Source organism: Anguilla anguilla, chromosome 9 (genome assembly GCF_013347855.1).
Source record: "Anguilla anguilla isolate fAngAng1 chromosome 9, fAngAng1.pri, whole genome shotgun sequence".
NCBI classification, from domain to species: domain Eukaryota; kingdom Metazoa; phylum Chordata; class Actinopteri; order Anguilliformes; family Anguillidae; genus Anguilla; species Anguilla anguilla.
Genome location: NC_049209.1, coordinates 16145543 through 16216453, shown reverse-complemented (window position 1 = coordinate 16216453; position 70911 = coordinate 16145543). Strand labels below are relative to the sequence as shown.

General features: G+C 45.3%; 4 protein-coding genes and 1 non-coding gene across 16 annotated transcripts in view; 4 read left to right on the top strand and 1 right to left on the bottom strand.

Annotated features, from left to right (window-relative positions):
• Positions 1-4914, top strand: part of LOC118236717 (glypican-3-like) — a 79278-nt gene extending 74364 nt beyond the window's left edge. For both annotated transcript variants that reach the window (XM_035435295.1, XM_035435296.1), the window contains one exon: positions 3240-4914. In XM_035435295.1, the coding sequence (XP_035291186.1) occupies positions 3240-3430 (191 nt within the window). In that variant the 3' untranslated portion in view covers positions 3431-4914. The remainder of the gene's footprint in view (positions 1-3239) is intronic.
• A 6801-nt stretch (positions 4915-11715) lies between these two features.
• LOC118236047 (glypican-4-like) lies at positions 11716-52653 on the top strand. Its single transcript, XM_035434060.1, has 9 exons — positions 11716-12580; positions 33917-34075; positions 41493-41890; positions 43821-43986; positions 45210-45340; positions 46086-46232; positions 47834-47958; positions 48337-48509; positions 48903-52653. The coding sequence occupies exons 1-9, from the start codon at positions 12424-12426 to the stop codon at positions 49136-49138; spliced, it is 1692 nt and encodes a 563-aa protein (XP_035289951.1). The 5' UTR covers positions 11716-12423; the 3' UTR covers positions 49139-52653.
• Positions 52654-54450: 1797 nt separating this feature from the next.
• trnaf-gaa lies at positions 54451-54523 on the bottom strand. Its single transcript has one exon. It is a non-coding gene; the product is annotated as a tRNA-Phe (tRNA).
• Positions 54524-54582: 59 nt separating this feature from the next.
• LOC118235237 (heparan-sulfate 6-O-sulfotransferase 2-like) lies at positions 54583-63264 on the top strand. The gene is made up of 2 exons (XM_035432377.1): positions 54583-55622; positions 61002-63264. The coding sequence occupies exons 1-2, from the start codon at positions 55051-55053 to the stop codon at positions 61786-61788; spliced, it is 1359 nt and encodes a 452-aa protein (XP_035288268.1). The 5' UTR covers positions 54583-55050; the 3' UTR covers positions 61789-63264.
• A 4453-nt stretch (positions 63265-67717) lies between these two features.
• Positions 67718-70911, top strand: part of LOC118236467 (muscleblind-like protein 3) — a 45807-nt gene continuing 42613 nt past the window's right edge. For 3 of the 11 annotated variants that reach the window (XM_035434888.1, XM_035434890.1, XM_035434893.1), the window contains exon 1: positions 67719-68080. The gene's annotated coding sequence lies outside the window, so the exon portion shown is untranslated. Of the gene's footprint in view, positions 68081-68153; positions 68410-69475; positions 69601-70911 lie in introns of those variants that run through there. The other 8 variants (XM_035434883.1, XM_035434882.1, XM_035434891.1 and 5 more) reach the window with 6 other exon arrangements.

The window sequence follows — 70911 nt, the reverse complement described above, 5'->3', positions numbered from 1 at the left end:
ACGTGCCCCTTTTGTGCGTGTTTGCGTCTGCGTGGATACGGACAACTGCGCACGTGAGCGTGTGCGAGCATGTGCGTACGTTCTTTGCGAGTGTTCGTGCAAACACACACACACACACATGCACACACACACACACACACGTATATGTGAAACCTCATAGTGACAAAAACAATACAGATTTCTTAAAAGCATTTTTCTGCTGTCTGAATGTATCTTATTCTTCTCGCCATAATTGGCCATGATAGTAATTGTGATGTTGTAATATTGTAAATGAAAAAAGATTGTGAGGGAATGATGTAATGTGTTCACCATGCGAATGAATGCCTGATCTTTCATTACCAATCAGTCTGCTAGCTGTCAACCTTAAGCCTTGATAGCATGTTCAGATGGTAACACTGTTATGGCAGTTGGATTAAACTTCAGTTTGCTTCAATATAACTCAATTCAGTTCAGTTCAGTTCAGTTCAATTCAATTCAATTCACTGTGCTTTATTGTCATCACAAAATTTGTATTGCCAAAGCATGGCAGGTAGAGCATGGAACAAATATAAGTCATGACAGATAAAGAGACACCATGATAGGATTAAGTGTAAGGATTAAAATAATACACCTCGCACTTAACACTTCCAACAGAACCAGTAAATCCTCTGCAGTCTCTCTCTCTCTCTCTCTCTCTCTCTCACACACGCACACACGCACACACACACACACACACAGGTGTTTTTCACTCTGGGGAGGTGTTGTACACGCTTGAGTACATGGCTTTTCAGAGCTCCCACTTCTGGCCTGAGCCAGAGATAATGAGAAACGCAGGCCTTTCAGCCAGAGAGCCTTGTGCTCCATTTTTGTCATGAATTTTTTTTTTCTTTTTTTTTTTGCCGTATCTGTACTTGAGGACATTTGGAAAGCATTTGTACTCGCTGATTAGCACACAGTCTCACAGCTAACTTGCAAATTCCCACACCACTTTCTCACACATAAAGACCACATATAGCGCTCCTATTTCCGTAGCACGCACACACACACACACACACACACACACACACACACACGCAGTCTAGAAAAGCTGTATCGCATTGCACCTCACTATTAATTGGTCCAGGAGTACAGTGCGCTGCTGTCACGATGACAAATAATCCTTTCAGGGCCGAGAGAATGTCAAACCCCTGCCTTGTTAGAGGAGAGGGGGGAAAGAAAAAGAGAAGTTAATTGTCCTCTGGCCTGCATTCAACTGGTGCCGTAATGGCAAAGAAATGCCGAAGAGGTCTGAGCGATCGGAGGTTTGTTTATTTGCCTCCTTCCTCTGTTTTAAACTGTCCGCTTGAACTGGCCCGTAGGGTTGGCAGGGACCCCTTCGAGACACTGCTCCCCCCTCCTCGCTTTCCTGTACCGAGCCCGGTTCTCATTCGGTACCGGCTTTATTCTGACGGTAGAATTAATCAAAACTTTTACCGCTCGCCCCAATCGCGAGTTCTGGTTTTCCCCCCCTCCGTGTTAGCGTAGCCGTGGGCCTTGCGTGTGGCGAGGAAGCTGACGGCGGGCCCCGCGTGTCCTAAACATGTTGTGCGGGTCTTTCTACACTACATTCCAGCGTGCATTACTGAACGCCCTCTTATCATATTCGAGCGTTGCCTATCTGTGAGCTTGAAGGAGCTCTGCCCTCGATATTACAGCAATTATAAATCAAAGTCCTTTGAAGTTTTTGGAAATTCCATTCTACCACTCCATAGCAAAAGCTGTAAAGGGGGATATGATGTTTCTTTTAGATTTGGTGGAGGCTGTTGATTCCAGTGTTGTTGCTGTTGCTGCTTTTATGGCTTTATGGATCAGCTTTGTCTCTGTGGCTGTTGATATTGGGGTAGCCGCTCTTGTGTCTTTTGTCTGTTTTGATGTTGCGGTTGTTGCTGCTATAGGTGGTCTTTTTGAGCCCGGTGACCCTATAGTTGTTTCTGTGGTTTCTGTCAGGATCATTCCCATGACTGTTGTTTTTGCCGGAATAATTGATGTTGCGACTGTTGTCAGGCTTGCAGTTGTTGCCGGGTCTGCATTTGTTCCTGTGGTTTCTGTCAGAGTCGTTCCCATGGCTGTTGTTGTTGTTGTTGTTGCAGGAATTGTTTTCATGGCTGCTATTGTTGCTGCGGGTGTTGGTTGCATTTTGTTAGTTCTGCGACTACCGAGGGTGTTGCGTGGGTTGAGGGTGTCGCTGCTTACGTTGTTGTCAGCGCTATCCGCGCGGCAGTTGTTGTGGCAGTTGTAGTTGTGTCTGCTGCTCTGCGCGGGCTGCTGGGAGCTTTCCTGGGAGCGGTATGTGAGAAATGCGGGGCTTCTGTACGACAGGAGACAAGTGTGTGTCTGAGAGAGCGCCTCTAAGCAGCGGAGTCTCCGAAGCTGGCTCGACGGGGGACAAATCCACACATAGCCGGCATGCCACAGTGTCAGCATTTTATCACGGCTATTTATCACACTTTCCCATAAACAGAACTTTTCGTGTTTCGGTCTTACAGTGACCCCTTTTCCTGGGAAAATGCCGGACAGCACAAGCGCAAAAGCAAATGGAGGGTGGTATGAGAGTTAAATGTCACATGCTTCTTCTGTAAACTGAGAGAGAAAGAAAAGCAAGAAAAAAAAGTCCAGAAAGAAAAGAGTGAAGCCAAAGGAGAAATATACGTGCTAGATGAGGTGAAATGGGCAGCCTTTTGAGTGGAAACAGAATAAGAAGACATGATAAACCCCAGATGCACGGGGTGGTGATGGTCGGGATTGAAGGGCGGGGTGTTGAATGGCAGAGAGGAAAGGTGTTGATTTAGGGTCCTGGTGCAAGCTTTAGCGGTGAGGGGGGTCTGTCTTAGCTCAGTCTGTCTAACACAAAAAAAGGGGGGGCTAGCATTACCCTGCTTCTCAAAGCCCCACACCCTCAGTCTACACAGTGCCCCTGAGTTGCAAATGGATGCAGTAGGAACATTCCTCCTGACCCAGTGGGCGTGAAATGTTGTCGTCCATAAGTCATGATGACATTCTACCATTATCTGGAACATGTCCACTGCTACACATCTGCTGTGTTGTTGTAAATGATACAGATCTGATTGCCTCTTGTGACTCTTGCATGCTCTCAAGGAAGATGAGATGATTATTCTTCTCTGTCCTTCTCCCTTTTACCTCTAACTATTTCTCTGGTGCTTTCCTCAGACCTGTCCACCATTGTTTCACCACCTTCTTGCTCCTTCTTGTCTTTCTTTCAGACCTGGCTGGCGGCTTGGCCCTGGACGACCTCACCTTCAATGAGCAGCAGAAGACACCGAGGCTGGACACAGACTTGGAGGGAGGGGAATCAGCGACGGGGGCCGCCAGGGGCCTGTGGGGCCCAAGCAGAGCTCTCCCAGGGGCCACCTTCCTCCTCATCCTCATCGTCACTGTGCTTGGCCCTCATTGACATCCCAGCTGAATTCACACCTTCCTTACTGTTTTAGTCTCTCTCTGAAATCTTTACACAATTTCAAATTTAAGAGTGCCACAAATAGACAACAAGTGTCTTGAAGTGTGGCCTGAGAACAGTTTGCAAATTGCCTCGTGACTTTTATGAATTCACTGGAATGACCCCGGAGGACTGGAGGACTACCTGCTGTTTTAATGCTGTCTCTAGTTCTACCACTCCCCTCAATTGCTTATTCTGGATCAGAGACTTAGAAATCACTCACCCGGGTCCAGCCCAACCCCATCTTGTAAATACACCACTTCCCTGACCCCCCTCTTACCACAGCCAGTCTAAGTGCTATCAGATTTGCCATTGTGGTCTTTTTTTCGCAGAAGTCTCAACCTTTGTATAGCAACAGCACTGTAAAAACAGGGATTGCTCTTGGTTGACCTCTAATTTAACCCTTTTTTACTGCTGAGCAAGTGATCGTGAATATGCTGTGGTTCTCCACGTTCACACAGTGGAACTCTTGCTTGTCTCTCATCTAATCTATTTCCAGTGATACTTTTCCCCAAGACTCACAATGTGGAGCCAAGCATAGCAATAGCCTGGAATAATGTCTGAGTGTGAAATGTAGTAATGTTTTTTCTAAATGTTTGCTTTGGTTTTCTTGAACTAGATTTCTAAGATGAATATTGTGCGATAAGTCGTTTCCATCCTGTGGTTTAGGTTGGAAACAGTATTAAGATTACATTACGTTATTATCAGCATTTACTGCTCATAGTAATGGTCAAGTCAAATGTTTCCAGCCTGAGCAGAACTTTGTATTAAATGGTTGGAATCTTTGGAAGAAAAACACAAAGTACATTACCTACCCTGTGATATTCCATGACTCGACAGTCTGAAACAGCCAATGAGAGGCATATGCGTGAGGTGAGAACTGGCAAGCTCCTTTTTTGTTCCTGTTGTTAAACACAACCCTTCCTGCCAGTTTCACTCAGTTTTTTTAGAATGAGAAGAATTTCAAAGGGGGAGCAAGTGGTACTGCCAAAAAACAAAGATACTTTATTACCCAAAATTTGGATTGTAATAATTAATACAGTGTTGATAAACTTGGTGTCAGAAACATTTTGTTCTGCTAATTGATCAGAGTCTGTCTGCAAACTGACAGGCAGAATGTGCTATACTTTATTCTTAGGCAGAAAATGGCACCCAAGTCATTTAAAATGAATGAATGAATGTATTTCCCTGATGAAAGGTGTAAGGTAATGGTTTTTCTCAATTTCTTAGTCACTTGCAGGAAAAGTTGGGGTGAAATAAATTTCCTGATTGGTTGTAACACCATAGTTAACAAGACAGCTAATTCCATCAACAAGGAACTGTCTGCCTTTTACCTTGTTACCTACGAAAGTGTACACAGATCACATATAAATACTCTTTTTTGTAACAGTGAAGATCTCTGAGTGATAATGTTCCCTAAAATAAATCACACTGATTTTTGAGCTGTCTGCAAGAGTAAGTATTTGAATTAATTCATTAATCAAATAAATATTTGCAATTCGTTAATGCCATCATGAAACATTAATGGATAATCATATAAATAGAACATTATTTTGTGTTCTGCTAAACTAGCAGCCACTAAATTTGAGTGTTGACTCTTGATTATCTGAAGTTTCAGCCAGTTTCAACTTGTTCATGTTCATGTTCCCTGTTCTCTAGGATTCCGTTATGGTTCCTAAATCTGAAGGATCGTATTGTCTCCAAATAAAGCTGTGCAATGTGCATCTCCCCTCTGACGAGTAACTTATGTGACTTAAGTAACTGATGGCCTTTAAGATACCATTTTGTCACAGAGTAATATCAGTGAGTACTGAAGAATTCATAATTACAGGTGTTCAAATTCTAAAAACAGCTGGAAAATAAAGGTCCGTTTTGAATTATAATGCGTGTCTCTCTGTGTCCACAGCTCAAGGCTGGTGAGTGGTTGAGTTCACACAGGCTCCTGTTTACAGCTATAGCAGACGAGGTGTGTCCTTACCTGGATCAGCTGAGTAGGGTGTCTCGGAAAGAACAGAATCAACACTGCTGGGTCAGTCTTTGTCAATTTATGCTCCACAACACAGGAGCTATAAAGCCAATAGTTGGGAAAGCAAAGTGGTGTATTACATTTAGACAGCCCTGTCTGAAATGGTCTATTAAGAATATGTACACATATATTTGAATACCAACTCCCACCAGAGGAGGGCGATCCCACAGTGGGAGTAATATCTCTGACTATCTAGGCTCCATCTCGGTATCATCTTTAATCAGTTCTAGTTAGCCACAGTAGCACTCGCTTACACTCTCAGTCTCCTCTGCGGTTGATATGCATTAAGGCACGGATTGCATATACACACACCCCAAATTTTCATAATGTTTTTCTCTTTTCATTTCATTCTTCTTCCTTTCTCCTCCTGCCTTATCCTTGGATAATGGCATTTGACTGTACCATATAGGCCTCATTTGGGACTTTCAGATTCAGTTTGACTCCATTTCAGTTCCCTTTCTGTGGTGTGATTTTGATGACAGCCCCTCCAACCTAGCTAAAATCTCAAATGATTCAGCCATGTTAGTGTTCCAAGCAGGACAGCAGCACCTCTGTTGGTTATCAGTGAAGACACTAGACATTAACCGGGGGGTGGGGAGCTGCAAGCAGTCTGTTAGATACACGCTCATATTAATAGGAGAGGGGAGAGAGGGCAAACACTTCTAATTAACTGTGAAATTTGGCTAATGTCTTATGTTAATGCTGGGCTGACAGTTACCACCAATTATGTTGAGGTCAATGAGTCAGACTTTAATTTACACCATATTTACACCCTATATTTGCTATGGTGTTCTGCCTGTTGTGACAGAGGGAATGCTAACAATGCATTAAGAAGATATGTGACTTCGTAAATAGTCATGATTGAATTTGCACAAGTGCTTCAGAAGAGTGACTGAGGTTAAGAGATGACACCACGATCAAGACGTTTTCAATCTCAAAGCCTCTTTAAAATGGATCAGAGTTTTAATAAGATTGAAGAAAAAGTGTATAATACACATTGTGTAGCTTTAAACTGAGGAAGCAATATTATAAATGATGAAAAAATATCATTCTGATGGTAAACATAAATATAGCTTTTAAAGATATAAAATGAAAATGTATATCTTAAATGTATACAGTATATACAGAATATATATTTGTGTGTGTGTGTGTGTGTAATATGGCATTTGATGGTGCAAGACACTTAAAACAATAAAATATTTTGCAAGGATAAACTCTACACACAATAAAAAACAATTGAAAACATTTAAAGCGAAAGTATAGCACAGAACACAATAAACTGTGTTGTCTGTGACTCATTGAAGCTTATGAACAGGCACAGTAATGGGCAACAAGACCGGTCACAAAGAGATTACTATGCAGATTTGAAGAAATTTAATTTCATATAAATCTTTGGTTTGAAATAAACACTTAATTTAAGATAACACAACATTGAGAGGAAGCATTTGCTCAAAGAAAGAGTTGTTTAATGTGTAGAAACTTGTAAGATTTAATGTGTGCATGAGCACCAAAGCAAGTAAATGTATTGGCATTATGAAAGCAATATTATCAACTAAGGTGTAATGAATGACCTCTTGTCATGAAAATTGTTCTTCTTAAATTGTACTCTGATGCACACCTATGTATGCTATCATGCTTGTTTTGCTAACTTTGTGGGGACCTTCCAAAAAACGGATGTCCCCTAATGAGTGGGCGGTCACACCTTATGAAAGTCTTAATGAAAGGGACACCAGTCCTGCTCTTTCACACACCCCTAGAGTCAGTGCACTCCCAGCGTCCCCCAGGAGTTCCCTTGCTTTCAAAGCCACGGTCACATGGAATGGATGGGGGAAGCTGTGGAATGCTGTCATACAATGGGGAGAATTTAATTTCACTGAGCGCACTCACCTAACAACAAAATCCCTCCTAATACGCACACACACACACACTCACACACAGTTACATTTTAAAAGTTATATTCAAATAAAGATTGAGAAAATGAATACAATGACAATGAGTTACAATTTACTGTATGGTGACTTTACTATAGATAGATGTAGCTTATAATAAGTATGACACATAAATCTACCCTCAGAGAAAAAGATTATTCTGTTTTTTCCTGAAGAATCCAAAAAAAGTTCTTACTCATACTCACAGTTCAGCAGGAGAGAAAATGCATGCCTGATTTTAAGACAGGTCAAGCACTCCACATGGATTGCTCTGTCTGTAATCTCAGAATACTTTAAAACAAATGCAGTTATATGCCACAGAGAGTCTCCATACATCGTCAGCACTGCCTTATATTGGCTGTTTTTTAGTATGAAAAGTAATTTTGCTACTACAGAGTGAATAACTGCCAAAATAATCATGAAAGCTTGTAAAATGTGGCCAAACCACAGACTGGTGCATAAATGTAAAAAAAAAAAATCACTCACTTAACTGCTAATTGAAAGCTGTTTTCCAAATGCTGTTAGTCAAAGCTTTTAGAGCAGGATAACTTGATGCTAAGGCACCATTTTGGTCAGGATTAGCATTAAGTGAGTGAACCCACTTCCGTTCATAATAAAATAATAAATCCCAGCACTGATCAGTGCCAAATAGCTTAGGTTTATTACATCTGACTGTGAATTTCTTAGATGTTAGGGAAAAAAGATATTTTTATGGAGGAGAAAGGAAGGTTTTTGCATGTGCACGGGGAAAAAATAATTGTTCTCTGCTGTGTCAGAATGATGTGCCTCTCTTCCCTCTGTTCTGAGGTTTTCCGATTTTTTTCCGATGTGGGTTTTGTGTCAGTGCCTGAAACAGTGACCGAGCAGTGAATAAACAGATGCAGTCATGGATCATGGCTAACATTTGTTACCTTTTTTGTGGCTATCATTATGGTACTGCCATGATACAAAGGACTTTCCTCTTTTCCCTTTGACCAACTAACAATCTTCAGGACATGTTATTCAGATTTTTGGTCGCATAATCTTCACTCACAATATACCCCTTTACAATAACATGCACATCTACACATAATGAACACTTTTTAAGGGTTAGAGAGGTAAGTAGTGGTTTAGACACCTTTTGATTTTTGAGAGTAAGTGGATGGTAGATCAGTGCGAAGTCTACAGAGATGGGCCTTCAGTGTGGAGGAAGACAGTGAGTGATTTTGTTCTGGCAGTGTTTGGAAGGTTGTTCCAGCACTTACAGTGAGCTCCATAATGTTTGGTACAAAGAATATTTTTTCTTCAATTGGCTCTGTACTCCACAATTTAAGATTTTTAATCAAACAATTCTCATGTGGTTAAAGGCAGATTTTAGTTTCACCATGTAGAAATTACAGCACATAGTACTGCTACAGCAACAAATAATTTTTTCAAAGCCAAAACCTGGAAAATTCTTGACTGGCCAAGCAATTCACCCAATCTAAATCTAACTGAACATGCATTTTTTATGCTGAATAAAAACTTAAGGCAACTAGTCTCCAGAACAAGCAGATGAAAATGGCTGCAGAACAGGCCTGGCAGGGCTTCACTAAAGAAGATACTCAGCATCTGGTGATGTCTATGGGTCACAGACTTCAAGCAGTCATTGCATGCAAAGGATATGCCACAATGTCCTGAACATGACTAATTTACATAGCATTAATATGCCCCAAACATTATGGTGCCCTGGAATGGGGGGGGGGGGTCTATGCACTTTAATTATGTGTGAATTGTTTGAATACAAATCTAAAATTGTGGAGTACGGTGCCAGCAGGGCAGAAAACAGTTGTGATCTTTAGTGTCCATGGGATCCTTTAGAGATGGAGTAGGAAAGTGCCCTTTTTTGGCTGGAGGGAGGGACCAAGCCAAAGTACAGGGCTTGACCATAGCCTGGATATAGCAGTGGTCCTGGCATGGAATGCTGTGTCTCTGGAACGAAGGACATTTCGAAATCTGTTTTACACTAATTCACTTGCGCTCTCATAAAAATAACTATTTCGGCCATAATATGCCAACTAGCTAAATAATAACACAATAAATTTATGTCGTTTATAATTTTATTATGATGCTTGTAACAGAAGCAGGATAAAACAGCTGGATTAAAGGCACTGAGTTAATTATTCATGTTTTTATATCTTCACATCTTGACTACTATAATTCACTGTTTACTTGCCTTAGTGTCTCTGCATTGTTGCAGCTCCAGCTGGTACAACCTACCGCTGCCAGACTTTTGATTAGAACTTCTCGCAGATCTCATATTACTCCAGTACTTGCTTCCTTGCTTTGGCTACCAGTTAGACATAGAATTGATTTAAAAAATTTTACACATCACCTTTAAAGAACTGCACGGACCTCCTCCAACTTATATTTCAAAATTACTGACACCTTACGTCCTTACACAGACACTCAGATATTCTAATAAAGATTTGTTTCCTGCTCTAGAGTCACTACAAAGGGAGACCATGCATTTGCTGTTTTAGCACCCACCCTTTGGAACAACCTCCCTTCAATTATTAGATCTGCAAAGTCTTTTGCATTAAAAAAAAATAATTTAAACAAATTTATTTAAATTGACATTTTTATCATTTCAATTATCTTCTCCTTTTGCTTTTACCATACGTATTTTAATTTCTCTTATCTTTGATTTAGGTTTTTGTTATATATGTTCACTGTTTTAATTTTGTTTTAATGTTGCATAATTTTTTATGATGTCTTATCTCTGTGAAGCACAAGTAACTTTTATTTGGATAAGTGTTAGGCTATATAAATTAAGTGAAAATAAATTAAGCTGCAAATAATATTTTGGCGTTCTGATCAAATCTACTTTTCGCCACAGAGGCTAATAATATTTTTTTTAAACCCTAGGAACAATTTTTGCTTTAATTCACTCATATTGAGCAAGCTAGAGCGTGACATCTCATTGTAAATTTTTCATTCAAATTAAGCACTTTCTATTTGAATACCTCACTGCTACCAATGAATATAAATATTTTGATCAATAAACAGTGTCAAGAAACAATTGGTTCAAAGAACGTCTGGGTCATCACCACTGTAATCTTAAAAAAAGACCTCAAAATATCTGCATTTTTAGAGAGCAGTGTATTTTTTCCCTGCATTTTGGCTTAGTCTCTGTGTAAAAACATGCATATAGGGAGCACATATCTGGTTGGCCCTGTAGGTCAGGAATTCTTTAATGTTGTCATAAGTTGTATTTATTCACAATAAAATGTCGACATTTAATCCTCAGAAGACTGCAATAAGAAAACAACAAAATGTTTCCAAAAATGTATCTACAAATACCACTCATTTCATGACCTCTTTATGTTTTCACCCCCCACACGTTTACTCTCCTACCGTGATGGCCAGATCTCACAATCCCACACATACCAGTTTAAACACACCCTTACTACAGTGGGGATGCCATTCTTTCTGCACCTCCTGCCAGATTGGCTCTTCAATTATAATCCGTTTGGCTGTGTGGCCGTCGTCATAAACCTGTCAGGAGCCAGTGCTTGTGTTGTGATGCCAAGTTGTCACCCCCTGAGGGAGACATTAAACCCTGTCCACTGAGTTATCAGTTTTCGCTGGGTCTTCCTTATTGCTCTGTTCAACGTCAGAACTGTGGTGCGCAGAAACAACACAACCGTACTTGCACACTGGACTGTTTGAGAGCCAAGGTACCATCTGTGTTTGGTTTTGTTTGATGCTTCAAAGTTTGCCTCTTCAGCATCAGAAGAGAGTATCACTTGTTCAGCGTGTGTGACACTGATTGGTTCCATGGATCCTTTCGACTAGTGTGTATTTTTGGTGTGCCATGTAAGCATTTCTTTTTCGTCCATTTGTCTCAACTCCTTCTGTGATGAGATTGAGTATTTTAATATTGAATGTGTTACTGACAGACGGAAATAAAAAGACCCATTCTGACTGAGGTCACCAACTGTTACTTGCCCACATAACACTAATCATGACATGCAGTGCTTGTAGCACCAACAGCATTTAGTACCCAAGCATTTGCTTTACCGTACAAATTCCTAAGTGTGTAAACATCTTCGAAAAAATTAGATTAAATACAATAAAACACCATGAATACATCAGTCATGTGAGAATATGGCACAAAACACCACATACCAATTCAAACAGCTTCTGGGTCTTCGAGCGCACACTGGAAAGATACGCTAGGCAGGCGCACTTTAACCCCCCCTCCCCCGTTCCAGACGTATGAAAACTCCACGTCAGGTATTGCGCGCGACCTACTCTTTGTCCAGAACCCCAGTGCGTGTTCGCGCAACGCTGGCTGTCCGCCGAGACCTCGCCGCGCATACAGCCTCCAGACTACAGCAGAAGGCGTCCACAGTCCCAGTAACACCGTCTAAACTGCAACAGGCGACAGAAACTTTTCACTAATTATCTCATTTATATTTTCCGACACAGCTGTCACAGTTAAAACCGAATTCGCTTTGGAGACTACTTTTTCAATGAACGTTGACACAAGAAAATAATTTCATGAACGATTTTATTTTGACACAGTCGACTTTTTAAAATAGATTACTCGTGTCTTTTCGGTACGCTGCAATCTAATGGTCGTTTTTTCTTTTGCCTTGAACGTCTCGGGGGACTTGTGGAACTAAAAACGCCAAAAAATTAAAGGAGAAGAAAAGTTTTTTGAACACTTCAGAGGTTGTCTTATTCCAGTAGTCCATGTTTTCTTTTGTGTTATCGGGACACTAATTTGACAATCATTTGCACTGTCTTCAACGAGGCCCTTGTAGCGCTGGCCGAAGTACCGTGCACTTTCTAAAAATCCAGTTGGCAAACTAGTCAACTAACTTGATTTCTGACTGCCCGGCTCTCGAGCTAGCTAGCTAGCTTGCGAAGAAGCTTACATCTGTGCATGTGCAAAATCTAACGAGGTACCTCGGACACTTAAGCAGGAAAGTTTTTTTCAGACTCTGTGTGTTGCTGTTTAAAATATAACAATGAAGATATTAAAAGTGCCTTCAATAATTTGCACGTTGGCCGTGTTTTTCGTCTCGGCGAGAGCGGAGCAGAAATCGAAGAGTTGCAGTGAAGTAAGAATAGCGTACAGCTCCAAAGGTTTCAACCACAATGATGTTCCCAATCAAGGAGTGAATGGTGAGTAGCAATTTTCGACGATCGCCTTACTGATTTCGCCCGGCATCCATGAATTTATATACCTTCGCATACAACGCGTCCTACATTTCACCGGGACATCTAAAGTTCACGGGCTCGACCTAACTTCATAGAACTAGCATAACATAGCTGTTTAGCGTGTTAAATATTCTTTTTTTTGTATACGCTCAGGTAAAGGTTTGTTGTGTGAGAGATGCTGGCAACGACTGAAAACCTCGTGTTTTGGCGAGTGATTTGTCACACGTTGTGTTTTCGTCTCTTGTCGAGAACTTGGAATGTGTTTTCTCCAACTATTCCTTGAGACTAAAACTTGCTTTAAAGACACACAAAAAATAAAAACGGTTTATATGAAAACCCTTTACGTTAGTTAATTGTCCGCTCCTGATCAGTAGGCTAATGAAATGTATATTAAATTGACTTTGTTTGTTTTTTTAAACTTGGTCATGTGTTTTTTCCCCAACCTTGCAAAATGAAACTGGGCTCCATGAAAAGAGTTGGGTTTACGTAGCAGTTTAATCCCATAGATTATACTGGGAGCTGCTGTGAACTCTAGATGCATGTTGTGTTTGAGACCGCCTAATACATCAAGGTTTTTAGCCAGATGAAATCGTTTTGTTACTTACATTGGCAACTACTGCACATTGGTTATCCATCGCATCGTGTACCCCTTGGGTTCTGTTTAAGTGCTTATTGCCTCTAAAATTTTAAGTCAGAAATATTTGGCCACGCTTTGGAGATGTGAGTATTTATGCGTGTTAAGGGGTCTTTATTGTGCAATTAGTGTAGTTGAAAGGTCTGGGTGAATTTCTTAACCTCTCTTTGTGGGCCATTATGGTCATGTAAATCGCGTGGGAGGGGTGCCTATGGGGGCTAGTACAGTGCCTCAGGTTTTGTCGTTTTTTATTCAAGACGTGAGAGGGACTGTTCGTAGTATGCTCTATTGTTTTTATGATGAATTCAAGCTATTGGAGTCCTCTTTAACGTGTGCTGACAATTCAACCTGTGATTTTGTTGAGGGAGGAGAAACAGGAGAGAGATTTTGAAAAATGCTTGTATTGAGTGGAATGGCACCCTTTGCTCACCTGCTCTGATTCAGGCACTTTGCCTCCTTGTGCAATTACTAGATATTAACTTAAAGAAAAAAATCTACATTTTTATTTCAAGCTTGAACTCTATTTTCAAGCAGTATGCTTGGTTATCATGATCGCTGGAGTTTTTGATCAATAGATATGAGCCATAAATTTGTTGTAGGTCAATTATTACTCATGAACTTTACTCAGTATTGTAAATCTGTCCCGGTGTGTATTGATACTATGGGGGAGTTGATGGTTGAAGTTGACAATTTAGTGGTGTTCACAAACGAAATCGTGGTCCGACTCCTCTGCGGTTTCTGCCTTGCTGTTTGTCGTTGAAATAACACGAGTTGATCTGTAAGGGTCTGCTAGGTGTCTGCGTGAGACGTGCGCTGTGTTTCCTGCCTGAGGTTCGGAGGTGTGCTCATTAACGCAGTTGATTTGTGAGGCCGTGTAGTCCAGGCCAGCCTTACCCACTACAGCCTTCATCTGCCTGTAGGCCTGAGCCTACGTCTTTCTTTGAAAAATGATGCTGATTGCCGCTCAGCACCTTTGTAGTTGTCTTTTTTTTTTTTATCTTAGCGGTCCATAAATTTAATGGGGGGGTTGTTTTCTAATGAAGGCGATGTAGCAGCCCTTTCTCTGTGTCACACGTGCCTTGCCCGGCACAAAAGGTGTTCTTACGCACAAGGTCCTGTACGCGGCTAACCTCTTCATTGTTAGTGTGGGAGACTGAGATAATTGATTTACAGAGAGCAGCGGCGGCTACAGTCAAAAAAAAAAACAAAAAAAACCCCTCAGCGATGGGAAGACAATGCATCCTGTTGCTAGGGAGAGAACCATACTGCTCAGAAGCTGCAGTAGCTCCCTCACGGTGGCTCTCATAGTTGGCGCTCAGCAGCACCCGGTAGCCAAAAGATTTAGCACCAGAGGTGTTATGAAGATACAATCTGAATTCTATCAACCCTTGTTGCTTAGATACTTTAGGGAAACGCATGTGTTGTAACAACATACCAATTGCGTATATTTAGTTAGATTTTCTCCTTCTTCTCTTAACATTTTTGGTGCAAGCCAGGTCGTCTCGAAACGTACTAAACATTGCAGACACAACCTCAGACTATCTCACGCCACAATCACCTTTATGTTATCTGGTGGCAGGTGAGCCGACTCTCGATATCTTAATGACCTTGTGCTCAACTGTGCTTCTCTGCTGGTATCACACAACAGGCCGTGTCCCAGTTTTAGGAAATGTCAGGTTTAACAGGGCACTGCAGCAGCAGAACAAGAAGCTGAATGAAAACTTTAAACGCTGCATGCTGTATGCGGGCGGCACACGCGGCTAGCGAGGCCCTCTGCTGTTCTGCCGCTATCAGACGAGCTGACGTCAGTGCAGTAAAAGTGAAACTTTCGTTCAGAGTTCAGTCAGTCAAGAAGGGTTTTGTTGGGGGTTTGCTCTGGTGACTTCTTTTTTCCTTCCCAGCGAAATGTTAACATGCGTGTTTGCTGAATCGCCTTCGGTGCAAATTCTTTCTGTGGCACTTCTCGTGTGAACATTGCAGCCCCAGTGTTCTGTAGCGGGTCTGTTAGGACAATCTCAGGGTACCCCATGCGATACTCCTTACACATTTATTTATGTGTATTTTATTTTATCTTTTGTTTTCAATCAAGTCAAATGAATATGGGTATAAACATGAAAGTGGGTGAAAGGGTATATACAGTGAAAATGCACTCTGAAAAGAATGTAATCTATATGGACATTTTATATATTTGGGGGGGGGCTGCTGAAGAATGCAGAAACACAAGGTCCCCCTCACAGAAATCCTAGTAGAAGCCACTTGTGTTGGAACTGTTGCTGCCCTGTTGTACGCAGAATTCACCCTGTGGACACGAGTTTCACAAGCCCCGCATTGCACGCCGTGCGAGAAAAGACACATCCCGCCCACGTCTCCGTGGAGCCTGGCTGATGATTCGCCTGTTTAGGAGCGCTGAGACTTTTGAAGTGCCTGTGGAGCGGCTTGCTGCGGATTGCTGGAGGACTAATATCCCAGAAGCCCGAGCAGAGACGTGGGTAACGTAGTGCAGACGGGGGAGACGTCCTGTCAGAAGCCTCCCTGCCCCGGCTGCGTTTATGACGCCAGGTCCACTTCTCGTGAAATGACTTTTGGTTTGTGCCCCAGGTACTGCAGAGATCAAAGTTGGGAAATGCATGTTTTTTTTCCCCCCTGCACATTTGCTTATTATTAGCGCTGATATTTAACATGAGCGTGTCAATGTCTCTCAGAAACGTCTGTGTCAGGCTTGCGGGCACCATTTTTGGAGACCTTAGTAAATAAGAGTTTCTGTTGTTGCAATGACATTCAAGCGATTAGATAAGAGGGGAGAAACTGGGACTGGCATGTCTAGGCCTTAATAAATGGTAACAGACCTGATCTGCTTTTCCTGGTTCTTCCCTTTAAAATGTGCAATTACACATAAAACTGATTAACTTGCCTTGAAGAGAGAGTTTGCATAGCGTCATGTGATTTGCCGGGTGCCGGATTGTGATGTTTTGTTTTTTTTAGCCTTTCTCCTCCTTTGCCCTTTGCCTGAATCTGTCTGGGAGTTTTAATCAGAATCAAAAACAAGGCCTGCACTTTGCTGTTAACCCTCACCTCTGAAACACCTCTTTCGTCACAAGCCTTGGCCCTTACCTCTAAATTTGGCGTTCTCGGGTTCCGATCTCGGCGATCTCTAAATAGCCCCGAACGCTGGCTATTATGTTATGGCCCGGATTCAAGCGAATGGATTTGACCTCAGTTTTCCCAAATTAATTTTCCTAATGTGTGAGCATTTCTGTTACGCACACATTTTCCATTTATTTGGGCTTGAATTCGTGCCAGAAGAAAAATAGCCTTAACCCGCAGCGCAGGAGAATTGAATTTGTTCCAGCGGGGATTTCTGAGATTTATTTATTATGCTCTTAAAAATGTTAATCCACGTGAATATGAACTGTTTTCCTTTGAAACAAACTCGCTGAGAATGCGTTTCTCTCTGGCAGCTTGTTTTAAGGGGAAAGACATTGTTGGCCCATGGCGTAATGGCAGCCGTGAACTTTGAGTGGTTACTCAATGCCTGATTACTGCTTCCGGAGAGCAAGGGTATACTATAGTAATGATCAGTACTCGTGAACACCAGCTCCTGCTCACGCGGTTGAGTATTTCTGTAGGTTTGTGATGCGGTGTTGGTGTGGGGTCATTCGCGTGGGGTGCAGTGCGGCCGACTGGGTGTTGACTGTCTTCTCTTGCTGGGCTTCTGAGACGGTGGCTTGAGTCGTCCTCTGCCCTCAGAGGTGGAGCGGTGCAGTTTTGCCCTGTGACTCATGGGCAGGGACAGCAGTGCTCAGGGCTGGCCCTTTGCTCAGTGACTCATGGGCAGGGACAGCAGTGCTCAGGGCTGGCCCTTTGCTCAGTGACTCATGGGCAGGGACAGCAGTGCTCATGGCTGGCCCTTTGCTCAGTGACTCATGGGCAGGGACACTGGTGCTCATGGCTGGCCCTTTGCTCAGTGACTCATGGGCAGGGACAGCAGTGCTCATGGCTGGCCCTTTGCTCAGTGACTCATGGGCAGGGACAGCAGTGCTCAGGGCTGGCCCTTTGCTCAGTGACTCATGGGCAGGGACACTGGTGCTCATGGCTGGCCCTTTGCTCAGTGGCTCATGGGCAGGGACAGCAGTGCTCATGGCTGGCCCTTTGCTCAGTGACTCATGGGCAGGGACAGCAGTGCTCATGGCTGGCCCTTTGCTCAGTGGCTTATGGGCGGGGACAGCAGTGCTCAGGGCTGGCCCTTTGCTCAGTGACTCATGGGCAGGGACAGCAGTGCTCAGGGCTGGCCCTTTGCTCAGTGACTCATGGGCAGGGACAGCAGTGCTCATGGCTGGCCCTTTGCTCAGTGACTCATGGGCGAGCTCTGTTTGGTGCGGCTGTGATTAGCGTCCTCCGTGACTGGGAAACTGAAAGTGCTGTAGCCGTGCTCTGTGACTCACAGGGAGGTTGTTGTCGTGGCTCTGCGCTGTGATTCGCGGAGAAGCGAGGGCTATTTTGACTATGCTCTGTGATTCACGGGGAAGCTGTTGTCTTTGCTGTGCTCTGATTCTCAGAGAAGCTGTTGTCTTTGCTGTGCTCTGTGATTCTCAGGGAAGCTGTTGTCTTTGCTGTGCTCTGTGATTCTCAGGGAAGCTGTTGCCTTTGCTGTGCTCTGTGACTAACAGGGAAGCTGTTGTATTTGCTGTGCTCTGTGATTCATGGGGAAGCTGTTGTCTTTGCTGTGCTCTGTGATTCTCAGGGAAGCTGTTGTCTTTGCTGTGCTCTGTGATTCTCAGGGAAGCTGTTGTCTTTGCTGTGCTCTGTGATTCTCAGGGAATTTGTTGTATTTTGACTATGCTCTGCGATTCACAGGGAAGCTGTTGTCTTTGCTGTGCTCTGTGATTCACAGGGAAGCTGTTGTCTTTGCTGTGCTCTGTGATTCTCAGGGAAGCTCTCGACTGGGCTGTGTTTGCTGCAGCTGTGCCCCGTTACCGGCAGGGAGAGCGCCATGTTTCGTGAGGCTGCTGTTTTTCGGGGGCTTATCGGTGTTCTGCTTTCCACACCTCCAGGCCCCGCTGCGACCGCACGTTCTGATGGGACACAGAGCCCTCCTGTCCCACGCCAGGAAGCGCCGAATTTCTCCCACGGCCGATCTGCCAGTGTGTCTTTTTTTGCTTTATTTTTAAGAGCCCGTTCAGCCCGAAGGCTAAATAAAACCATCTTCCCCTCTGCAGCCCCCGATCCTCGCTCACTGCTCCCGCCGCCCGCTCTATCCCCCTCCGTCCCCCCGTGAGCGAGTGACCCGTGGGGGGTGGGCGCACTGTGTGGGAACAATAGGGCGCCTAACCCCCCCCCCCCCCCACACCACCCCCGCCGCCCCCCCGTCGCATTCCAGAGGGGACCACCAGGACCCGCACACAGGGAGCGGGGAAACTGCAGCACTGGGGCAGGTACTGAGAGAATGGCAGAGTCGGGGAGAGAAAGAGAGAGAGAGGGAGAGTCGGGGAAAGAAAGAGAAAGGGAGAGTCGAGGGGAGAGAGAGAGAGGGAGAGTCGGGGAGAGAGAGAGCGAAAGGGAGAGAGAGAGTCGGGGAGAGGGAGAGAGAAGGAGAGTTGGGAAGAGAGACAGAGTCAGGGAGAGGGGGAGACGGAAAGAGAGAGAGAGAGAGAGAAAGAGTTGGGGAGAGGGAGGGAGGGAGGGAGGGAGAGAGAGAGAGAGAGAGAGATAGAGAGAGAGAGAGGCCTTTAGTCTTTTAACAGGCGACGCATCGGTCTGCTGGGGAGAGGGAGCCGGAGGCAGGGATTTGGAGCGCGCACTGCTAACGCGGCTCAGGGCTACGTAGCCTTGCGCGATGACTGGCGCTCACATGCTAAAGCAGACAAACAGGCCTGCGTTCAGCCCGACGTGTTATTGTAAATCCTTTCACAGTGTCAATCACGAATGTGCACTTTTTTCCCTCTTAGGCTTATTGGGTTGTGCTGAAGAGCTGGGCTCCTGGAAGAGAAGACTAAGCTTGTATTCATAAAGTATCTTGGATCTAGGAGCCAATCTAGGATCTTTTTTGGCGTGTTGGCTCATAATGGATAAGGTTAGGGCAGGGGAATCCTTATCCTAGATCAGCTGCAGTGCGCTCAGACGCTTATGAATGTGGGCCCTGATTCGCTGATCCACTTTCGCTCTCTGAACGCCAGCGACGCTGCCGCTGAAGTTGCCCGGCCCTTCTTTACCGGCTGCTGCTATGACAACAGCCCCGTCCCGTCCTATTTCCGCCCCGCTCCATCTCCAGTCACGCTTCGATTCCGCGTGTCCTTCCTGCAGGAGGGATTTTTCCTGATGAGGATATTCGGAGGAGGAAGACCTTTTGGCTCTGATTCTCTTCCCCTCTCTCGTTTCGCCTCCTGCTTTCACATTGCTGTTATAGCTTTGTTGGATACGTGGTGACACCCCCCCCCCCCAATCCCCATCCCCATCCCTTCCAAACTTCCCACTCAGTATCCCAGCTCTCTCCCGTCCCTTCTCTTCATTATTTCTTAGCACGGGAAGCGTTCCACGTTCCAGAGGACTTTGGAGCCAAAGCAGCCTGCCAGCGTTAGCAACCACTTCCATCTGAAGCCCGGCCAGCGCGCTGAAGAACTCAAACGGTAGAGCTGCAGAGCCGACGCTGGAAGGGTTTGCTGCTGTTATGGACGTGCGTCCCTCTTCCAAACCCCCCCCCCCCCCCCCCCGCCCCCCCCCCAAACTCTGCCAGGCGGCCTTCTGTGCCAGTGCTCAAGGAAGTGAGGTCTGGGATAAGTTATCTCTCCAGTGTCGTGCGGTTGTGTGCGTGCTGGTGGCTCTGCACGTGTACGTTTGTGATGTTTACTGCCAGGGCCTGCCAGGCAGTTGGGAGTCTGGTGAGAGTCTGGGATCAAAGTTCAAGAAATAGCAGGGTTGTCACGGTTTATGCTGTTGACCGCGGTGGAGATGTTTATGACGATGAAGAAGACTCTGGTGGGGTGCAGGAGTAGGGGCTGAGGACAGGGAGTTGCGTTTAATTTCCTGCTTGATCCTCAGTGCTGGTTTTGGGGGCATGCATGTGGTAATTACTCCCAGCTCCATCTTAAGCATTGCTGGCTTAGTCGCATAATTCTAGATATTTCTGTCCTTTCCCTTATAGATCTGCCTGATTCTGGACTGATGTTTTAAATGCACAGCTGTTGCATGTTTTGGATTTAAAACCTTTAAATCAAATGCTTTCCGTTCTGTGCCTTCAGGGATTTTAGTCTGATTCCTCACATTCAAAGAGTGTGTCACGATCTGTGCCTTTGTGCTGAGAAATTTTTAAACAATGTGTAAAAGTTAACTGCTTAGCATTTCCGCGTGGGCCTACCTCATAATTTTGGTGGTTTTTTGAAACCGTATACAGTGCATTTGAACCGACTTCACTGGAGTCGGTTTTGTTCAGCAAGCAGGTGTGTCAGAATCATTGCTCCCCTGTTGCAGGGCTATGAAATTCTATCCTGCCAAAACCCATTGCGTGTTTGAGTACATTGTCTGACCTCATCCATTGCATTATCCTGTTAAGCATTTGCTGCTGCACCACCATCCTTCCCCAGTGAAACACTGACTTGAGATATCAGTTCCAGTGCGTGTATATCCGGGTTCCTAATCCCAGCTAATTCTCCGAGGGTTTACAGTTCACACACACTGTACACAGACATTATTTTTATTTTAATTATAATGAAAATGTAATGTTTCCTCCTCACTTCCTTTTTGTTTTTTGTTTATAAGTTCAGTGAGGCTCTGGGTGGGAACCACCAAATTAAAGTTAACTGTGTGTGACAGCCCAGCTGCACACAATAAAATAATCCTGAAATTAATTAACCACTGATGAACTGTGTAAAAACAAATGCTTTTTCTTGGCCAAGCATGCTGTCTCATTGCAAATGTAAAAAAAATATATTGTTTTGCACAAATTCCAAGTCACAGTCCAGGGACGAAATGTACATGCACATATCACTAAGGGTATATAAACGCTTGCAAAATCAATGAATGCTCTTACATTTGGTGGTTTATTCGTCCTTACATTAAAAAAAAAAAAAAAGTTACATTTTTTTTTTAAAGTGCATTATTAGTCTATACGTCATAACTGGCTTAATGCAAAAGCGTTGAGCGTTATTCAGTCTGAATAATGAAAAGAAAATGAAATCAGGGTATGTGTGTGAATGTTGGGGAAATTTGACACTCATACACACACTCACAAACTTTCACGGAGTCTATTGTTTATAGATCTAGAACATGCTTGCATCTTGTTTTCTCTGTGTCTTAACAATTGTAGCATGAACCAACTCCTCCTTCTCTTGCTCTGTTCTTTAAGCTTGGATAAATTCACAATGTATTCCGATTCGTCACAGCTTTGCTTCCTTATATTGTAATAATAGGCTTTCTCTCTACCTGTCTCTTCTGGGTTCTGTACAATGCAACAGGTGGGGCTCCTGTTATTGGTTAAGAAAGAAAAGGTTGTTTGCATGTGTGCTTACAAGTGTGTGGGGGGGGGGGGGGGGGGGGGGGGGGGATTGATTCTGCAGGGAAACCTAGTATTTACCTAGATGTGTTGAATTGCTTACACCATAAGCTAAACTCACCGGGCATTATTTCCTGAGATCAAATAAAATGCACCTTATGTTCATACAATCTTATGTTCACATTTGTATCTCATTTCCTTGCATGTTTTTTTTGTATAGGGCCTAGATCTCCTTGCATTTGAATTATGCCTGTGCCAACATGACAATTTGTAGAGGGATGTCGATTAAACAGATATTAATGGATGTCTTGCCTAATACTGGTCGAAAGTCAACCATCATTGCAAGCAAAATCTATAAGATACAAATGCAGTTTAGTGCTCCAGCCTGTAGCAGTTAAAAAGTTTGAATGCATTGGAGAATCGTTGAATGTCCCTCAAGGAGCTGACCTGGGAAGTGCTGTTGGCAGGAAGCTTTTTTTGTGGGGAGACAGACGGACAGCGAGGTGGGGTGAGGGAGCGAGAGGCCAGAATGATCCTGTGGAATCTCCTATGGGGATTCTGGGTAAACTGTTCACGGATGACAGCATTTTGGAATGTTTGCAAATGGTGTGTTTTAATTGGCCAGAAGCCCTGACTGGTTTAACCATCAGAGGTGAACTCTCTCATGGCAGTTGGGGGGGGATGGGGGGGGGAGAGAATATTTGTTGTGCGTGAGTGTGTATGCGAATGTGTGGTTGTGAGTGTGTGTTTGTGTGTGTGTGTGAAAGAAAGAGAGAGAAAGTGTGTAACAGTCCTGCAGGAAACTGATTTTTGAGTGAATTGATGGTGTGCCCATTTAGGGATATGTCCATGTACTGCTAGAAAAATGTGTCATCAGAGGAATTAATGGCTGACAGATGTTTGCATGTTTATTCAGTTTATTCCATGCTGATCATTCAGACATTAGTGCTCTCTGAAGCTAGGCTTGAGATTTAGATTCCCGGAGGAACACCGCTGTGTCTGCAAACGGGCTGCAAGCCTGTAAAACTTGGACTTCAAGTCAAGCAAATCTGTGTCTATTTGTTTCAGATGAAGAGTTTTAATGCTTTTGACTTGTGTCTGTGCATGTGCATTCGTTTTTAAGTCAGTGGACTGCCATCTCCGGAGCAAACCCAGGCAGTTAGGTGCTTTGACAGCTGTGTTTGAGCGATTTTAATCCCTCATTTATTTAAGGAAACATTATTTCTTCAAATCCTTTCCCTAGGCCCTTTGGCCAACTGCGTAAAAACCCCTGAACTCTAAAATCATGAACTCATGGAGCATGTTTTTTTGCAGTTTTAATATACATCCTGTATATATAAACTCTGTGGCTTCACTGCGAGCACTTTCTTTAATGTCTGGATTCTGGAATCTGGCCTTTATTTGAATCAGTTTTTTTCTGTCTTTTTTGAATAAATTTGGTCCCCAATGTGGGACTGAATGTGTCATTCCCACTGTATTTTGGAATGTCCAATTATCTGCACCCGGCCTGTGTTCATGTATGAACTCCAATGGAAGTTTGGGAGAGTGCAGACCTCTGTAGTTGTCCTGTGAAATATGTGGTGTCTCCAGCTGCTTCTTTTCACATCACAGACTAGAGCCAAGCTCGCATAGCATAAAGACGAAGGAAGTCTTTTCATATCCGGCTTTGACATGTCGTCCAAGGGTGCCTGATGGACCAAGTTTGTTGCAAGAACACTTTTGTTTTTATTTGATTCAATTTCCTTTGCATCCTGAAAGATATAAATAAAGTCCAAGAAAAAAGATCCGGTCTCCCTGACTGACCCAGGTTCTGAAATCAGCCACTCAAAATTTAAACGAACCTGAATCTTAACAACCAATCAGGGCAGCTGTCTGCCCTGCCTCCTGTTGCGCGTCCACAGCGCTGCCAGATCACACAGAGTGGGCGGGGCTAAGGTTACACATATGTGACCTGTTCAGTCGGATTTCGCTATGGCCAGTTGCCCATATAAATCAATGTTTATGTCAAAAATATGAATTTTTGGTTGTTTTTAAGGTTCCATCTAATTTTAGCAGGACAGTATCTTGGTTCTCATAGTCTGTATGTCTTAATGCCAAATTCAGAGTAAAAATATAGTTTTGAAGCTTTTAAACGTAAGATGACCTGGTAGTACCAGAGTTTTGTGTTTTTTGGAGGTGTAGCTAATGTTATGTCTGCTCTGCTCTTACTTCTGTAGCCCTACCCTGTTTGATCTGGCAGCTTTGTGAATGTGCAACAGGAGGCAGGGCAGCAGCTGTCCTGATTGGTTAAAATTCAGCAGCAGTGAAATTTGGAGTGGATGATTTCAGAGTCTGGGGCAGTCAGAGGGACAGTTTCTTTTCCCCTCAGACCTTTACATTTATTGATATCTGTCGGGATATGAAGGAAATTTGACCAAATATGAGCAAAAGTTTTCTTACAACAAACATGCATACTGCACGTTTGAGTTATTAGTAGAAATGTTCCAGGATTCTGAGTAAGGTACCTTCATGTTAACACTTAATTCAGAATTCTGTGTTGTCCAAATCCTAAAATCCTAAATTCAGACCCTGTAGAGTGCAGTATTCTTTTAACAGTCTCTTTGATATAAACATTTTTGTCACAATTAGTCATGTAAGCACATTCTGTGAGTTTATAAACCATTCGGAGTACTTGTCTTGATTGTGCAGTTGTGTGTGGCTGATTTGCTAAAGCGACAGGTTTTCAGTAATCCATGAAAAATTAATCTCTCCCACCATTCTTTGCTAAAAACTATTTTCTGATAATTTGTGGTTTCTGGAAGTTGTGGCATTTGATGGAGGGATTTCATGGGCTAATTTCATTTTGTTCATGTGTCCAAGTTCCATTCTTTTGTTCAGGAATGTGTGGTAGAATGAAATGGCTTTTCGGGTGTCTGTTTTTTAATAGAATACTGGTTAATAATGAAGCATTGTAAAGAGTAAAGGAAACCTGCTGGCACAAAGCCTGTGGGTGTAATGGGCTCTGTCTCTAGAAATATTCGTCCAAACTGCCGTTTATTGAGAACACGTTCGCTCATGTTAAGAACAACTCTGAGTGGAATGATACGTTTTACATGCGCATAAAAAGAATATTCGGAATATAAATTCCAAATTATAGGCTACATTTGGAATTCCCCAACCTTCCTAACATACTTTGCAACTAGCATAGTCGCTCTGATAAGCTTGTTGAATGTTGTTATATTTCTGCCTCAGCATGTTCCTGCTTTATCTGTACTGTGCGCCTGTGAAATACCCAAAACTGAAAATCTACCTGGGGAGCAGCCTTCTGGTTAATGTAGTTCTACTTGGGAGCTCGGACATGTGTCACATGAGTCAGATGACCAGACCAATCAAAGTCAACTAAACATTTGGTTGCATGAGGTAGGAGACGGGCCTGCAATGAGACGCAGAAGCGCGGACAGGTGGAGATGTGACGAGACATACAGAATCTATCTAGAGAACGACTGCTGGGTGGGGGGAGAAGGAGAAGAAGAAGGGAGAGAGGGTGCATGCAGAGGTGGGGGGTTTCCCCTGGTTTGAGGGTGTCCCAGGATAACCCAGGTGTGAGCACTTGGAAGTGGTTTCTCGTAGCATTGAGGGTTCAGCTTGGCTTTCCAGTATGGCATATCCTGCTTGTTACCGCACATCCTGAATTGGCAAACCCCGACACTGGACCACAGACCAAGACCTATGGGGGTGAGGAGTGGATGTGTGGACCAAGAGATGATAGTGAAGATGGTGGTGTTATTAGTATTTATGTTCTTTGTAGTGTCTGGAATCTTTATTAATACAACAATTATGGAATTGAAATAATCATGGGCTGTGTCAAATCATAATCTTGTCCCCCCTTTTGGAATGAGCGGCATTGGGACTCCATCATGTATCCATTGGAACCAAGACCAGTGGACCAAAATGGCGGGTTTCAGACACAGAAGGCCCACGGTGAACAGACTAGAGTGTACTTGTCCATAGGATAACGTGGATTGGGCTGATTGGTGTCAGCAGTGTGCAGCAAGTGACACCAGAGGAAGCTATATTGGGAACGGTAGGGGTTGGGCCGTTACGCTGCTCTTACTGTAAGCGGATACGTCATGAAGTCTCGGGTGTGTTCCTCTCTCATTTTCTCATTGTCATGCCGATTCAAATTCAATCAGGGAATGTTCCCTGGTGTCTCTTCAGGACCACAGCTGCTTGGAACATTGCTGTATATGCTCATGCCCATTAGTGGAAAAATAAATAAAGTTGTTATTACGACCACAACATTGTTTATGAATGAATATGACTGATAACACACATAATTATAAATAATAACAATACTAATCATCATTATGCCATTAAAATTCATTACCAGGCAGGCTCATCCAAGTTCTAGTCATGAGACCAGAATCTCATGAGCATAAGAATCTCAAGTTAATGTGCAGTATATTTATATCTGCTTAAAAACAAACAATATATAAAAAGGCTAGTGCATCCAGTGGGTCTCAGCAGGACACCATAGAATCTTTAACCTTTAAAAAGGATGTAAACATGACAAACTCTGTATGAACCTGTCTGTAATTTGGTTTTAATCCTGGTCCAGGGTCCTCTGTGGTGTTTGGTCTGTTGCATTCTTGTTGGTTTGGGTACACATTCATCTAGTAGTTCAGCAGCAACATATTTAGTGAAGCAGTGGTCACCTTAACTCGGGATTCTGCGTTTTCTTACGCGTAGGCAAGAGCCAAGACGCAGGAAAAAATACTCTGGATTCTATAAACGCAGATATTCCAAGGTCGTTCCAATTATTTTTTTTTTTTAGTAGATCACAACGAGTGATGACCCAGACTTGAACCACAACAAAATTGTTAATCTGGTTTCTTTAAACCAATTGTCTTTCGGTGACTGTCATTCGTTTTCTTTATTGATCATGATATTTACATAACGAGATTAAAAGCGAAAGTGCCTTACTTGAATGAAAAATTGAAAACAAGACATCATGCTCTAGCTATCTTGCTTAATCGGAGTAAATTGAAACAGAAATTCCTGGGTTTTTAAAAAATATTAGCCTGTGTGGAAAAAATTTGTTTTGATCAGAATGGTAAGACATTATTTTGCTTATTTCATCCCGCTTCTGTTACAAGTGTCACAATAAAATTATGAATGACATATGGCATTGACAGCAAACTTACTTTAGACGTTGTGAAATAAGACCTTTATCCCAGACTGATAAATGTGTGCTAAATCAAAAATAAATGTCAGTGGGGTGCATATTAAGTTCTCCCAAAAACTAGCCAATTTTATAAAGGGCAAATCTGTTTCACCATTGTGAAAGTATGCACTGTGTGTTTATTCAACTTGAATTTTATGCAGTTTGTTTTTCTTAATTTTACCAGCTGTTTACATTACATTGGTAGCCTGTGATGGGCAATGCGAGGGAAAGGGCCTCTTTTTTTTTCCTATTTGGGGGAAAAGGTTAAATAGCAGACATGTATATTGTGTCGTCTGGATAGGAATATTTTGTGCAAGTGGTTTTAACTGTCACTTCAGAATGTATTTTTACCTGTTTAAAAAAAAAAGAAATCTGCTGTAAACCACTACATAAAGATTTCATAGACATTTCATGGGAGCGCAGGTAACTCACAGTGGGGATGTAGCAGAGCTTCTCCTGATCACCTCCATAGGAGTAGCCTCTAATGGCGGTCTGCTGTGACCATAAGCGTCAGGTAGCGCGTTGTGGGGATGACGGCACCGTCCAAGTTTGTGTGTACCTACACATTGCGCAGAGGGCTATTTAAAGAGAGGCAGCTGTTTCCTGATGAGTAAAGCTAGCAGTGAACTTTGGGCTGCTTAAGACGTTTTTTTTAAATATAGTCCCAAGAATGGCACAGCTCAGTGTGCGCTGCATTGGCTGGAAACCGAAGGTGGAGGTTGCGGTCCAGAGTAATGGCAGCGTTTGAATAGACGGCACGGTGCTTGAAACATGCAGACGGTCCTGTCTTTGCGGTCCAATCAGCTCTCTTTTTTTTTTTTTTTTTTTTCTTGTCTGAGAGCAGCCTGGGAGCCTGTGTGACTAGGGGCTCATGGGAAACGGGAGACGAGGGTGGAGTTGCCACCCGGCGCAAGTGAAAATTCAAAGAGCGGCTTTTACGACTGTATCCTGGAGTGCTGTTACCCCCGGATGGCCTTGGGCTATGAAAAACCCAAGAGAAAGAAAGAAAGGGTGAGGGAGGAGGGGAGGGTAGGTTTGGGACAGATGCACATGTACACATGCCACAACATGAGACACAAAATGGGGGGCAGATAAAAATCAAGAGTCTGGTTTGAAGTTAAATATATACAGTCATTAACCAAGAAATAACCAATGCTTTTTGTTATTAGTCAGGTCTTAGACTTGCTTTATTGTTAAACTGGTCCCAAGGTATAATTTTGGATTTAAATTATTTAAGAATTGCACAGGTGGTTTCAGAAAGTTAGCCGGCCACCATCTTTAAGCTTTAAATATCGATGTCGGGACTGACATAGATGTCAGTGTTAAAGCACACACAAACACACACACACACACACACACACTTAACTACCTCTTGCTTAATGAGAGAAGCAGAGGAAGAAGGGGAGAGGCATAAAGTTTCACAACCCCCCTTTCCTCTACCTCAGTAATGAACCTGAACCAGTGGTTGAAGAGAGGAGAGATTGCCTCTATTGGTGTGCTTGTGGTGTGGCCCCATGCAGCTGTACGGGTGTTATTGTGGGTGCTGTTTTGTTGTGGGACTGTGGCTGTGGATTTGAGCGTGGACAGCTTTTGTGCATTGAGAGGGAGAGAGAGAGAGAGAGAGAATATTTACGCATATGAAGTGCAGGGGGCTTCAGCATACGCGCACAGAGAATACACACCTGTAAGTTAACTGGTTTGTGAATGCAAGGGCACCTAATCCCGCGTGACTTTCTTGCTGGGGTCCTCACGAGTGCGTGAGAACGAGACGTGGGGTCAGCTTTCTGGCTCCCTGAGAGTAAACCCTGTTTCGCGCGCACCTGGGCGCGTGTGTGAGCGCGTTCCTCGGCTGTCTGTCGAGAGGAAGACGGAACGGCTGGAGGAAAAAAAAGGCTAGAAGACGTAAACTGTTTGGATGAGCTGATCTGTGCGAGTAAACGCTTTGCACCCCGATGGTGGGGGACGGCTGGCAGACGGCGGCGTGGGTGTGGGAGAGATTGCGACAGGATGGAGAATCCTGACTGCTCTGCTTCCTTTCAGCAGGAAAAATGAAAGGTCCTGTCAAAGAGCAGTCCGTCTGCTTTGTGTCACACTCCCACCGAGCCAAGCTGCATCGCTCATTTGCTCTGACACTGGTAAGACAGTGTAGAGAGAGGTCATAGGTATATAGAGGCATATCTGTAATGATGCCTTCCTGCGACTCAAGTAGGTGCTTCAGCTGGAGGCGTGTGCATGTGTCACGTGTGTGCGTGTGCGTGTGTGTGCCTGTGTGTATGTGCACGTCTGTGTGTGTGTATGCGCACGTGTGTGCGTGTGTGTGTGCCTGTGCCTGCGTATGTGCGCGTGTCTGTGTGTGTGTGCGCGTGCGCTCACGTGTGTGTGGGAGTTGGGGGGTGCTCACTGCTCAGAGACAGGGAGGTCAAAGGACACAGCCTTTCTCAGAGGAGTGGCTGTTAACCCTTGACCCGGCTGGTTGGGCCTGCCGGGAGGTAGAGGAGTGGGGGGGGGGGTGTCTGGGCTCACGGATGCAGGGTGGAGGTGGGTGGGTGTTGTGGTGACTAATCTGGGTTCTGTCAACTAGGCATTTTCAGCCTCCCACTGCCCTCACCAAGAGTGCGTTGAGCTTCAAGGAAGTGACTTAATTTTACGAAGTCTATGGAAGAAGCTGGCTACCCACTGCGCCGGTGTAGAGAGGTTGAGAGGGAGAGTGTGGGCGAGTGCGTGTGCACAAGCTTTATAAGCTAAAGCACAGTCCTTTATCACATCGTCGTTACGGTTCCTCATCAGTCTGTGTTTTGAGTACGAGATAAATTAGCCAGTTAACAGTGCTTACTGCTGGGCCTTTCCTTCCACCCCTGTACTCCAGGTCACCTTGTAGTTCTGCTGGAATGGGGGGTTTTAGGGAGGGGTAATCGTAGGAGATAAGGTTGAACGTGGGGGTAATTTGTTGACCCTTGCCCTTTCACTCTTGACACGGGCCTGTTTCCGAACCCCTTGGTTGAGGTCAGCTGTCCGAAGAGGAGAAAGGAACTCCTTTCTTGATGCTTTCAATTTCATGTGGGCTGAACACTTCAGCTGTAGCTCTGGGATTTCAGTGTAAAATATCTCATTGGAACGCTGTATGATATGATACCTTTCCATTTGGAAACTAAAGCTGTAGGCGACTTTCTCAACAATCGCAATGGTCGTGAAAACATCTTGAGAAGTCTAGCACCCGTTGTTCCTGCTCGCAGAGAAAGAAACACACCCCCACCCCCCGCTTCTCCTCACACCTTGTTGTGAACGTGCATCAACATTTCTGGCTCAGACTTCTTGGCAAAGAGGATTCCACGATTACAGGCTGGCGTAACATTAGCTAGACTAAAAATGGCAGCTCCAAGACACCAAGTAAAACAACGGAATCTTTTTAGTTGCTGCAGTGCTGCTGTCAGAAGTGTCCTATTGTAAAACGCCCAGAAGAACATCGGCATTACGATACACCCAAGGCTTTCTGACACTCTGCACAGACGTGCATTTTTGTAGGTCACTAGCTACAGTGACTACTTACTGTTTTTGTCAACGTAACGTCATGTCATGCTATTCTTATTGTATGATGGGATGCTATGTCAAACAGTTATGTGACAGAGCATGTGTTAAGGCAGCCTTAGCCTTGATACAGGACCTTCGGGAGTCTGACCGATATTGGCTACAGCTGCCAAGCAGGGTTCTAAACGGTTCTTACTAACGTGATTTATCCGATAGATAGCTAGCCTAGATAAACTACCTAACTTCACCTACCATGCCGATAACGTTAAATTTAATTCTTCCAAGAACTAGCCATGGAATTAAGTAACGTTATCAATATTAGCTACCTAGTTATTTTGGTGGTTAAATTCATTGAAAGTATCATTGAAGGTATCTTACTTGATTGGCCGGTAAGCAGAAAGTCCAGGTAAATAAGCATTGAAATTTAGACCAGTCTGTCCAGCAGGAACAGTCAGAGCTGTGCATACAATTTCAACTCCACCCACTCCCAAAACTCTTGCCACCTGCCGAATTGTGCTCCACTGTTTCTCCTACTTTTTGGAGCAAGCTCCATCCACTTCTGTTTTTTTTCTTTTTGCCATTACTTGGCACTGGATCAGCTGATTTGTCCACCATTGGTGAAACTTTCTTTACACATCTAGCTGTTTGTACTGTTACGTGAACGCACAAGGTCAATCTAATTGTTGACTGGTTCACAACGTGAATTGTCTCATCTCCTTGATTCTAAACCACCTTGTTTTGTAAACATAAATTTGGGCTGAATCCCTGGTTTTAGAACACAGAATTTGAGGGTATAAACACAGTGTGTGGTGCTGGATTTCTCTCACAGCAACTATTTCTATGATTTCTAAGTAATCTACTGCAGCTTTAATTTTTCAGTAGCAGGACAGCACATCACAAGAAAGCACAATAAATTGCTGTCATTAAAGAATGTCAAAACTGGACTGTTTTGGGACAGAAAATATCTTCATTTTAGTTACTATTTTATTTATCTAGTGTTGGGAGAGGTTGCAATGCAAAAGGGTTTTGTAAGCTTTCAAAACGGAGAGAAACTTATACACCTTCCTTATGGATGTACTATGCAGATAGTGGAAACAAATTCCCTTTTTAAAGTAAGAAGTGTTTTTTTGGGTTTAGCACAATACCAATCTTTTTTGGTGACACTCTTTGGTGCTTTAGTCTTTTGCACCATGTGAAACCAAAAGCTTGCCTTGCTTTCTGTCTTCCTTTAAACTGACAGTTAATTCCCTGGTAAAATGTTTTGGAAAATGGATCACATTTGCTGCCAAGCTGTCAAAAAATGTTTATTTCATGTCCGTTTGGTGTAAGTGTAGTGGGCGGAGGAATTTGTTTAAATATTGTCTTATTTTGCTTTTCCGTCTATTTGTCGTCGTATTTTCTGCCATACTACAGAGAGGAAATCGGGTAGACACGGCTGAAATGCATCAGTGGGTTGACAGTTCAGTGTTCTAATTGGAGGAGTCCAACTTCATGACCATATTTGGATTCATGTCATCATCCCACAGTTATTCAGGGGTGTGTGAGTCAGTATACAACAAGAAGTATGCCTGTGGGTTTTGTCTAGTGATCTAAAGATTGTAAAATAAATAAAAATGCAGAGAAACAGTCAGGTGGGGCAGGTGGGCAGGTGGGGGGGGAGGCATGCTGCATTTTCCCTGCTTCTCACAGTTGAGAGTGAGTGTGTGTGTGAGAGAGTGAGAGTGAAAGCGAGTGAGAGTGAGAGAGAGACTGGGGGCTCCTGAGCTAATGTTCCATAAGGTAAAGTACCACACAAAGCATTCCTTTCAGGCTCAGCAGGATGGAAAGAGAGGGGGAGCTGCCATGCTACTGGAGGTTATTTAATTCTGCACCTCTCTTCTGCTGATGGAAGGAAAGGGGGCATTGCAAAAATAAACAAACCATAAAAGCATCGTTATTAGGGACTGTAGCCCTTGGTGGAAAAAATCTGAAGCCGATTGCTTTATTATGATAAATGCCTGTAATGTGACTAGGGAAGATTATTTTATAATCAGGTATTTGTTCTGTGAGGGGTTAAATATATTGATGATGTCGCATTATAATTCATCACAGAAGTTCCGTTTGCGTTGTCCAAAATGTTTGCGGCTAGTCTACACGTATTTTCAGTTTGCGGTTCGCTAGCCGAGCTAGCGACGCCGGTACTGCTCTGGAGCACTGCACAGCTTGGTCTCGCTGAGAGAGATCACTGGCCCTCAGTCAACCAGAGAAGTGAAAATTGAGCGGCGAGGTGGGGAATGTTCTACCAGCTGAATCCCTCCCTCTTCTGGTGATCCCGTCACCAGTGATCTGTAGATTTGCGAGGGCATTGCAGTGCGGAGTGCGTGAGGCCTAGGGACAGGGAGTCTCGTGTGGCGCCGGAGAGAGAGTGGTCCTGTAATTGGCAGCGGCTTTAATTGGGCCTCCCGGCGCGCGGCTATGTGCCTTATTGAGTCCGCCGCGCGGCTATGTGCCTTATTGAGTCCGCCGCGGCGGAGGTATGCGCTGCATGCCACGCTTTTGTCCGCAGCTTTCGTCGCTTTCGTACCTTGGCAACCGGCGAATGCCCCCGAAGAGCGGCATTGTGGGAATCGGAGGCCCGTTGACCTCTCGGGGAGCAGATGCCTCCTCCCGGAGCGTCCCGGGCCGGCCCCGGGGCCGCTGGCACCCGGGCCCGAGCAGACGGTCTGGAATCGGTGCGGGCTGAAAGAACTCTTGTTCTGCCAGGATTCCAAACGGCCGCGTTCGAAAGGAAGATAAACAGAACTTCGGCTGCTGCTCCGCATCCCGCCCCCGCAGTTTATTCTGCCCGTGTTAATTTGACATCGCGAGCAGGCTCGTTTGGGGGGAAGCATTGTTCTGCCAGTCTGGCCTTCCTTATGGGGGCTGCCTTTACAGAACGGCTGAGAATCTCTCTGGAGGCTGAAGTGCATATCTGACTGCATTCACAAGTATACCATTCAGAGTGATGCAAGGAGAGGAGGAGTTTTTCCTGTTGAACGAATGGGAGTAGGAATATAATTTCATTATCCACCTACTCCTGTGACTGTCCTGGTTAGTCAGCCTTGCCCAGGTGCATTCAACCCCCTCATGTTCGAAGGATTTGTTTGTGCAATGCTAATTGGGCCGGTTCACGACTCGGACTGAGCAGGAGTACTGGGGGATATGTCACGAAGCAGGACCACTGAGTTAGTTGGGTAACTGCGAGTAAAACCCAGAAACAGCTCTCTTTACTTCAGTCCGTGTTCCAGGTTTGGGAGGGCTCCAGGTTTTACGCGGTGCCCGCTAGCTCTGTAGTCCTGCTTCCTGAAACGGGGCCCGGCTCACTGCGAACCTGAGTGTGGTCACGCCGTCAGTTTGTGTGTGCATATACCCGCCTCTCTGCCCCATGTGGCCGTGTGTTGAGATTTGACCTCTGACCCCTCTCTCACCGTTCAGGTGCGCACCTGAAGGTGTGTCCTCAGGGCTTCAGCTGCTGCACGGTGGAGATGGAGGAGAAGCTGAGCCAGCAGAGCTGCTCCGACCTGAAGGCCCCAGTCAGCCAGCTGAGCGACAGCCTGAGGAGCACCTTCACCCAGAGGCACCAGCACTTTGACCGTGAGTGAGGCGCGCGCACGCTCAGACACAAGCACACACACACACACACACACACACACACACACATACATGCGAGTTTACGCACACGCGAACACACACACGCACACCCCCACGCCAGCTTGCACGAGCACACACACACACACACACACACACACTCAGACGCACACACAAGAGGCTCAAGCCTATTTGCAGTCCAAGCTTTTGGCTTTGTACTAGGGGCATAAATCTACCGTCAGTCTTGAAAGTGTGCCTGTAGAGTAATGAAACCTGTCCAGCCTTTCACTTCAGCCATTTTTCATTTTCTTTGATTTCGGTTTCTTTTAATTGTGCACGTCCGCTTACTGCACCGAGAATGGAAACGCCCGTGTGAACTCACTTCAGTGGTGGTTTTGGGCCACCCCGTGTGGTCGTTAAAAAATCGATCAACTCGCGCTTAGCCGGTTTGGAAATGGAAAATGCTGCGGCATCATTCCAAAACCTCTTAAATGCTGGCTTGGGTTCAGATCTGGTGACTTGGAACACCATAACATATGGATAATATGATTGCCATTCTTCAAATAAAAGCATGTTCACAAAGCGCTGTTCAGTGGACAGTTTCTTGTGCTCTGTAGACAGGGACATCTTGAAAGACATGACTGTGCAGGAGAGAAATGCATTAACATGTGGTGAAGATGACCACTCTGTACCATTAAGCAATCGTTGACATCAACCTAATGGTATGTATGCACCCAAAGTATGCTGGGAAAATGTATCCCACACTATTACAGAGCCACTAGGACCATTCTGGATGTTCAGGTGGCCATTGCCATTGTTTCACTCACTGCCTATGTTTACTTTTAAAGAAAATTAAACTTTAAAATCTCGGGAAAATTGAGCAAAGAAGTGCAGTTCCTAATGACTTGAAGTGACTGATTTTAGGATGGCGGTGTTCTCGCTGACAGCTGTACATTTCAGTGAGGCACTCCTGAGAGGCCAAGGGGTGACAGTCCATGGGCCTAGAGTCGGTGTCCCGTTACAGTTTAAGGCTGTTACCATGCCAAATTGGGGGCCTTATTCTGTCATCATGATTGCTCCTGTGTGCACACCCACACACACACATTCACACAGACACACGCACACACACACTCACACAGACACACACACACACACGGCAGACTCGTTTGTGAGATTACAGCTGTGTAGGGCTGGGACCATAAGAAATTTGGAGGAATCTATAAATGTGGACAAAATTATCATTCATTATTGATATTTCTATTGTTATTTTAATTGGATACTGTATGTATTCAACAGTTCAGTATTCTAATACGCCACGTCCTGTAGCGTTCGTTCGTGCCAGAGGAGAGCGATTAGTCATGATGACTAAACACATGTGAAACTGGAACAAATCTTTAAAATATATCCTTTTCAGTTAAACAATTATTAAATGCAGCAAAACTAACGCCATGTAAAACTCTTATTTGAACACGTGGCTGTAGTTCGTTACTGACTAGAGGAGAAACCAAACAGCTTAGTTCTTGCTGGAGAAGTTTCATTGCTATCATAGAAACAAATGACACGGTTAAGCATTGTTGAATGTTTGGATAAGTGATCGGAGTGCAGGACGTTTATGCCAACAAGTTATTTATTTCACTTATTGATCGCACGCCATTATGGATAAATCGATTAAATTCACACCGCAGGGCCCAAGTCTGATTTACTAGAATGGCCTCATCATGTCAGGATTTATTAAACTTCTCAGTTTAGCGTGTATGGGTGTGCGTGCGTGCGTGTGTGCGTGCGTATGTGTGTGTGTGTGTGTCTGTGTGTGTGTGTGTGAGAGAGAGGGTGAGATTAAGACCCTTTACAGTTTATGTGTGTGTGTACATGCATATGTGCCTAGCACAGTGAAATGTGTGCGTACACAGGCAGGGTTTTCACTCCCAGGCACTCCTCCAGATTTCACTCATTTCATCACTGATGGGTTTTCACCCTTTTCACCATTTCTGGACGTTATTTCCTTCCTGTCTGTGTGCGGCCGCTCTCCTGTGTCCCAGTTTCCCCTCATTTCCCTGACGGTCGATGGGTGGAGGAGCTTCACCATCACTTCCTTATAACCAGACGGAGAAACTTAGTTTGAATGAGCCGTTTGTGTGATTGACATTATAACACGGCGGTTCCCAACCTGGGGGTCGGGGCAAAAGATTTTCCCCTTTTAAGATTACTTTGGAAGATACATTTTATGCATTTCATAAATTACGTTTTACACCTGTGGATAAGAGACTGATCTGGGCTGGTTTATGCATCAGTGGTAATGCTGTCATCATTGCAGTTCTCAAGTACTGATATTGTACACAGCAGCCATGCGTTATATAGACCCCTGGAGGTGTTGGAAAAGGGGCCAGACAACACCCTTTTTTAGGAGACGTTGATATAAGGCTTCATACACTTAGTAACAGCATTACAGTGCCATTTATTCTTACATGTATTAATTATGTCCGGCTGTCCGTACCTGGCACGTTAGTGTTTTTTTTCCCAAGACTATATATGTATTCAAAAATATTTATTTCTTTATTACGTTTCAAGATGTGAAGTTCTTTGTCCGCGTCTCTTTTTAGCATGAACTGTATGGTCCCGGGTGATTTCCCCATCCATTAAAAATGAAACGATCCCCGGGGCTCTAAATTCAGCGTGGGCTGCGTTTAATTAGATTATCAAACCGCGCTTCGGATCGGGCAAACCACCGGTGGCACCGCAAAGTTGATTAAAGGAGAGTAATTAGAGCGTGAGTCAGCGGCATGGGGGTGAACGCCGGTATCCTTATCTCCTCAGCGTTGACCGAGCGATCGTATGTCTGCGTTCTGCCACTGGAAAAAATAAATGCCTTTTCAGTTAAAAAAAAAAAAGAAGTTTTTTCATTAAATGCATTTTTCCAGTCTTTTCTGTGCCAGCGACTGCAGCGGCGGGGTCTGGAGGAGAAAGATGAAGCGGGCGTGAACAGATGCAGATGGGGAGCCGATCGCGGTCTGGGACGGGACGGGGGTTAGCGGGGAGTTTTGGGGGCGCGCGGCTCCGCTCTGCTTTTCCCACGGCCCGTCTCGGGTGTCACCCTCTCGCCGGCGTGGCCGAGAGCGGAGGGAAGAGAGCCCAGCCCGCCTGACTCCGATCCGATCGGACGGGCCCGGGTGAGAGGGGGACACGGGACGGAGAGGCGGGGAGATCTGACGCTCCTTCGGAGGGACGAGCGGAGAAGAGGGTGGGTGGAGGAGAGGGTGGGGGAGCGGGGGGGGTGGAAGGGGCGCGTGGGGTGGGATTCCCGCCGCCGCCGCCGCGCCTCCCCTGTGACTCGGCGGCGCTGGCGGCTCCCGGGCCAGAGCGTGACAGCCCGGCCAGCTGCCCGGAGCTTTCTCATCCCCCTGCAGAAACGCGGCATTCTCCCGCTCCCCGGCTAACCTTTCACACACATTCTCTGCGCACGCTACCCGGCAGCAGTCACTTTTATGGGAAACCGTACGGGAGGAGCTCGCCCGCCCGCGAACCGGCTGACTCCTGGAAACCGCGCGGGGAGGGGGGGCGGGGGCGGGGGCGCTTTAACAACCGAGCGAGGGCCTGGCGCAAGCCCGATGTTTCCCGTGCATGGCTCGAGCGCAGCAGTCCCCACCGTTCAGTTTATTAGCCGCTGCGACGTTACCGCTCACAGTCCCCCAATGCGCTTTCCCTTTTCTGTAGCTGTCACTTTCCCCTTTTTCAACTCCTCGGTTTTGATTGGACAGTCGCGTCTCTCGGGAGCCCCCGCCGCCCCCCTCCACGCCGTATGGGAGGTGGGACTCGGCGCTGGACGTGGTGCCGTGTCCCCGGCGGATTCCGTCTTCCTGTCCAGGTGTGGCGCAGACGCCCGTGCAGCGCTGGGGCTCTGCAGCCGGGCCCACGTGTGGACATTCTCAAACGCCGCCACCAATAACCTGCTCCCATTACTCATTCCGCACGCAGGCTTTTTTTCCTTTCTTTTTTTGGCACTGTTCAGACTGCGCTTTGTGAATGTTTTTAAGACTGTCGCTGTGACCGTTGCTGCTCAACGGCGCAAATGCTGCTGACCCAGAAGGGTGTACCTTCGTAAGCAAACGTAGCCGCTCAGACTCTGAGGGAATTTGAGCGAGACTAGCTTTGCACTGATTGTTTGATCCATCTTTCACTAAATGTCAGACAGAAGGCCGCATGTAAATGGTGCCCTGTGTTGTGCGTGCTGCTAGCTGCGTGCGCATGCTCGGGGCGCAGTGGGAAAGACGGTGCGGTCTTGTCTCAGCGGTGAAGGCGTGCGGGGAAGTGTTTTGCTAGCATAGCGCGGCTCGGTGCGGGGAAGTGTTTTGCTAGCATAGCGAGGCTCGGTGCGGGGAAGTGTTTTGCTAGCATAGCGAGGCTCGGGGCGGGGAAGTGTTTTGCTAGCATAGCGAGGCTCGGTGCGGGGAAGTGTTTTGCTAGCATAGCGCGGCTCGGTGCGGGGAAGTGTTTTGCTAGCATAGCGAGGCTCAGGGCGGGGAAGTGTTTTGCTAGCATAGCGAGGCTCAGGGCGGGGAAGTGTTTTGCTAGCATAGCGAGGCTCGGTGCGGGGAAGTGTTTTGCTAGCGTAGCGCGGCTCGGTGCGGGGAAGTGTTTTGCTAGCATAGCGCGGCTCGGTGAGCTGAAGGAGTTCGTGCGGAGCTGGCGGCGAGGGTCTCTGGATGCTGCTGGGGCTACATGCTCTGCTGAGGATGGGGGCTGACCGAGACCAGCTACCCTGCGGGGGGAGTTAGCCCTGCACCCCCCCCCCCCCCAACCACCCCCCCACCCCCCCCACCACTGCCTCCCTCCTCTGCAAGCGCTGACTTTAAACTTGTGGCAGCGGGGCTATTCTGACAGGGAGGGGTGGGGGGTTGGGGGTTGGGGGGGGGGTGTGGGCCGGGTGGGTTAGTGGTGGCGGGGGTCTGGGGGGGTTAGGGGTGGGGGGGGTGAGGCTGGGGGGGTTAGTGGTGGCGGGGGGCTGGGGGGGTTAGTGGTGGCGGGGGTCTGGGGGGGTTAGGGGTGGGGGGGTTGTGGGCTGGGGGGGTTAGTGGTGGCGAGGGTCTGCAGAAGTCTTTTGTTTTAATCTCTCTCAATGGGCCGTGCTGCTTGGTGCCCTCTCCCCAGCCTGCGAGCGAGGGCAGGGGGCTCGGAGGTAAAAGGAGAGGCCACAGTGTTTCCGGTACCCTTGGTAACACAGTAGGGGGGGTGAAGTAAAAAAAAAAACTTAAAAAAAACCCCAACTTAACCCACCAGAAGACCCCCCCCCCCTCCTCCTCCTCCCTCTTTTCTTGGCCTTGTGTGTGTCTGTCTGAAGTGGAAGTGACAGACTTTGTCAGGGCCTGCGTGGCAGCTTACCGCGAAAGAATGCGCGCTCGCATCTGAATGCCGATGTGCGCCACTAATTACGGCGCGCACAGATTTGTTAACCGCCGCCATTGTCTAACGGTAACGACTGCGGCTCGCAGTGCCCCCGTCCTTTTGTCCGCGCTCCGTTTGATTGATGGAATATTCCGCCACCCTCGGGGCGACTAATTCGGTCGGGGGGAGTGCGCGCCGAGCATCCCGTCGCCGAGCGAGAGGTAGCGCCCGCGGTTTTTTTCGGGGAGGGGACGGGGAGGCGAGAGGCCAGGAATGGTTCTCACTGTGTGAGCGTGTTCCGCGCAGAAATGGGAAATGGGAACGTCTACGGAAAGCTGGAGTTCACAGGCGGGAATGCCGCTCGCGTTTTTGTCTGTAAAGGTTCTGCCTCCTGTCTGACTGGGCGACTGTGAGAGAGAGAGAGGGGGAGAGAGAGAGAGGGAGAGGGAGAGGGGGAGAGAGAGGTATTCTCATTTTGTACAGATTATGGAAGTGAGAGGTGGGGGACGGTTGGGGGGTTAGGGTCTGTAAGGGGGAGTTGGGGGGGGTATTGGGGGGGTGGGGGTGGGTGGTTGGTGGATAGCATTCCTCAGGATGAAGTAGGTCATTGTTCCCTCTGAAGGAACTGATGATCTGAAAGGGGGAATGAGAGGGAGAGGGAGTGATGGGGAAAGGGGGTTTTAGGGGGGGGCTGAAGGGGGGTACAGGTCATTTTTTAGGGGGGGGGGGGGGGGACTGCATTATTCAGTAATCCTATTGAAAATGTCACTGAAGGACAGACAGAGAGAGGCTGGGAGGGAGAGAAAGGAGAATGGAATGTGACAGAAAAATGCCATTGATGGCGGTGGGCCTGAGCCAGTCTGTTGGTAGTCATTACTTCTTAACGCCAATCTGGACTGAAGAGCAGGCTCAGCTGCTCCCACAGTCTAAATAAGAACAAGGGGCACCTCTCTTCCTCCTCTTCCTCCTCCTCCTCCTCTTTTCCCCCCTTTCGTAGCCCGTGTTCTTACTTTTTTCCAACCCGTATCCTCAAAACTTATGTACAAATTACAGGTTTTAGGGGAGTTTCGCCGTTTAACTGGAACACGCGCGTTCGGAAATCTGTTTAATGCGTTGCTGCCCGCGGTCCAGTTCTGCTCCGAGCCTCGTTGGCAGCGGCATCGCAGTCTTTCCACTGCGCTTAACGCACACGGGCAGCGCGATGAAGAAAAACATAAATCTCCTTCTCTCTCTCTCTCTCGCCTCAAAGTGACAAGTTTCTACCTGTACTGCCAAAGAATTCGCATGTAGCGCATGTTGTTATGTTAAACATATTCCCTCCCGACAAAGGAAACCTTTGTCCGCAACACACTTTGCGTTCTCTCGGTCTCCCCCGTCCGTCTGTTCGGCGCGTACGAATCAGGACGCGTTTAAAACGGCGCGAGCGTGCCGTTCGAACCTCCCGGCGTCCGCTGGTTTTCATTCCCGGCTGCGGCGTTTGAGAACCCTCGCGCCTTAAACTATCGCGTTTCGCATTGCTTCACGTTTAATGCGTTCAGCATTGCGACGCGTTCGCTCCGACTGATCTCCGTCCAAACTCGCATTCTTCTCTGTGCGTGCGGCGCGGGCCGGGCCGAGGTTCACTCCCACGCCGAAGAATGCGTCGACCGCCGTCCCGAGTCGTTTCTTTCGCGCTCGGGTTCCTCGCCTCTTAAGCTTTGAACCTTTTCCAAATTCACCTACAGTGCGCAGGGTACGGTGTTTGCTTAAACAATAGAGAAGGAACCGAATGGAACCCAAACCTGTATATTCGCCGGGTCGAAACGCAGGAGGTAAATGGTAAATGGACTGCATTTATATAGCGCTTTTATCCAAAGCGCTTTACAATTGATGCCTCTCATTCGCCAGAGCAGTTAGGGGTTAGGCGTCTTGCTCAAGGACACTTCGACACGCCCGGGGCGGGGTTTGAACCGGCGACCCTCCGACTGCCAGACAAATCGGTCTTACCCCCTGAGCCATGTCGCCCCAGAGGAATCGCTAACCGCCCTCCTTCTCCCTCCTGCAGAGTTCTTCCGCGAGCTGCTGGAGAACGCGGAGCGCTCGCTGCACGACATGTTCGTGCGCACCTACGGCATGATGTACATGAAGAACGCCGAGCTCTTCCAGCGCTTCTTCGGCGAGCTGCGGCGCTACTACGCGGCGGGCGGCGCCGCCGTCAGCCTGGACGCCATGCTGGCCGACTTCTGGGCCGAGCTGCTGGAGCGCATGTTCCGCCTGGTCAACGTGCAGTACGACTTCCCCGAGGCCTACATGGGCTGCGTCAGCCGCCACACCGAGGAGCTCCGGCCCTTCGGCGACGTGCCGCGCAAGCTCCGCCTCCAGCTGACGCGCGCCTTCGTCGCCGCGCGCACCTTCACCCGCGGCCTGGAGCTCCTCCCCGAGGTGCTGGACAAGGTCTCCACGGTGAGGGGGGGGGGGGGGGGGCGACTCGGAGGAGAGGGAGAGGAGTAGAGAGTTGAAGGAGAGAGGCGAGAGAGAGAGAGAGAGAGGGGTTGTCCCTTTATCGCTGACAGAGAACAGAATATGAATATAAGGGGGTGTTAGAGGTTTCGGGGGAAATGTGTGTTCTCTGAGAATCTGTTGGCTGTTGGCTTCACACAGCATCTAAATGTGTATGTATTTATATATGTACCACTCCAACAACCGGTTTATGTGGATTATGGTTGTGATGTTTTTTTTTTATAGAAAATTAATTTCAATGTGATTTAACGAGGGGAGTCTTCGACTTCAGTTCAAGCCAGAAGTAAAAAAAAATAAACACAGAATAAGGACAGGAGTGTGCCGTAGAGAGAAGCGGAGGATTGGGGCGGGCTTGCTGCAGGTCAGGTTCAGTGCTCCTGGAGCGAGGGCTATCGTTTCCACTCTGCTCTTCTGCAGGGCTGATTGGGGCTGTTAGGGAGGCTAACTCAGCCCTTTAAGCCTGGCTCCTCACTTTCCTTATGCTCCTCTGCCAAGGAGAGGCGCCAGGCCTCAGGGACCAGCCGATACAGCGTAGTTCTTTAACACAATGGGGAAAGTGGAGGCCACCGTTTTTTTTTTCCAGCTAGAAGTGAATAAAGTTATCAGAAGACCTCGTTATTGCAATCAAAAGTAAAGAAACTATAAAACGAAACTGGGTCAAAGCTGATGCATGTAAAAAAAATTTTAAAAACCCAACTAATGGTTTGATCAGAAGGGGAAGGTTATACTGTGGGTTTTGCTAAATTAATATGAATATATTAGCTACTTCTGTTCTTTGTCAGCTTTAGCATGTTCTTGCTGCCAAGCTGCGATTACCAGGGCTTTCTTGCATAGTTAATTAATGACACGCAGTAACGATAGCAATACAATTAAATTATTTTGTGTACACGTTTGGTCAAAATAACTCACAACAAAGCACATTAGAGCAGACACCACTAGAACTAGAGGGCAGAATTGCAATCAAATGAGTGCCAATGAGCTGTCAATGTACACACCTCAGTGTCTGTAAAATATGGGGGACACAGTTTGTTGTTTGTTAATGTGCAGTGCACAGTTTAAGTACACAGGCACCCGACACCCGCACTTTTTAAAATGTATAATCCACCCATCTGAAGTGAAATAACCGGGGACGTGCTCAAAGACGCGTCTGTGTTGTGGGACTGAGTGTGTTTTTGGTAGCCAGGGCATCTCAGTCATGTTATCTGACTCACAAGGCAACCGAACCCATCGGCCTGAACCTTGAACCAAGAACACTCTGGACTCATTTAGGCTTTGCTCATGCGCTGAAGTGCTGATTCACTGTCTACGTTGCCTGTGAAGCGAACAGCTGTAATGATAAATACGCACACCCCCGGCCTCTCCCTGGTTGCTTCTCTCTTGTTTAACCAGGTGCGGGAATTCCTACAGGGTAGTCATTTTGGGAACAAAATGGCTGCTCCCTCTCCTTGTTGACCTGCCCGTAGACCTGTGTCTTTTTTCATCTGAGGGTCAGAGGTCAGGGTCTCCACTGTTTTTACAGCTCCGTACGTGTCTGAAAAACCCGATAAGTGCCACTGTCACTGTCAGCGTGTGAAGTGCAGCCGTATGAAACGGAACCTTCATTTGCATTACAAGGTTTCACAAGTAGTAATAAATATTTAAACCCGTTGTTATTCTAGAAGTACTTTGGAAAGTACACAGTGAGTTCTCAGGAAAGCCTGACGAGTGCTCCTCAGTGAGAGTACAGCATTTCAGAGCACCAGCGTTGCCTGTGATGTCTCTAGAGAGGGCAGAGTACATTTTCTGGTCTACAGTCAGTTTCAGTCTGTGTCAGCGCAGGATGTGGTTCCAGAATCGGCCAATCACAGCATTAACGAGTCCGTCTCTCCCGCAGGTGAGAGACTCTCCGGCCTGCGAGCGGGCCGCCATGAAGATGCTCTACTGCCCCTACTGCTCGGGCCAGGTGGCCCTCAAGCCCTGCAAGAACTACTGCCTGAACGTGCTGCGCGGCTGCCTGGCCAACCAGGCCGACCTGGACTCGGAGTGGAACAACTTCCTGGGTGAGAGGAAGCGGGGGGGGAGCCAAGAGGCGACGGAGGGAGGGGCGGGGCGGGGCGGGGCGGGGCGGGGCGGGGGAGCGGCCTGTTTTCCAGGAGCAGATGTTGTTATATTGCGGAGAATTCTAACAGACCGGAATACTTTCCAGAACGTTAAACTGCAGACCTGCAAACAGGAAACGGCCGCCTGGATGTAAGGAAAGGCGCTCTGCTCCCCGCAGGACCGTAACGTGGGGCATGTTCTGCGACTGTTTAGTGCCACGTTCACTCGCGGTCTTAAAATTCCTGGTCACTGCGGTCGTTCCAATTACGGCTTCTCTTGGAATAACGGCAGAAAGGGTTTGTCTGCCGCGAACTGCAGCCCACGCTCTGGGCCTGCTGGATTAGGGTGCGAAGGCCCCCCTTGTTCTGGGGGATTTAGCGCAGAGACAAAATGCAGATGTCACCAGAAGTGAAAGGATCCCTGGGAGTCGGGGGGACGTCTGCTCTGCCACGGGGCCGTCCTGCCGGAGGGAGGGAGGGAGGGAGGGAGGACGAACAGGGAAAGGGACGCTCCTCCGTGTGCAGTTTGGGTCTCTCTGTGGGCTTCTCCGCAGGGGCTCTTTGTAGCGCTTTAATTGGTGCGCCTTGTTAAAACCCCTGGCTGTTTTACAGGCCTGGCGCGCAGCGCAGCCGCGACAGCGTAGCGCTGACTCGGCGCACCCCCTTGTGGCGTACAGGGGTAGCGGGGGGGAAAAAACAAATGTTTTTTTTTTGTGGCTCCGTTATTTTCCGGGAATCGCTGCAAGCGTTTTAGCGAGGGGTTAGGCAGCGCGCGGCCCCCACGCGGGCGACGCGCGGCAGCCGTTACGCGCAAGAACGCTCGAGCGCACGCCGCCGCCGCCGCCGCCGCCGCAGAGGGAAGGCATTATTTGGAACAAAGAAGATGCGGATGATTAGGGGGTCAGTTTAAACGAACCCAATTGAGTTTGACCAGCGCGCATTCCTGACCGTGGGGGGCCAGGCTTGTGAAAGCGAGGCATGTTTGTTTGTGGAGTTTAAACCTGGGGTGGGGGGGGGGGGAGGAGGCTGGGGGTGGTCTTGCACACTAAACGTACCTGCTTCTTAGCAGATGTAGAGAAGCGTCTGAGAACCTTGCAGTAAAACCCTTTCCTCTCCCTTTTCTTTCCCATCTGTTTCTCTCTCCTTTTTCTTCGAATTCCCCCCTCTCTCTCTCTCTCTCTCAGAGGCCATGTTGAGTCTGGCAGAGAGGTTGGAGGGCCCGTTTAATTTCGAGTCTGTGATGGACCCCATCGATGTGAAGATCTCTGATGCCATCATGAACATGCAGGAGAACAGCATGCAGGTCTCGCAGAAGGTGAGTGTGCGTCTGTGTGCCTAATGAATGCGCTAAACTTCATAGGGTGTATTTTTAATCTCTCTCTGCGGCAGCTTAGTACTTAAATGTAGTTTTTAATTGTATGAGCGCGCAGGACCGTTCACGCTCTGAGATTGTGAATGCTTAGGTCACAGTGCCAGATGGGGTTCACAGTCATTCATAAACTAGCAAAAATAAAAAATGGTTCTTGCCTTCAATCATGGCCACACTTGCAACCGGAGTCAAGATGGCTGCGGGGAGTTGCTCAGTTGCATGCAACAAGGAGGCACACTTGGACCCACTTACTTAGTAGCTGTGCGAACGCATGCTTGCATGTTTGCGAGTTATACGCCCAGTAATATATCATGAATGCAGCAGCTTATCCTGACCTTTGACCTCTCTGGTTCTGGAATTCTGCGGAGCACCCGCTCCTGTCTGTGTCCCTGAATGGCTGAGTGGTCTAGCAGGGCTCTAAACTGGGCGCAGGGAGGGGTGAAGGGCTCTGTAACTGTGTGTGAACACTGGCCTCTTAACACTGGCCAGTGGGCTACGAGCCTGATGCATTCCACAGTTTCAAGCTTTCAGCTTTCTTGTGTATGCGTGCCTGTGTGCATTTGTGCATGCTTGTGTGTGTGTGTGTGTGTGTGTGTGTTTATTTATGCAATCAGGGGGAGAGTAAAGACCTCACAAGGTAAGCATCCCGTGTCTGCTTTCTGACCCCAACACATCTGACCTCCTCTCCCAGGTGTTTCAAGGCTGTGGGCAGCCCAAGCTGGCCACGGTCGTCCGGTCCAGCCGGTCCATCAAAGATCAAAGCTTCCCTGGCCGCTTCAGACCCTACACCCCTGATGCCTTGCCCACCACTGCAGCCGGAACCAGTCTCGACAGGCTGGTAAGAGAACACCGCAAGGACAGCCTCCTCTGGCTTATGACTCCGTTATAACATATGTCTACGTCTAGTTTTCAAAGCGGGTTCGTTTTACTGGAGAAGACCCCGGCATACGTCGCAGTTAAGCATGCAAGCAAGTGTACACCCCTGACAGACATCATGACCATTATCCAGTTCAGTCTCTTTAACACGGAGTACCAAATGAATGGACCAGGTGTACTATTGCTAATAGCAATTTTTTGAGCTTACATCCGTCTTAAATTGTTAGACATTGTGTCTGAATTAGTGACACGTTCAAGTAAAATATCTATGGTACTTTTTGCACATCTAATTGTCGGCCATGTAATTCACCATTTGGCCTGTTCTGGGCCCTGTGAAACTTCAAAAGGCTTGGCACGGGCGGCCTAGAGATAAGACACAAAGAGCAGGAACTGAGGGGCGGGGGGGGGGGGTAGCCATGTGCAGTGTGTGTGTGTTTGTGTGTGTGTCAACACTGGTGGCCTGGGAAACCTCACACTGGCATTCCACATACTCATAGTCTTCTGTACCTTAAAAAATTGGTTAATACAAGTCAGGGTGTCACTGCTGGCTTTGTAACTTGGTTTAATTATTGTCTGATCTGGTCTCTCCACCTGGTAGCTCACAATCATTTCCATAATAGCCAGTGTGGTCCTTCCCAAAAAGATCTGAAAATCCTTAATATTTAATGTTACCATAATGATCACTAAGAGAGAGGGTTAACTTTAAAAAGCTGTGTTGTATTGTAGATTGGCCTGAAGCAATAAGATATAAAATCAGTACTACTTGGATTCCCCCTGATCATTAAGTATGCGCAGGCTAGAAGAAGAGGGGGTGTCCCCTGTCGTTCTGCAAGATAAAATGTGTGCCTCTCATTTAGTTTAGGGGAGTAAATTATAAGTCGGCATCTGAGTCCTGCATCTAGGTCTGCCGTTCTATATTTCATTCCTGGTTTTTTTTTAATATTCTGCTGTCGGTTGGTTTTTGAATTTTGGTCTTGGCACATTCTTGGGATTAGCTTTGGGGTGAAGAGCTGTGGTTTGGTATCTTCTTTCATTAATTTCTTCTATGAATGTAACTGTAACATTCATTGTTTTTTTAAGGTAGTTTAACCATTTTATATTTCTTAAAACTTAATAAATCTTTTAATTCTATTCTGGTTCTGTTGTACATATTCATAAAGGTTGATCCAACAGGCAATTTGGCAATTTAATTGATATCTTTAATAATTAACAAATAAAATACATTTATTTCACGTTGGCTAAATGAAGTGCTGTTAAATACTGAACACTTGTGTTCGGTATTCAGGGTGCTAGACATTCAATAAGGGTGTTAATCCTGACTTCCCCATCACCTTGTTTTACAGAACAGTCCACCAGGGGGTGCTGTTGTGTAGGAATTGCTCTCAAACAAGGAAATGATAAGCTATGGCATTTTAAAGTGACAGAATTATTTTGATAACCATTTGTTTCAAGAGCTCAAAATGACTGGAAGTCGGCAAAAATTAGCGTGCAATTATTAATCTATTTCCCACCCTGTTCCTTCTTTTCTCCCTGCCCCCCCCCACTCCCTTTTTGGGCCTGCAGCTAACGGATGTGAAGAAGAAACTGAAGCAGGCGAAGAAGTTTTGGTCCACCCTGCCGGAGAATGTGTGCGTCGAGGACAGGGTGGAGCCGGGAGATGAGTGCTGGAATGGCACTGCCAAGAGCAGGTGAGGACAAACGCATTGTGCGGGGTGGAACCATCGGCACCGGGTTCCAATTCAAGCTGAGTAAACGCTGGCCATATGCACTTTGACTTTATGCCCTTCTCAGAGTGTGAGGATTCAGGCGTGTACTCTGGAGACTTCTGTATGTTAAAAATAACTATTGTTGTTATTAAATTATTTACTAAGAATTGATCATTTTGCAAGTGCTGGCTTTTAAAAAAAAAAAAAAAAACTTCCTAGGTGTATTCTTCCAACCTCTATAAAATGTTAACTAGCTAAATAGCTTTTAATGAGTTTTTTTTCGTTTTAGTAACATTGTGTAAAATGGATCTATGAAGTGATGGAGCGCCCTTCTGAGTGCTTGCTCCTGACTTTCTTCAGGTATGAGTCTGTCGTCATGGGCAGCGGCTTGGCCAATCAGGTGTCGAATCCCGACGTGGAAGTCGACGTTTCGAAGCCGGACGTGATGATCCGCCGTCAGATCGCGGTACTGAAGGAGATGACCAACCGACTGAAGGCAGCGCACAGTGGCAATGACATCACCGTTGAGACGGGTGAGAAGAGGGCAGGGCTGAACATGGCCGGCGGGGCCCCGTGTCCACCCTTTCACACTCCTGTTTGCAGTCGGAAACGTGTCCGCCTATTTATCGCACTCTCCCTCTCTAATTCAAATTCAAGTGTGCTTCATTTGCATGACATGAGAACTGTTGTCGCTAAGGTTGTGAATGTGTAGATGCCGCTAAAAACACACATGGCCCCCCTGAAAAACCAACATTTTAACTGATGACATATGAAACCGCAGTCCTGGAATTGATGGATTGGTTGATTGGTTGACTGATTGGTTGATTGGTCGGTTAATTGATTGAGTGATTGACTGATTTGATTGGTTAATTGACTGGATTGCTTGATTGGCTGTTTGGTTGATTGACCGATGTCTCCGCCTCCAGACGAGGACGAGGGCAGCGGAGAGGAGAGCGGCAGCGGGTGCGACTCGCCCTCCTGCGAGGACAACCTGGACATTTACATCTCCACGCGCAGCCCCCACCAGCCCGGGGCGCCGCGCGTGAAGGAGGTGAAGACCGGCGAGGGCGACCGCAGCGGCGCCGGGCCGGCCAGCCGGGGCAGCGGGGCCCTGGCGCTGGCGGGGCTCGCCCTGGCTCTGCTCTTACCCCTCTGGAGATAGACGGACCGCGAGAGAGATGGAGGGAGAGAGCGAGTGCGCGAGAGAGAGAGAGAGGGAGAGGAAGAGGACACTGTCAGAGGACATTTTGACTGCCTTCAGGACCTTTGTCTGCCAGCTGGGGATGAATTTTGAGCTGTTCACCTTTTATTCATTTCGCCCTTCTAGTGTTTTTTTTTTCTTCTTCTTGTGAATGGACATTGTTCACCAATGGGATCCGAATTCCATTACGTTTTAAGTGGTCGTCTTGCAGCCTTTTTTTAATTGGTTTCCCCCATGTGATTGACAGCGTCCGTTTTAATTCAGTGTGCCTTTGTCTTATTTTCTTAAGATGCACACGGTCATTGTGTGTTTGCGTGCATGTGTGTGTGTGTGTGTGTGTGTGTGTGTGTGTGTGTGTGTGTGTGTGTGTGTGTGTGTGCGCGCGCGCGTGTGAGTGAGAGAGAGTGTGAGATAGCGTATGCATTCCGTTTCTTAACCACAATGTATCTCCTGACATTTCAGTGTAGTGTAAACCAATCTCCAATTTTAGAAGTTTTCAGATAGGAGGAATTAGTGTATTTCATTGGGGCGGCAGCACCTCTTAATTTTGTTTTAACCCTGTTTGATTATCATGGATTTGTGTGCATGAGGATATTGCTTTGATCATTTAATCTGACTTTGGGCCTGTAATTCTCTGCTCATATTAGAAAGAGAAAGTGCTCTGGATAGAAAACAAATTCAGACTGAAAATTATATATATACACACATAATGGATAGGGCCTTGTTTATCATGAGCCAGCTCAGAAATGCACAACAGAGTGTGTGTGTGTGTGTGTGCACAGGTGTACGTGTGCATCCCAAAGGGGGTGGAAATACAGATTCTGGGGTTGAACATCAGGAGGGCATAAGGGATCTTTGTCCAGTGGAAAAACAATTGGGTGTGGCTTGGGGATGTCAGGTGGTTAGGGTAAAGGTTATGCAAAGCAGCCATAAATGAAAGAAAGGTGACTCTCTGCCTCTTTGATAGATGGAAGCTTTTGGTGGAGAGTGGGGTGGGGTGGGGTGGGGGGATGATCAGATTAATACAAGTGGGAAAGGAAAGGGTGATGGGATGGCAATTGTAATGGTTTGGGTTAAGTTTGGAAGGTTTACATTGGGAGAAATGAAAGTAAAGTGTGTATGTGCATGCAGTGCGTGCGTAAGTGTGTATGCTGAATTTTGGATCCTCACTCGATTAAACTTCCTGCAGATGGGAAGTGTTTGGGCTGGCCCGATGGGCAGTACTCTAGAGAGAAAGGTCTGATAGCGTCATGCACATTTACAATGTGGAACGTGCCCATCAGAAATGCCTGGGACTTCTCGCTCTACGTTATGTGTTGAAGAGGGACAAACCAGCCCTCAAAATGAGCCCCTAAGGAACAAACCCAATAGCTAGAGGGTCCAGAAAGTAGGAGGTGTAGCAGACTCTGCACAGTCCATCCCATCCTATCACACTAGAGCAGCTCAGCCTCACAGAGTATTTGATAGCGTAACTAAAGACATCAGCTGACCTGACAGAGGTGGGTGGATTTTGCGTGTGAACGTGCAAGAGTTTTTTTTACAGCTCAGAAAAGCCACCCAAACGGAATTGAGGGTGGTCGAAAACAAATCTTTTATATGCGGAAGGAGTTTTACTTTCATACATGGTACTTAAGTTCATTTTTATCTCTAGTTCCAAGAAGGAAGACTGAAGTGTCTGTGTTTGTTTGCACCCCAAAAACTTCCATCTGTATACCTCAACTGCGACAGTCTGCTTGTATGTGCTCATATTTCCAAGTGTTTCCAGGGCGTTCTTTGTTTTCTTATCCCTCTTAGTTCAGCAGGTCAGTCACTTGAGTGCCTGTATGGCAGCAGTGTACCCAACTTTGCAACCAAGTTTCGTTGTTGTAACCCTGTAATTTAGGGACACTGGCTGCTACAGTGGTGGGAGGACAGACAGGTCTTGACCATTCAAAACCCTAACCTTGATCCTGTGGTTAAGTGCCTGCAAATGTCCTGTATGCGTGCAACGGCCAATGTGATTGTTGACTATAGTTGTTTTTTTATTATTATTTAATTCTTTCGCTTTTTTGATCTTTGACGAATATTGTTAGCGGAAAAATCAGGTGAATCAATATTTCAGTTTAAACTAACAAGTCTTTCTTTTTCCTGCACCAAACTCGAGCCGTTGACATCTCCAGATGCTATTAATTGCCTTACATTAGACATTGTCATAGGTTATGTACAGTAAATTATTTAATGGCATGTTAATTTTTTTGGAAAGTCATTTAGAAGTACGCACTCAAAATTTGCTTCCATAGCTATCTGAACTATACAGAATTGATACAAATAAAATATATATTTACATACACAGATGCAGATGGGGGAAAAAGGCATTTCAGTGGTCTTTGAAGAGTTAACTAGTTTTTATAATAACTTGATGTTTTATGTTTTTTAAATGACATTACACAATGTAAAATGGATTGTATTTTATGTCGAGGACTATTTGTACGGTGATGGCGTAGACTGACTTAACTGGGTGCTTGGCCAGGTCTGGCCAACTCCCTATCGAAGGTACATTTCCAGGGGTCACTAATTACAGCTGTTGGTAAGCTGGGGGTGATTTCCTCAAACTCAGCCGGGAGATGACACTGCCTTGAGATTGAGTGGATGTCGGAATCGCTTAGCAGTTCCTTATTAGAAAGCTGGGCCAGTCCCTGGACTGGTAACCACAAGCGTGAAAAAAAAAAACAGAAAAACTGGATTCGCTGAGTGTGTGACGAACCTGACCAATCACCAGACAGAAGGCAACTGTGCTTGATATTCCACACAGTGTTGTCCCGATGTGAGCTTAAAGTGTAAGAAATGGGTGGGAATTAAATTGAATTGCGCAGCCCTTGCTGTGTCCATGTTTCTGTTCGGCCCCCAGCATTTTTGAATGACTGTAAATGAACGCTTGTGTGTGCTTGAGGAAACAGAGCTGGGGGGGGGAGCGTCTTCAGGGCATCGTTCGCAGATCAGTGTACGGATTACGGCGTGGCGGGAAACAGCCCCCACTTCTTCACCATGCGTAATATTCCCATCTCCATCACACATGCCAGGAAAAAATCATTCAGTGCTAGGGATGGTCACTCCAGCTCTCGAGGCTGGGCGCTTTGAGGTTTTCTAGATATTAAATGGCAGGTGACAAATACCTGGAATAACAAGGGACTTAATTTCAGATCCAAATAATGATTTTAAACCAGTAACTGAGGCTTGAGTTGGATTGATGTTCCTGGTGCACATGAGGGCTGGTTTTGGCCATCTCTGGTTTTCAAACAACTGGATAAATCTGTGTAAATACTGAGCAGCCATTTTGTAATGTTAGAATCTCTGAAAGAAGCCTTAACAAATCACTGAAAACCTTACCAAATCATGTTTGAAGTGGAGAGATGGAAAGAAGATAGATGCTAAAATGTAAAAAGAAAATTGAAAAAAAATTCTTAGTCTTGTTAAAATAAAGACAAGTATTTAATTTGTCTGTTGGACATTATTTTATGCACTCACAGAACACCACACAATGACAATAAGAATATGTTATTACAACTGGGAAATGTATTTTCTAACTGAAGCAAATGGTGAAGAAATAGTTGACAAAGTATTGTCTGAATAAAGTTGTTTTGACAACTCAAACTCCCTGCCGGATATATCTGAGAAAATTAGGAAAATCCTAAATGTTTTAAAATGATGTATACTTGTTTTCTGAATTTGATTTTGAGGATACAAGTAGTCTCTAGTGTGCAACTGCCCCAGCCTCCTGCCATACACACCATCTATCATAGGGTAATTAAGTCTGTCAGTGAATGGTCTGTAGCTCTGGCCTATCAATTTCAACATTGACAAATGATGGCCAGTACTAAATAAACAGATAAACCAGCTTGCAGTAGATGTTCCAATCTGCCCCAAAGGCTGTCTAGTTGAGGACCCCCCCCCCCCTCCTCCAGACAGCTGGTGTAATTATACTGTTCATTCATGGGCATAGATTCAGAGCAGACATTGTTCACATCTACTGAGCTGTATATTATCTAGATGGGCTGATTATGTATGCAGATGATTAGCCTGACCATCATAAAAGCTGCTGTGAATGATATTTGTGATTAGCCATCATCTCTGCTGATAAGAGCTTGCACCTTTCCAGAAAATCTTGATAAAACGCCTGAATTGTCACCTATTTTTAGCGATAGCACCTATTTTACCATTTCTGTTTGTCCGTTCCGACCTCCGTTTACTGAACTGAACTGAATATATTGCAGATGGACATTTTCATTTAACAGCGTTTGAACTCTGCTGGTGTTAAATGTCACAACATGGTCATCATACACAGGATGAAGGGTGGCTGGCTCATGAGGTCATCAATAATGACATCCTGTAGCTGAGAATGCATGCACCTAAGGAAATGGAAGCACGGGGGCAGATAAATGATCACAACTGTGCAACACATCCTCCTTGTGTCTGTATACATGGTGAAATTTCTGGGCAAAGTTCTGGCCATTAGGTTGTGATTGAATATTTGTGACGAGTACCAAAGACATGCCGGTCATTATTTCAAGGTAAATTTACTGACCAAAAGGACATTGAACCACTCTAGTTACAAATTGTAGTCGATTCACATATACCAGGTTGATTTACGAAATATATATCTCAAATAAGTTTTCAAATCTGGATAAGCTGTACATAGGTAATATATAAATACAAACTGTACAGCTATATAGTTAAATGTATACCCAAATATAAATACATTAGTATGCAAATTTATTGCTGTATTAAGTTGTTTATAAAACAAGATTTTTTTTTAGCCTTTGGCACTAATATTAAGAGAACCTTAACAGTGAACTATGGTTAAGATTAATGTAATTCATTAATGCGCTTTCTTTACGCAAAATTTCTCCTAGCATTCATTTCAATGCACTCAGTTATGTGAATAAAATCTTAAAGGAAGCTTTATAGCCTATATTTGGTTTGTGTCATGTTCTTAAATAATAAGTGAGTTTGATACCCAACTGTATGTTGTATGTATGTTTATTATTGAACAGGTAAGTTTCCATAAAATCTAACAGTCACTTGGTCAACAGATGTGGTCATTCATCTGTAATCCATCTTTTTTCATCACAGGATACCTGAGATCCTGATAATTGACAATGGGTGATAATTCTCAGGGGACACTTTGCAGCTTTTGCAGCAGATCATGGCAGCTGCCACTTCCGTAAATTCCCGTAAAAGCAAATGGCTGAAACTATAGAAGACGACCTCACAAATCAGACAGAAAGAAAGCAAAATGCCGAAACCCGGGATCGAACCAGGGACCTTTAGATCTTCAGTCTAACGCTCTCCCAACTGAGCTATTTCGGCGTGCCGTATACATGTAAAGTATACCTGTAATGTTGATATGATCCGTAACTTGGCGGATGGCATGTTTATCATCACAATGAAGTCCGCTCAAAAATATGGCTTATTTGCGTATAGCCTTTCCGTTAATGTTAGCAAGCCATGAAGTGCTACTGACTTTCCTATATAGTAGGGTCTACATTAGTAAGTCCATCTACTCCAGTAGGTGGCGGTGTGCACCGCTAAGGCAGTAACCCGCCATTGAGTTTAGGAGGAAGATAAAGAGCTGAACACAGAGGCTGATAGAGCAAATGCATAGTAGTAGGGAAGAGGAGAGTTACAGGAATTCGCGTGTTCCGTATTTTTGTCTTTGTCTCTGTCTCAGTAACGATCTAGCCAGCTCTAAATGCACTACTGTCTTTTTGCTGCTATAGGCTATAACTTGCTGGCTGGGTATTTGACAGTCGAAGAGCCATCTAGCTAGTTATCTAGATTTACCCGATGCAGTGTGTTGTCCAGCTCAGTAATGTTACTTGGTTTCGCACGAGAAGATGGATGAAAAGTCCAACAATAGTCGGCTTCTGTTGGCCCTGCTGATTGCGCTTTTGTTTGGTATAATAGTGTTACAGTATGCGTGCCCTGGCACCGATTGCCAATTGCAGTTGCGTCTGAGTTCGCTGTCTAAATTGGGTGAAACTACATCAGGGACTCGTAGTGGAAGCAGTAAAGGAGAGGTTAGTGGACGGGACCCGTACATTTCAGAAGACGGCACTCTCGCCCGATTCGTGCCCCGTTTTAATTTCACCACAAATGACCTGAGGCGCACAGTTGATTTCGATATTAAGGGCGATGATGTGATTGTCTTTCTACACATCCAAAAGACCGGGGGTACCACATTTGGTCGCCACCTAGTGCGCAATATTCAGCTGGAGAGGCCATGTGAGTGTCGGGCTGGCCAGAAAAAGTGCACCTGTTACCGGCCAGGTAAGCGGGAGACCTGGTTGTTCTCGCGCTTTTCGACCGGTTGGAGCTGTGGGCTGCACGCGGACTGGACCGAACTCACCAGATGCGTGCCGTCGCGCATGGGCACAGCAGAGCAAAACAAGACGCAGAAGGTTCCCAGGTGAGTCCTGTAGTAAGAAGAACAACCGAGCCGGATAATTACGTATTTGCTGCGATTATTCTAACATGTCATTGCAACTAAACACATTTTCTGCCGACAGAATTAAGTGAGCGCACAAAACGCACACAAGTGTGACATGAGCGTCATTTTATAACTTTTTATTTTCACAGTTTACCTTGTCTATGTCGTGCTGACGACATCGAAGTTCGCTCCCGATTCGAAATTTCCGGTCTTCCGGCCCACTGTTGCGTTATGCGATTCTACAGTTTCACTCTCCCTTGCGCGTTTGCAGAGACTGTAATGTGCTTCGAAAAGTGAGCTCCACCTCTTAGGATAAATTGTGAATGGTGGCAATGTGGCTGTTTTTATTTACATTGTTAATTTAGGCTACATTCACATCGAATTTGTTTTAAAGGCTGTAATATAGAAAGCTCAGATAGCCTACCCAAGTGTCTCACGCATTTTTCTCCTCATAATCTAATGTACATTTGAAATGGTGTGGATGAAATATAACACTTAATACTGTCTATAGAAACCAATACACTAATATAAACATATTGAAAAAGAGGCATATTGGATTTCAGTTTCTCCCCGAAATGTAAAGGTCTCAAACTTTTGACACTTGCTTATGAAAGAAGAAGACCTGAAGCAGCACTGACCTGATTTGAGTGAAAAATTGCTGTATTATCATTACTGTATCACTGATGATAGAAGAGGTCCTGATCTACCACTCACCCCATGTGTGTGAAATTATACTGTAGCATTTTCAAATAATCCCACTTTAAACTTTCTAAGTAATTCTCTACCGACCAATTGAAGAAAGTATAATTTTGGATTGGAATTTCTTCCCAGAATTAAGAGATCTCAAATTTTGACAGAACAGATGCTGAAGTAGCTCTGACCACATTTGGGTGAAATATTTCTGTAACATTTTATAATAATCCCACTTCAAATTTTCTATGTAATCCAATACAGGTTTATTGAAAAAAGTGCAATTTTGGATTCAAAATTGTTTGTGACAAAACAGGCACTGAAGGAGCTCTGACATGATTTTGCTGAAATATTAGTCGCGTTTTCAAAAACTCCCACTTGAACCGCATTGCCACCACTGAAGAGAGAAACCAGATCTATTTTGAAGAAGGTCCTTAGTCTCTTGAGCGTGACTCTCATTGACAACAATGCTACAAAATGTCACTGTCAGTATTAAATCTGCAGCCTGAACGGTCTGAGGACCACTTAACAGTTGAATTTCATTACAGTCCTTGAGAGAAATTAAGGATGGTGACTCTTCCATCCCCCAGCCCCTCCCCTCTGTCTGCACTATGGGTTAGCGTGCGCCCCCCTGTCAAGAGAGCCTCATTTGTCTGTCGAGCAGAAACAATGGGCTGACGCCAGGACCGCCTTGTTTACTCTCGACAGCCGGCGTCTTCCGCTTTTCTTTTATCTCGGGTTTTAGTTTTAATTCCCGGGGGGCCAAGAGGGGAACGGAAGGGGGCCCGACAACATCTGGCCCCTCACAGCCGAGCGTGTCCCCCATTCAGCACTGACGGGTCTGTCGTGCGGACATTGGCCCCGCTCTCCACTTGTCTGTGTGGAGCTGGTTGAGGGGATTTACTCTTGGGTTCAGTCTGGCAGTGTCAGTCTGGTGATTAATAGCCGTGTAATTGCAATGCCATGTGGTAATGGTGGGCTTTTGTGGACACTGTTTTTTTAATACCCTACTGAACGTCATTTTACTGAAAGTCACAAACTATCATTTTCTTAAAGCAGACACTTCTCTGGCCAATTTCCCATATGAGGCACACTTTTCAGAGAATATTCTGTGTTTTGTGGCACTTGATATGTGCATGTTTTTATGGAAACTGGATCTGCTGGATGTTGATATATGGCTCCTGCTTTGTGTTCCTGGTGTAGTAAGAGGATAAGCCCACATACAGTTGCTGATCTTGAAAGAATCCAACTTTTGACCCATTTCATCAAGTGAAAATGTTCTCATTAAATGTATTTAAACTGAATTAAAACAAAAAAATAACTACGTAAACATGTACAAACACTTGCAATGAGAAAACCTACAATAGCTTGCTGCAGCATGTTTTTTATTTGTAGTGGTATAAACATGCTTTTGTGAAGGTTAATGGTACAGCATAGTCAAGCCAAGTGATACTGTATCCTATTCAGTGAAATGAATTTGTTTGCTGTTATCTTGCCTTAAAAACAATACAGAGGGTAAAAAGTATAAAAATGGCACATCTCCACGACAACCTGAAATAGAAGTGTGTCGCTAGGCAGACATCGCCCTACATGTGCCCAGCAGCTCACCTGTTTGCAGCCAGCCAGCAGACATGTTGGCTCTAATTTCCTTTGGCAGAGCCTGCTGTGAAAGTGGGGGTGGGATTGATTTTGGTAATAGCACTGCATCCTGATTTCCTTTGTGTAACAAGGCGTTGCTATGTTACGCAGCACGTATCTGAAACATCCCATTTAGCAGAAACAATTTAAATGATTTTCACCGGAACACAGTATTGCTTTTTCATTTTTCACTTCCCATTGATTCGTTTAATTTTTTATTAGAAGCATTAAGCATTTCTGGATGGAGCCTAAAAGAAGGTTTTCGTGCACCTGCATAAATTTGAATTGATTGTTTTAGTAGTAATTTGTCAAAATGATGGATCTGTGCCCATCTGTGTATTGCTCATCTGTGTGTCTGTCTGGTTCTTTTCTAAGTAGGTATGTGTGCCTTTTTTCTGCATTCACTATTTGTTTGTTTCGTATTCGGTTGGTTTGTGAATGAGAGTAAACTCTGTTTGACTCTGTGAGCAAAGAATTTGCCCTCCTCTTTGGGTACTCTATTGATTTGGTCTTCTACACGCAGGCAGACACGCATACAAGCTCCTACAGTAACTCGTAGCGTAAGACGGTCCTATTGAACGCGAATCCACAGCCAGACTCTGACCACTTGATGGCCGTCACATTCTCACCGTAAATTAGTCCATCAGTACAGTAGCTTGCCCCCTATGTTCCCACACCTACTGCACGTAACACACGCTACCCTACATCAGTTCAGAAAGGTGTCGCATGAACGCGATGTTTTCAGGTGGCACTTCTTACACCGGGTTCTGTTCAGGCACTCAGGCTGAGGCGGAGGTCCCCTGGCACGTATGCATACTGCATGTCTGCATACAGCAGCTGATTACTAGAGCTTTCATTTTTAGTGGTAGGAGAGCGGACAGTCCGTCCCCCTTAGTTATTTTTATAACTTTGTTCAGATTGGGGGAGCAGAGAGAGAATGGGGTCATAATACAGGCAGTGCCACGGTGGGGAATCAAACCCCTGATGGAGAGTTGAGTTGGACACCCTGCTACGGACTGTGCCTGGATAATACATTTTTTAAAAATCGGTTTTTGATTGTCTGACTTGTTACAGCCAAAATGTAACCGTAAACGATCAAACTGTAGCTTGTGGACACGCCATTCTCTTCTTTGATTAATCTGAATCCAGATTCAGGTCAATAAAAAGGCACCAGTCAACGATTGCCGCATCATAATCCCGGATAGGCCTTGTGTGTGTTTTGCACATGTGCAGTGACTTTATGGGAGGCCTTTTGAAAGGCGGGTAAATATGCGTGCACAGTAAGAGTCTGCCGACTGAGCGCGTGCGTGACTGGTGCGTGTGCATAACGCTGGGTCTGCGTGTGGTTGCTAAGGTGGGTGAATCAGTGGCAAATACATTTCTGTTTTGGCCTCATAAATGAAAAATGAATGGTACTTTGAATGAACCCACTCAACAAAAAAAAAACCATGCAAGGGCGGTAGGGGCCCTGGTGTTTAGTAAGATGGAGGGGGGAGGGCAATATGAGAGGGAAATTAAGGGTGAAGCCACAGGGTGGAAATGGGAGAATGTGTTGAAAGAGTGATCACTTGTTTAAATGTCTGTGAAGTATAAGGGCACAATTAAAGTTTTAAGTCTTGGGAGAGACAGAGAGGAAGAGAAGCCCGTTTCTCCACTTCATCGCTCCGCTGTGTGGAATATTCCTTATCCTGCAGCCATCCCTCCGCCCGACTCCGAGAGCTTGCTGGCGGTCTGACCTGCGCGGGTTACGATAACAGAATTCCGAGGAACACAGGGAGCCGAGCAGATAAGAGCGCAAACGTGGGAGGAGTGAGCGGAAGAGTTGAAGGAGGGATGAAAAACGGCGAAAGGCGAGACGGGGGAATGTGGGGGTGGAGGATAAACGAATAGGCGGAAGTTTGGAGGGGGGGGGGGGGGTAGGCGGTGCGGGGTGTGTCGGAATGTGGCTGCGGGAGGAGGAACAGCCCGGGTCACCTCAGGCCCTTTACGGGCTGCACGTGGGCGAGACCGCAGATGCTGGAAACGTACTGTTATTGGACAAAATGTAGCTGTCTTGACAACCGACCACTTAAAGTATTCTTCACTCAGTGTGGATATGAAAACGAATAATAAAGCATTTTATTAACACGTTATCGACAGAATTAATTCAGCGCATTCGGTTGCATGGTAAGTTGTGGAAAAAGTCACACGAGATAACAGGCAATAGAAAATGAATATGGAATGTACACCAAATATAAATATCACGTTTTGTATATTTTATATTTAATTTTATATTTCCCTCCATAGTATGTTGATGCCTTTTGGTTAATATAAAGTCTGAAATTACCAATAAAACCGGAAGGTCATAAATGCCTCAAATTTAACCCTTAGGAGGCACTCTTAGGAGACACTGAAACAAGAGCTGACTATAATAATAAATTAATCATTTTGAATACCCTCTGGATACATTTAAATGTATTTCCCCCTTTTCAAGTTATATTTTTAACAGATGGCGTCTGCGATGTGTGGTTTGTGCTTGATTTGAACTGCATTACCCTTTGAGAATTTAATGTTTAAGTAATGTTATGATATTTAGTTCACAGAAAGGCTTATAATTTATATGGGAACAGTGCACATGTAATACATAACTGAAACTGCTCTTTATGGAGTTCTGGTATTTTCATTTTTTTTCATCTCAGCCATGACTTCTTTTCATTTGAATATTTCAGAGAGATCATCATTATTCCATTTAGTCTAATGTTCTAAAATATGGCTCATGAAAAAACAACATTGGTAATTTATGTTAGTCTGTAATACCAAATTGGGCTTGGACTGTAGTTTTAATAGCACCTTAATGGCATTTTGGTTATACTCCTTTAATATAACATTATATTACGACTAAATCAGTGAATAGATGAATTATCTTTTTAATAAGTAGATGTAAAGGATGAAGCAGCCATATTTTTTTACGGTGTATAGTACTGATATGAACTAACTGGAATGGTGTAAACCCAAAGTCCACCTCTCAGATTTGCTGCCCTCTCTCTGCAGGACGTACCATTACATCAGCATCCTGCGGGACCCGGTGTGGCGCTACCTGAGCGAGTGGCGGCACGTGCAGCGCGGGGCCACCTGGAAGGCCTCGCGGCACGTGTGCGACGGGCGCTCCCCGACGCCGGCGGAGCTGCCCGCCTGTTACCCGGGAGACGACTGGTCCGGCTGCTCGCTGGATGCCTTCATGGACTGCCCCCACAACCTGGCCAACAACCGGATGACGCGCATGCTGGCCGACCTCAGCCTGGTGGGCTGCTACAACCTGTCGGCCACCAGCGAGCGGGAGCGCGGCGCCGCCCTGCTGGAGAGCGCCAAGCGCAACCTGCGGGGCCTGGCCTTCTTCGGCCTGACCGAGTTCCAGCGCGGGACGCAGTACCTGTTCGAGCGCGCCTTCCGGCTCCGCTTCGTCCGGCCCTTCGCCCAGCTGGGCGGCACGCGGGCGGCCGGCGCGGGGGCGGGGCCCGAGGCGCGGCGGCGCATCCTGGAGCTCAACCGCTGGGACGCGGAGCTGTACGAGTACGCCCGCGACCTCTTCCTGCAGCGCTACCGCCTCGCCCGCCAGCGGGAGCGCGGACGGGCACGCCGCCGCCGCCGCCGCCGGCACGAGAGCCGGAGGACGCGCGGCGGGGAGCAGCGGAGGGCGCGGCCGCAGAGACCCCCGAGGCCGGAGCCGCACCCCCCTCCTGCTCCGGTCCAGTGGGAGGAGGGGTGGGGAGAAGGGGAGGAGGGCCAAAGGCAGGGTCCTTTTCGGGACTACTTGGAGAATGTGGAGCGTTGGCGGTAACCAGTGAGGCATTGTGGGAGTGTTGGGGAGCACAAGGTGAATGGGATAAACTCAAGCTGATCGGTTCGGTTCCTCAGCTTGATTTGCCCCATTTCACCAAGCACTTCCTCCAATCTCCCCAATACCTACTTTAGTGATGTCACTGAGACTTTTAGGCCAGTTTTTAACACTGATTATTTATTAGAATAATCGTTACTGTGACTTTACTACAGCTAGGAATTTTTTACATTTTTTAAAATACTAAATACAAATATGAAACTTTATTATCCACACAGTGGAAATTTTCCTTTTGGTTTCACCATAAAAAGACAGTAGAAACATGGCAGAATAATGCTCAATCTCTACATAGGCTTGATGAATATAAACACTGAAATTGAGGAATTTGATTCTTCATTTTGCTCATTGTTACTTTTTGTACATCTAGTTCTTACCTCATTCACATTCCTGAAAGTAGTTTTTCAGTCGCGTTAAATGATGAAAGCGCTTAAGTTGTGATGGTCTGTGTGTTTTTTTTTCCCACTCTTGCAGTGACTGTTGTTTTATGCGGTTGGGAGCTGATGTCAGATCAGCACAGCTTTTATGAAACCCCTGACATATTGAAATGCTATCCAGTATTCAGTCATTTAATTTTTGGATTTGTGGGCCTGCAGCACTTACAATGGTGTTGATTTAGGCAGAATATAAAAGGCACTGGTGTAATGAACTAAAAATGAAATGGAAAACCAAGTGCGTTTATCCAGCTGAGGAACTTGCTTTAAGTGCAATGGTGCACCCCATAGCTGGGATGCATTCAGACTTTTCCATTGCCAACTGTTGGTACGGGCACTGTGAAATGGTGCGTGATTGGCTGTAGCATAGCTTCATTGGCAGAGTATCCCCTAATCGCAAAATAACACCGTTGCAGAAACTGCAGTTCAGCTGGTGATTTGGCAACTGGTCACACTTTCTTCAGAGGACACCCATTGCCTGTGGGCGCCCTCCCAAATTGTTGGAGGACACTGCGGTGATTGGAGACTCTGCTTTTGCCCCCTTTTTCTGGCCAATTTAGATACCCAGTCATGCTCACGCGGAAACCCTCACCAAAACCTTCATTGTAGATTTGGGAGATTGCAGATAAGCACATGCCCTCCTCTACAGTGAGTGATGTTAGCCTCCACCTCTTATAACACAGCTGCTGCTTGCTGTCTCACAGACATAAGTCAGAGGAAGACCCTTCATGTGCAGCTGACCTGATTTTAATTGTGAGTGCCCAATTGACCAGTGGAGGTTGATGGTGTGTGATTAGAGGCAATGCTAGACCCTTTTGTGCTTCTCTTCACCCTACAGAACTTCTGGCTAGTGTTGGCTCTATCACAGTACTGATTCAGTACAGACCGCACTCAATTTTTTCAATGCATGAAAACAAATAAACTGAATAGAGGCAGCCATGAATATGCAGACCTTATTCACAGATAGCCCAAGCACAAACCAAAAAGGTTATGTAGGTAAACAGACCTCTGTGCTTGATCCAAAAATGACTTTAGGACCACTTTTCCTTCCATGCTGTCATTGCATCTTTGTGGACTGAAAAGTATGGAGGACTTTTGAGAATTTGTATTTAGGCCGTATTGTAAGGACTAAAGGGAAAGAGATGCTTTGCTGGCTTCTGGGTTGTTTGTTCTCTTTTTATCATGCTGACTCCTAACCGTTTCAGAAAAGGATTTGTGAGTCATGTCTGCCCAGGTCAATCGTGTACAATAATAGAATGGTACATGGTCCCCAAGAACCACCTGTCCTGGTTAATTTGGCACTTTCTGTTAAGAAAATTCAGCTCTGAATCCCAGGCAGCAAAGTTCTATTCCTGAAGTCAATTAGGGATCCAGCCTAGTTTCTGTAAATGTAGGTTTTTTCTGGTATATCACAATTGCATTGTTCTGAGTCTGATTTATGTTAATTACATTTCTCATATCTTAACGTTTTTCTGCTTTCTAAGATATTATTTGCACGCAACTCTTTAGCCTTGACTTTGATCTGTCCCAGTGTAATTACATCTTGAACATTTGGTTTATTTGATTTATAACTAATTGCTGCTTTTAGTTGTTAGTTATTTATTATGCAGTGATTCTCCTTTTGCCTGATTTTTTCCCCTGAATTCTCTAGAAATAGTTCTCAGATTAATTTTTTAAAAATTCTTCCTCAGATTTAAGCACTCCCACATTTGGTATTTAGTCTTTGGATTAAACTGGTGAAATAACTTCTGGATGAATGATGTGAATACTGTTCTCTTAAGCTGAATTTTTATTTTATGTACAAATTATTTAGAAGTTTTTTTGATCCTACCAAGCTGTTACTGGGTGTATATGTGTGTGTGTGAGAGAGATTAAGAATGTTTTAGTAAGACATGTCATGTCTGAACAGATATTGGAAGGGCGTGTGTCTTTCTGTCTGCTACAGTTTCACTTTCTACCTTTTTATTTTGGTGCTTGTATGGTAAGGTGTGACACGTGTTATTTATTAATCTGTAAATATTTAGGGTATTTGTTCTTGTGAGATTGTTGAAGATATTTTTGAAGTTAAAACTATTGGCATTGATGAACTTGAAAAAAACAAGTGTCTTGAGTATTTCTCTCACACTTAGATCTCCTTTCCTTCCCCAGCACTTTTCCGACCCATTTCAGGGCATTTTTCCAAATGTATGCCACAAAATCAACAATGGCCTAAATGGATATCTATTTACAAAATTGTTTCAAATTATTTACAGGAAATGGTTAGTCCGTGCAAGTACCATACACCAATTATCAATCACTATCACACGATCACACAGTCATACTCCTACAACCTCACTGTAGATGATGGTACAGACTTGTTTATTGGTAATGTGTTCTAGAGCTACAGTGTGTGGGTTGGTGTGGTCGGCAATGTACAATGCACTCCTTAAGGGGGCAACAGCGTGCAAACCGGTAACTGGAGTTGTGTACATTCAGTGGCAAGCATGAGTCACCCGTGTCTCCAGTAGGTGGCGATAACTACATTAATGTTCACTCTTCCTTCAGAATTCAAACCATGATCCTTTTCCTTAGATTTCATTGTATGTGTGTAAGTCGAGAAGATACGATATATGAGTGTCTTCCCATTTAACAGATACTGTAAAAGCAAGTGATTACTAGGCCTGTGCAAAATTCATCCTATTTCTCTGCAGAGATATAATCACAGGCATCTTAGGAAGATCTAACTCTATTCTTCAAAAGCTGGCAAAAAGTTACATCATATTTACCACAACATCAAAGAAAATGTATGTCTTTTGTGAAAATATGTTGTGAATGACAATTCTTGAAAACACATTGCAATATGTTGCCAACAAGATCTGCATTCTACCAACAAACATGGCTCCTGCTCACAGGTTTGTCAGCCATCTGTTACCTCATCTCTCGATCTCTTCTCTCCCCCCTGCCCCCTCCCCCTACTGCTTCCCACTCCCCCAAGAATGTAGCCGAGTCTGGACAGGTATGGCCACGGTACTGCACAGGAAGTGGGAGCTGGGTGGGGAGTTGGTCATGTCAAATGAGGTGGGGCTGAATTTGTTGTCTCATAGACGTGTATGTATATGCATTCCTTGAATGCAATAGACTCTATTGCATTCAAGGAATGCATATTGAATAGAGCTATTGAATAGAGGTTCGAATGTTACCTGGTTTACCTGTGAAATTTTGACTGCGTGGGGTTTTTTTTCTGCGTGGGTGGTAGCAGCGTTTACAGGTTCATCTATCCACACACATACACAAGCACACCCTCACTTCCTTTTTGTGTCCCTGTGTGTAATGAAAGGGCAAGATGAAATGCAACAATCATCAGCAAACTACTTTGTTCAAACAATATCTGTTTGTGCATACGTGTCATACAGGAGATGATACTTCCATGATGAAAAGAAGAGCACTGAAAGCAAAGAGCCAAGCCAATGCAATTAAGGGGAAAGTAGACAGAGGAGTACTAGGGATGAAAATCCAAAAGAAAGTCATTTAAATATTCCTCTTGCAAACATATTTTTTCTTGCATAATAAACATGCGAAGATTACCTTGTTCAATAAAAAGCATGTTACATAAAAGAAATAAAATGAAGAAATTACAATTGCAATATAAAAATTTATGACAGCATGTGTCAAGCCATATTGGGAACTTGGTAAATAACTATGATAAGCACTCTCCTAATTCAGGGACAGAACACATAAATTAGCCTTATCCTGTTACTAACTACATTATCTCAAAAACATTTAAAATGTCATATAACACGGGAATGTTTAAGAAAATCGCAGCTAACTTTACTGCAGTCTGACTTATTTCATCATAGTTGTAGCACTTTATTTTATGGTTATATAAAATATGGCAGTGAATATATTATTCTAAATGTACTGGCTAGTGAATTTCATCTTAACAAGGGAGTGAGAAATCCAAATAAACCAAGCAATTCATTTATATGGGCACATGAATCTGTGGTTTTAGTATCAAAAACCATAGGCTATATTGTACTAAAAGTGACATTCAATATAAATACTATGACATTTTTGAAACTATGTTCACTGCAGCATGTTTTTGTCATCAAAAACTCATATATGTATACTGGAATGCCTTCCCAGAAGAGTGGAGGCTGTTACAGCAGCAAAAGGGATCCGATTCCATATTAATACCCATGGCTTTGGAAAGAGATGGTTAACAAGTACATATGGGTGTGATGTTCAGTTGTCCACATACTTTTGTAAATGTAGTGTATCTTCAGCTCCTGCTTATTGACTTAAGTTGTATCTTCAGCATATGAAACACATGTTCAATTGGATTCAGATCAGGTGGCTGACCTGGCCAGTCAAGAATGTTACAGTTTTTGGCTTTGAAAAACATTTTTTTTGCTTTAGCAGTGTGTTTGGGATCATTGTCTTGCTGCGGAAGGAAGTGAAGTACCATACAATGAGTTTAGAGGTATTTGCTTAAACTTGAGCAGATAAGGCGCTTCTGTACACTTGAGAATTCATTCTGCTGCTGCTGTCAGCAGTTACATCAATGAAGACAAGTAAGCCAGTACCTGTGGCAGCCATGCACACCCAAACCTAGACACCCCCCACCACCATGTTTCACAGATGGGGGGGTGGGGGGGATCTTGGGAAGCTCCTTTTTGCCTCCATACTTTCCTCTTGCCATCTTTTAAGTACTTCGTAGCAAACTGTAACCTGCCCATCCTGTTTTGTGGCTGAGTAGTGGTTTGCATCTTACAGTGTATCCTCTGTAGTTCTATTTGTGAAAGTCTTTCAAGGACAGTTGTCACTAGAAGTTATAGCCAAAATATTATCTTACAGATCAACTCATCAAGGAAACAGTAAAAAATAAAGTTTAACTGGTTCTGAAATCATTAACACAGGAACATATGTCCACTATAAATATATATTCTTAATTTAAGACAGAATCCCATTTTTCATTACATTAAAGGGAGATGTCCAAAACATCATATAGGCTATGTTTGGGTTGTTAGTGAGCTCTAAAACAAAAGTAGATGTTGTGTTTATCTTTTTGAGATCTGATTTCTGGAATGGTCAAGTATTTGAATCAAGTTCTTTTTCACTCTCAAAGTTTGGTTCAGTAGCAACCCTTCAGTACTCTTGCATTAATGCTATGGATCAAAATCTTGTTCAATAGTAGCAAAAAAGACGTCAGTGACAGAATGAGCAGGCTTCTCCCGCGCAACGGACTGGAGCCCACCGTTCCCGACTCGCGCCCCGGGAGTCTCCGCCCTCGAGCTTTGCCTGCTTCCCAGAGAAAACCGAAAAGGAGAGAAAAGAAAGACTGGGATTCCCCTAAAATGGAGGCACTGCGTAGCTGGTAGTGCAATTCGGTAGCCGTATGCAAACCAGCACTTTCACTTCCACCCCTCCCTTCAGCCCTCCCTCGTTTTCGCCTCGCCTCTCTTCTTCTTCTTTTTTTTTTTTTTTTTTTTTTTTAATTTAACGACATTTCCCATAACGCATGTTAGTGCTTCGTCTGTCGCTCTTTTCTGGTGATTTTCATGCGTACTTTTAGAACCCAGCTACAGCCATCCCGCAGCTAGGCGCTTAGCTATCTATGCGTTTTTATTTTAGCTGCTATTAATGTACGCTAGCTTGCTCGCAAAATAAGTTTTCTCTTTTCATTAAAACCGCGTGTCCTACAACCCTTCATATCTGACGTTGCTTTCTAGCTATTATTAATAAAAAAAATTGTTGCAACCCATAATTAATCTATGAATAAGAAAAATTGTAAACTGGGGAGTTGAATTCGGCTGCTGTGCGAACAGGTAAGAACCTTTATAGCTTCCTGTCACTCAATTCATAATGTGCGCATGTTGTTTAGTTTATAGCTAGCTGGTGTTTGCTAAGTGGCTAGCAAAGGATCTCGCTAGATACATGGTTAGCGTGTCAACTTAACGACTTTAATTGCAATATATGTATTAGTTCACTAGGTTGATTCTATCTATAACTTGTTTTTGAAGCAAGTTGGCACCAGCTAGCAGCAGAATAATACCCTGACGTGGTTGCTGATGTGTGGCCAACCTAGCTAGCCAATTCGGCCGGCTAGCTACAGCTGAGATCACTGTGTAGACAGACAGGATCTTCAACACAACAGGTTGGACAGAGTTTAGCACTAACGCTAGCTATCTCTCGCGAGCTGTTTTTCATGTCAGTATATTTTTGGTGGTTCGCTTTTGCGCTGTTTATTTGTTGATAGCTGGCTGGCTTGCTATTCAATATTATTAGCGACACCTGGCAGGAACACCCCAATCAAAGTAACCAGTGCTAGTAGCAAGCTAGCAATGTCCAGCTTTCGAGATAGGGGGTTAACTGTTTCTTTATTAGTATTTGTTGACACTTTGTCACGGTATTGATTATGATTTTGACATTCGAAGTGCATCATATAATTTTAGAATTTTTTTGGATGTTGTTATTCCCGGTGAATGATGAACATGTATAGCCGGTAGTTAATGCCTAGTCATCTCAGACCTACTCATCTGGAATCAAACCTTGATGTAGCCTAAATCCATTGAGAGGAATGTCGCACACCGTGTGTCTTGGGAATTTCAATCAAACCGACTGTAAATTGCATAATTATTGTTGATGCATGTGTTGTACATCTACACGACACAGACACCGATTAAAGTCAGATTTTTTTAAACCAGCGTAACTAATGTTAACTAGACTAAATTATTTGTGGTCCAAACATGGTCTGATGAATTCATCACGTTGTGGAGGGGCGCTAGTTTATAGCAATACAGTTAATTCCATTCCTTTTCTCACTGATTTTGTATGCAAGTCATTGTTGCACTTCTTTTTTGTTGTTAGATCTAAATATTGTTTTGGACATTACAACTAGGTCGTTGTAATAATGTACGACACTCTCATATGTATTGAAAATACCTTAGGTGACATTTGAATGCGTTCTCCAGTTATGTGACTGGGATTGTGTAATGAATTTACGTGTGTGCTGGCGAATGTATGGATGGACAGAAAGTTGACAAGTTAATATATTCAAGTAGCAAAATAATCTGTGTTTGTGGTTGTTTTTGAGAACTTTCTAAAATGTAAACATGCATTGTTGGGTTGGGGTTCCTTATGGAGCAAGCGGTATCCTAGGAGTTGGTTGTCATGGAGCTTTGAGACTATGCCGACACTATTCTTGTGACCCAGCTCTGTCTGTGGGCAGCTCTAGTTCTTACTGAAGATGAAGGTGCCCTGATCTGACCCTGAGCAGGGCTGAATTTACACCAGGCTCAAACAAGCTACGCAATTCAGCAGTCAGAAGTCGTTCATGTGTGTCAAGGTGTGTGAAAAGGTTGTGGAGTCAAGTGTCCCAGCATGGCTTCCTGTGGTGTGTGTTTCTTTTGAGGGGTGTGCTGTTGGAATGAACCAGCCAGGATCACTCCCTGAGAACAGGCACTCCCCGGTCTACTGAGCCGGCTTGCTGCAAGTCTGTTTTTCTGTATCTGTCAGATTTTTATTTGTCTATAATGCCCTCTCTCTCTATCTCTCCCCCCCTCTCTCTCTCATTGTTCCGGCTCTCTCTCTCTCTCTCTCTCTCTCTCTCTCATTTTTCCGGCTCTTTCCCTGCATCATGCGGTGGTGTGTACCAGCTGAGTGGTTGTGAACGCGCTGCGTGTCGTTTCTCTAATGGTAGCCCGTCCGTGGGCAAAGAGCAACAGGTTGCGTGCGTGGAGTCTGACTCTGGCTGCGGGGCCGCACCGGCGCAGAGGACGAGCGGGCCGGAGAGAGGGTGTGTGGGAGTGGGCTGGGAGCTTTTCTTTCTCTCTCTCTCTCTCTCTCTCCCTCTCCCATTTTGTGTATGTGGCTTTGTACTCGTGCGTGCGTGTGGGAGTCGATGTGCGTGCCTGCGCATTTGGAGCTGCGAGTAGGTGTACGTGTGTGTGTCCGCCTCCGGTCCCATCGCTCTCGCCGAAATGAAATTGGTTATCCGGGATGGAATGTTTTGACGTAGACAAAGTGGACACGATTTCTCTCGGTGAATGATTTATTTATTTATTTATTTTTTTGTAAAAAACGTTATCAGTGAGTTCTTATCTGAGGTCTGTAAAACCTGAGCTACTTCGTGATGAAGCTATTTTTAACTCTGATTTCCACAATTAAGCAATACGGCACTGGAGACGGTGCTGTATTGTGAATGCAGTCACGGCTACTGGGGAGTTGGGCACGGCCTTGAGTGCTGTATTGCTTTTATAAAACGGTTATAGCGTATAGAAACAATTGATGACACAATGTTATTTAGTAGTTTTATTTTGTAAGTAACGGTTTGTGCACGGAGTGATAAGACATTGTGTGTACAAACAGGCTGTTTGAATAACTGTTACTCAATCGGATTTACGATCCCTGTGGAGCGCGGTCTCAGCCAGTCAGCATCCAGGATCAAAACAGCCTGTTTTGAAGTCAGGAACAGCTCTGAATAGCATAGTGCAGTATGCAATGTGTCAGTGGGGAGTAAGCTTAAAAGGTATGGATTCATTTTGATTGCTGTTTTAATATTTAGAATGTAGGCCTAGTTATGGCTAGGCTGGGCTGTGTTTCTCAGCCTTTTGTTACACATGCGATCGTGGCTCTGGGATTGAACCTCACAGGACTC

Coding starts and splice junctions, on each gene's coding strand:
- LOC118236047 (XM_035434060.1), top strand. CDS start 12,424: ATGAAGATATTAAAAGTGCCTTCAATAATTTGCACGTTGGCCGTGTTT. Junction 46,233..47,833: donor GAACCAGTCTCGACAGGCTG/GTAAGAGAACAC, acceptor TTGGGCCTGCAG/CTAACGGATGTGAAGAAGAA. Junction 48,510..48,902: donor TGACATCACCGTTGAGACGG/GTGAGAAGAGGG, acceptor CTCCGCCTCCAG/ACGAGGACGAGGGCAGCGGA.
- LOC118235237 (XM_035432377.1), top strand. CDS start 55,051: ATGGATGAAAAGTCCAACAATAGTCGGCTTCTGTTGGCCCTGCTGATT. Junction 55,623..61,001: donor AAGACGCAGAAGGTTCCCAG/GTGAGTCCTGTA, acceptor CTCTCTCTGCAG/GACGTACCATTACATCAGCA.